Here is a 72,089-nt window from a genome sequence, read left to right on the forward strand (position 1 = left end):
TACTCCGGCATGGCTTCCGGTGTTAACCTCAGTTCCATCGCACACAATTGCTTGGAGTCCATCGATAATGATCATTTCCTCCCCTAGAAAATTCGTTATGGAATCTTAGAGGTCAATAGCTTTGCTGACACATGGGGTGATATGCCATAAGTAGCGTAAACCGGGCTCTTGAACGAGAGTTACATGTTCCTGACCTATTGTTTTTCACTTTGATTGACTATAAACGAAAGCAGAGTCTTTCCTCTCGTCGAAGTAAAGCGCTCACAGTTTAACAGTCCCCACATTCCTCCGAAGAGACGTGCGCAATCTTTCTCTTTTCCTTCTAACTTTGTTCTTGTCAACAAAAAGTACATTGACTCCTTGAGTAACCAACCCGATATCTATTAGGTGCGCAGATGCAAGTGCTGCAGAGGAATGGTTTGATATGCAGAATTATTCACAGGATGATGCAAATCTTGGCAATTTCAAATTACTTACACTAGCCTTTTTTCATAAAATCCTCTCCTTCACTTGCATTACATCACTCTCCGTTCAATGTCATTTCATCACCTGAGTCTTCCGTGCAGAAGTGCTATGACAAAAAATGGGGTGGAATATTCGGGTGTTCCATTTTTCCTTCCAACCTGCAAAGCCTCGTCTTCCTATTATTAGTCTCCTGCACATCGATGGCGCCTATAATCATTTCCCTACCACTTCTCTGTCCTTAGGGGATTCCCATTATAAACTAGGCATTTTCGAAAGAATATCACAAACAGAATCAGTCTCACTAAAGCAATTTACATGCCGCAATATCAAAAAGCTGACGTGCGTGACGAAGAAAGTCTTGCTTCAGACCAATGAAAGCATTCTTGTTGACAGATCGAATAATATTGCGATTATTTCCATGATTTTGAATAATTTGTCAAACAATTTGCCTATATCCAACAACTGGGATAGAGGATCTATGCCAAATGCCTTCAATGGCATAAGTCACTGTCTCCCCGATTCCCGGCAGAGAAATAATGGTATTTTAACTTTCTTCTTCAATGTACCGAGAGTACAAAAAACTTTCATCATCTCTTCATAAGTGGGCAAATCATTACCCATGAAATTTTTGGGTGCAACAAATATCACGCACTCCACTCCACGGTACGCTTTCCCTCTATTCTAACTATTGCGTCCATCCTCCCGTAATCCTTTGGAAGGTTGGCTGGGGGGGACACGGGTGGAACTCGATGGTAGCCTCTTCCTCGTGGTGAGTTCTGGGTAGTTTCTTTACGAAACTAGCAGAGAGCTTCTAAGTGAAATGCTTGGTGTCCAGGTTATGTTTTTTCTCAGCCTCGGCTGAATTTCTTGTTGAAAATAGCTCCACAGGTACATTATTCGTCATTATGATTGATGTTAATTTCAAATAATTTACCTCATTATTACTTTTTGTGGGGTTATTTACTACCATATGATGACTTATTTGATAAGAAATGAAATTCAATCGAAATAAATATTATTTTACCTGCAATTTAGCCCCCAAAATGGAATTTTAGTTATGTAGGAAAAAATGCGTTGTGTTGTGCGGGTGGTCTATACTCCAATTTTGTTGTTATTTCATAGACATTTTTTCAACCATAGATTTGGTCAAAAATACTTCAAATTTCATTTTCATAATTTATAAACATGTATCCACTCTTTGATATTATCCATCATCCCATATTTTCATAAAATTCGTCTTCATAGCCGTTTGATTCAGAAATCAGCCTGATTTTTCGCAAAATTTTAAACTTTAGAGCTCGGGCGGCAGTGGATAATATTATCCGATTTGAAAAAAAATTGTGTGCGAGATCCTTATATCATTTCGCAACTTTCCCGCATAGGGCAAATTTGATCAGGAAAAAAAACCTTTTTTCGACCCACCCTAATGTATATATCATAGCCATATGGTGTACATATTACGTTAACGTGGACCAAAAGTATTTATTTTTGGAATTTTAATTTATCGCACAAAATTTTAGCCATACGGTTCGCATATTTAAATTTTGGCATTACGTTTTCGACAATCATCGCCTCAAAGTCTCAATATGTTTTGATTTTCGTGTTCCTTAAGGAGACATTGTAGACATCGGTCTAAAGAACTAACTTTATTGACAAATTTTAACACCGAACAGCCTAACATAAATTTGAATGTGTTTAAAAGTCCCGATGGTAATATTCACCTCTTCTTAAACACACAATTCTAACGGTTAAAATGAAATAACAATAAATATGATGGGTTCATATATTTTCCCGACACGGAAATTTTTTAAACTTCCATTTCCTTTGCGAAAATTACACAGAGGAAGATAGCATTCACCTTGTCCGGGTTTCGAACACATATCGCCCGAACACATATCGGTGTTGGGCAGGGTTTGAGTATTCACGGACATGCACTGCTTCGTTTAATACTTCCACATCTGCACAACTTCATGCGAGCCACCTCTCGGGTGTTTGGCAGGGGGTGACCAATCACCAGCATGCGGCATGTAAAAGAATCCCCACCAGTGCGCTCTCCAATGGAACAATGGATAAATGAAAGCATGCAATTTTCATCTACGTAATACACTGCGAGCCACCACCAGGGTGCTTGGCACGGGGTGTTCAATCATCAACATGCAGTAAGCAAGAGAACCGATACGTGTACACCACACAGTCATAAAATGATACGCGTAATAACAAATTATATACGCGCATATTCCTGATAAGGAAAAACTACCAAATGTTAGTTATTCCTACGGATAATCCATGCAAGTTTATAACATTGGAGACAACAAAACCATGCAAAGAGTGGACCTAGTGATGACGCCACATAGTCTATCAAAACGATACACCGCCGTTGCCACCCATAATGGCACAAGGAGTGATTTATGTTCAAAATGTATGTTTTGCTGTATATTTACTATAATTTCCTCGTGATAGAAAGGGTTGTCCTTGAACCAATGAGGATTTATTCCGATACATAACCAAGGACTCGCCCGGAAAAATTCGATACGGAATGTGATTTGGTGCGCTTGAAACCTTGGAGAGGAGATTTTGTTCGCGATCTGGTGATCCGTGTCGGAAAGAAATTGGAGTGTAATTTGAGATTAGAATTCCGTATTGCAATTTTAAACAACATGGCAAATGCTATAATTAGTTAGTCTTTATGAGAGACCCTATATGAGAGAGCTTTCGTAATAATTAGATACTAACGTTAGCTTTTATGTCCATCGAGATATAGGCTTAAAAACTGTGGTAGAACGCATGCCAAGAGGAGGTGCCAGGAACGTGAAAAGTCCTATTAACATTTTTCCCTTTATAACATTGTTCTAAATATCTCCTCCCCACTAAGTACTCGTTCCATCGATACCTTCAGTCTCCTTCTTATCTCATATAGAACCTACCACCCTTAACCCACCACGTCCAGCACTACATACTTCCTCGTAACATATTGAAATCTATAGCACTGGTTTCATCCTCCCTTCTCTTATAAGCACTCGCTCCATCCATACCTTCGCTCTCCTTCTTATCTCATATAGAAGTTGCGACTCCTAACCCACCATGTCCTACACTTATTACTTCCTCGGAACATGTTGCCATCTAAAGCTCTCTTTTCATCATCCCTTCTCCTCTTGGCACTTGCTGCATCCAAACCTCCGTTCTCCTTCGTATCTCATTTAGAATCTGCCACTCGTAACCCACCATGTCCAGCACTTCATCCTTCCTCCAAGCATATTGAAATCTATAGCACTGTTTTCATCATCCCTTCTCCATTAGGCACTCGTTCCATCCATACCTTCTGTCTCCTTCTTATTATATTTAGAAGCTGTAATTCCTAACCCACCATGTCATGCAATTCATACATCATCGTAACATATTGCCATCTTAATCACTGTTTTCATCATCCCTTCTCCTTTAAGCACTCGAACCATCCATACCTTCGCTCTTTTTCCTATCTCATTTAGAAACTGCAACACCTTACCCACCATGTCCTGCACTTCATACCTCATCTTACTACATTGCCATCTTTAGCACTGCTTTCACCATTCATTATCCTTTAAGCACTCGCTCCACCGACATCTTCGGTCTTATTCTTATCTCATTTAGAAGCTGCCACTCCTTACCCACCATGTCCTGCACTTCATACCTCATCGTAACATATTGCCATATTTGCCACTTTTTCATTATTCCTTATCCTTTAAGCACTCGCTTCATCGCTACCTTCGGTCTCCTTCTTATCTCATTAAGAAGCTGCCACTCCTAACCCACCATGTCCTGCACTTCATACCTCATCGTAATATAATGCCATCTTTAACACTGTTTTCATCATTCATGATACTTTAAGAATCGTTTCATCGACACCTTTAACTTCTTCTTATCTCATTTAGAAGCTGGCGCTCCTAACTCACCATGTCCTCCACTTCATACCTCATCGTAACATATTGCCATCTTTAGCACTGTTTTCATCATTCCTTCCCCTTTAAGCACTCGCTCAATCCATACCTTAAGTCTTCTTATTATGTCATTTAGAAGCTGCCACTTCTTACCCACCAATTCCTGCACTTCATACCTCATCGTAACATATTTCCATCTTAAGCACTGTTTTCATCATTTCTTCTCCTTTAAGAACTCGCTCCATCCATACCTTTGGTCTCCCAATCTCAGTTATAAGCTGCCACTCTTAACCAACCATGTCCTGCACCTTATACCATATCTTATCATATTGCCATCTTTAGCACTGTTTTCATCATTCATTATCCTTTAAGCACTCGCTCCATCCATACCTTCGGTCTCCTACTTATTATATTTAGAAGCTGCAATGCCTAACCCACCATGTCCTGCACTTTATACCTCATCACAACATATTGCAATCTTTAGCACTGTTTTCTTCATCCCTTCTCTGTTTGGTTCTGAATTTCCCAGACAAAATCGAGCCTCGCCACCTGTTGGCGATACCACGAATTGTCGGGTTTTCGTTTCGTTTTTGTTTTTTTGGTCACTCCGAGAACGTGAGTGAATTGTGCAGTCGTCCAGTGAACTTTGCAAGCGCATGGTTGGAGAGCAACCCAAGGAGAAGGAGCCATGTCGCGCCCCCGACGGGAACAGCAGCGGTGAGTGGTATACGCCACCACGGCTCGACTTTGATTCTAGCAATATACAGTCCACATTTATAATCACGTTCGAAAGTGATCATATGGTCCTTCGGGCCGGATTTGTCGTTGTAGAATCAGTGTTGGTGTTAGAATACTTTTGGTTTTCCCTTTCTTGGTTGGTTTTATTAGGGAACGTTGAAAATGCCTGCGATCGACGATGTAGAGTTTCGTATTGCATCTCTCTTAGCGAAGATGGGTCGTATTGATAATGTCGCTAAAGATTTCGAAAAGAGTTCGAGTGATTTAAAAAAGAGGAATTTATTGCGAGCTTTGACAGACCACGTTGATAGTCTTTTGGAGGAATTCAATTAGGGTATTTTGAAATTAGCCTCGTTGTACACGAAACAGTTCCCTCCCGTCGAAAAGGACAAGGAATTGCGTAAGTCTACGGAGGAGTTAGAGGCTATGTTTTTTAATACTAAGGCAATTCTTCTGACATATTTCCCAGATATAGAGCCACACTTAAGGTGAACTTGCGACCCCATCTTGCGACCGGGGAAAGTAATTCAACTCATACCGTAGCTCTCCCTAAGCTCGATTTTGTCGCGTTTAATGGCGATTTAATGCAATGGCAGTCATTTTATGATGTATACCTATCTGTCGTTCATGAAAACTCGTCCTTGAGTGACGTGCAGAAATTTTTGTATCTCAAATCTATTCTTAAGGGGGAAGCAGATTCGTATGTTTCGCCTTTACCTGTGTCCTCGGCGAATTACTCAGTCGCGTGAGAGAGTTTGAAAGCGCGCTACATGGAATCAAACAGGTTGACTAAGGCCTATCTGGAGGCTTTGTTCGATATCAACCCGATCACCCGGAAAGGTCAAGCTATTCGTATTTTTTGCACATTAATTACCGAGTATGTTGGTGTGTTAAGCGCTGTGGGGCACAATGTCGAAAGTTGGTCGGCCCCAATGCTTTTAATGTTGCGCCGCAAACTCAATTCCGTGTTACGGGAGCGGTGGGAAAAGGTAGCGCTCAACGTTGGTGAGCCTTCCCTACAAAAATTTTTTGATTTTTTAAGTGAGGAAGCCAAGATTTTGGAAGTAGCCTCATCGTTTCATTCAGATATTGGTCTGAATAAAAGGCTCCATAAGCCAATGCAATCTTTAAGAAAGTCTACTAGTATGGTTGTTAATACTGATAGGCAAAGGGTTCAGAAATCGTGCCCAAATTGTTCGTTGCCGCATTCTTTGGAAAAATGCAGGAAGTTTTTGAAATTGTCAGTGGGATCACGGCTAAGATTAGTGAAGGCTAAAGGGTGTTGTTTAGTTTGTTTAAGCCAAGACCATTATTTAAAATATTTTGAATTCAAAATGCCATGCCCTAAGTGTAAATAGCCTCACAATGAATTAATTTGTTTTGCCAATCGTGAGGGCTCATGTTCGAAATTAGATAAAGATAATACTGCGGTAGAGCAGAAGCAGCAAAACCCTCGATTAGTGAGCGCAGACCCAGATGAGACGAAAGAAAATCCAGTTCGAGAGGTGTCTTCTTTCCAAACGTGCACTCATCGGTTGGGGTCTGTCGTGATGCTTGCGACTGCCAGGGCGATCGTATTGGACATTAATGGCAATGGCCGCGTAATTAAACTCTTGCTTGACACTGCAAGTCAGGGAACCTTTATCACGGAATCTTGCGTTCGAAAGCTACGGTTGAATTCCAATAAAAGTAGAACTCCTATTTTTGGGTTCGGAAATAATAATTCCGTGATATCATCTGGAATTGTCAGTTTGAAAATGAAACCTTTGTCTGAAAGCACGTTGAAATTGGAAGTCAAAGCTATGGTGGTTCCTCATATTGCTCAATGCCCAAAATTATCGGTCTTTAATAGATCATGGCCTCATATAAAGGGGTTGAAACTTGCGGACCCGAGCTATTACGACGAGGAAGAAATAGACGTATTATTGGGGGCAGAATGGTTTGCACGCGTGGTAGTTAACGCGCCGACAATTGGTCCTCCAGGGACACCAGATATTTTGCCAACTGTTTTTGGTCATTGCCTAATGGGGAAAATTGAAAATAAAGTAAATCAAATCCGAGTGTTCTGCTCAACACTTGGTGATAATATTGAAGGTTTACTGCGAAAGTTCTAGGAGTCTGAGGAACCTCCTAAGAGATATCAGTGTAGTCCAGAAGATGATGCTTGCGAGCAGCATTTTAAGAACAATATTTCTCGTGAATTGAAACAGTATGTTGTTCGTTTACCTTTTATCTCATCTACCCCTGCATTGGGGCAAAGCCATGGTTCCGCGCTGCAAAGGTTCTATATGCTAGAACGCAGCTTAACCAAAAACTTCGCTTTACGCTCGAAGTATAACGAATTTATGAAGGATTATTTTGAGCAAGGCCATATGATTGTGACAACTAGTGCCCCATTGAGAACATCTTATTATATTCCGCACCATTGCATTTATCGTTCAAAGGCGGAATTATCGCGATTTAGAGTGGTTTTTGATTGTTCAATGTAAACCACTAATGGCATATCATTGAATGATGTGTTGCATAAGGGTCCCAAATTACAAGTGGATCTAATCGACATTTTGATGCGCTTTCGATTGCATGAGGTTGTGGTGATCGGTGATATACGCCAGATGTATAGAAATATTAAGCTACACCCGGCCGATTATGATATGCAACGAATATTTTGGAGATTTAGTCCCGAGGAAGAGCTCCAAGAACATTGCTTGACCACTGTGACTTATGGAATGAAATCAGCTCCATTTTTGACAATTCGGACACTTCATCAGTTGGTTTGCGATGAAGGCGCAGAATTTCCACTTGCATCTCGAACAATTCGAGAAAATACTTACATGGACGACATAGTTTCTTCAGTTCAAACCATTGACGAAGCATTAGTATTGCAGAGCCAATTAAAGAAGCTTTTAGATCGTGGAGGATTTGAGTTGCGCAAATGGTTGAGTAACCAGGTGGAACTGCTAGAGAATGTACCCTCAGAATTTCGCATTCTGAAGCCAGAGTGTTTTACTTTTCAGCATGAAAACCAACCTGCCGCTGAAATTTTGGGTTTGGCATGGAATCCTAGGAAGGATAAATTTTCATATAAGTTTGAGGCTGGATTTGGTGTCATCACGAAAAGAACCATATAGTCGGAGGTGGCTCGCGTATTTGATCCACTTGGATTTATTAGCCCTGTCACATTTTATGGAAAATGGCTCATCCAGCACCTTTGGCATTGCGGACTTGAGTGCGATGACACTCCTCCCGAAGAAGTGGTTGTCAAATGGAAACAATTCCGACATGAGCTACCACTCATTTCGAAATTTGAATTACGTCGTTGCTTGAAAGTAGACTCGGCAATCGACCTTCAGTTGCACGCCTTTGCGGATAGTTCGGAGAGGGGATATGCGGCGGTGGTTTATTTACGAATTGTGAATTCCGACCAGACGGTTGCCACGTCATTACTGATAGCTAAGTCTAAGGTGGCACCGATCAAGCGAATATCATTACCTCGATTAGCATTATTAGGTGTGGTTATGGCTACTAACATTATTGATTACGCAAGAGATATATTGCTCCCTCACTGCGTAATTTCTGATGCTGTCGTATGGAGTGATTCAATGGTTGCTCTTCATTAGATCAAGTCATCTCCTCACCGCTGGAAATCATGTATCGCAAACAGAGTCACTATGGTGCAAGAGAAATTATCTCCGAACAAATTTCGGTATGTTCCATCAGACTCAAACCCTAGTGACATAGCATCGAGAGGAGCCCTTCCTCGTCAATTGATCGAGGACGCAGGTTGGGTGACGGGCCCGTTATGGCTGAGTGAACAATCGGAGGCATGGCCGAGGGCTCCCAGCCTATCTCGCCAAACGGATCGTGATGCCCTTGAAGTGGAAGCTCGAACAATTAATCTCCATACGGCACTAGAGGAAAACACGCTGACTTGGTTGCTGATGTTTTCCTCATTTTCACGACTGAAGAGGATAGCAGCACATTGGGTGCGATTCATTCATAATTGTAAGCACCCTAACGAGAAACATATTGGTTATCTCACTACTGGAGAGTTGGACCAGGCTGAGGTGCGGCTGGTAATCTTAGTGCAGCGAATTGAGTTTCAAAAGGAATTAGATTTATTACGGAAAGATGAAGTGCCAAGTCGCCTAAGAAAATTGAACCCATTCATCGATGAGGAAGGTGTCTTAAGGGTTGGAGGCAGATTGAAGCATGCCAAAATTGCATTCAGCCAGAAGCATCCAATGTTGCTTCCAAGTTCTCATCATTTAACGGCTTTGATTATCGATTATTATCATGAGACCTGCCTACACCCCGGGTCACTTCATTTGCACTGCCTTATCCAGTCGAAATTTTGGATCATTAATGCTAGAGACGTTGTTCGTCGAAGAGTATTGCACTGCATTAAATGTTTTCGTGCAAACCCCAAACCGAAAGAGCAGTTTATGGGTAATCTACCGCCCTCTAGATTGAAAATAATGAATGCATTCTGCATATCGGGTGTTGACTCTGGCGGGCCATTTGCTCTAACAATGTCTAAAATCCGAAATGCTAAGATATTAAATGGATATATTTGCTTGTTCGTTTGCTTTGCAACAAAGGCAATACATTTAGAGCTTGCTTCGGATTTAAGCACAGACTGCTTCTTAGCCGCGCTAAAGCGGTTTATCGCTCGTAGAGGCGCTGTGACAGAAATCCATAGTGAAAATTGTACAAATTTTATAGGGGCACAGAGAAGGATGGCGACTTGGAGGAAAGTAACGTCATCAACTGACTTCAATGACAGAGCCGAACGATATCTGGGTGGAAGAAGAAGAGGGTTTTTTTCCCCCGATTAGCTGAGGGAGGTCAAGGATCGGAGAATGGAAGGGAAAAACATGGTCATTAGTAATAACATCTTTCCTACAAATGGCAGAAACGATGTACAACTGTTCCCAGATATCCATTTTTTTCCCTTTATTAACTCGTTGCAGCATTTCTGGGATGAAGTCAGCCCGGTGTCCATCTTCTAGGAGGTGTGCCGCGAACTGGGATTTTCCTTCCCTGTTTTCAAAGTCCCTCTTATGCTCTTCTACCTTCAGACTTCCCCCCGTCTCCTTCATCGTTTCTGCCATTAGTAGGAAAGATGTTATTACTAATGACCTTGTTTTTCCCTTCCATTCTCCGATCCTTGACCTCCCTCAGCTAATCGGGGGAAAAAACCCTCCGAGCACCTGAAAACAGTCACCTTCCCCCCTCCCCTACCTCAACCCAGACCAACGGTCAGTTTAGATTCCCGCCCCTCCTTTCCACCCCACCTTCACCCCCATTTCTCAAATGTTTGGAGTGTGCAAATTGTGTATACGAATTGGTATGGTTAATTTCTTGGTTTAGTTTATAAAATGCTGCAGTGCAGCGAAACATGTTGACTCCTGTGTAATAAAAATATTTTATGTGCAAAGTGGAAAGTGTTTCACTTCATATCTCATAATGGATCTCCACAAAGTATCTGCCTCATCCATCCAATTCATTTAGTACTTTAGTTGATAAATTAGTGTTTCGTATTTGTGAACCTTTCCGAGGCCTACCCATTCCTATTAAGTCTCCATAATGGCCCCCTTGGAGTGAAGAATAAGCAATCCTTTCCTTTTTTGTTTTGTCTTTCCCTTTCCTTACCCAAAGTTGAGGTTGGTTTAGTAAAAGTTGAACTATATGATCTCATTCGAAAGGTGAAGTAATATATGATTGTTTATGTATTCGATATTAATTTAATTGATAATAACTCTTGTTTTTTTTTGCTTTGGAACGTTGTTGCAAGGGCGGCGGACTGTTTGGTTCTGAATTTCCCAGACAAAGTTGAGCCTCGCCACCTGTTGGCGATACCACACGCATTCGGGTTTTCGTTTCGTTTTTGTTTTTTTTTGTTCCTTCCGAGAACGTGAGTGAATTGTGCAGTCGTCCAGTGAACTTCGCAAGCGCATGGCTAGCGAGCAACCCAAGGAGAAGGAGCCATGTCGCGCCCCCGACGGGAACAGCAGCGGTGAGTGGTATACGCCAGCCCGGCTCGACTTAGATTATAGCAATATGCAGTCCACAATTATAATAACGTTCGAAAGTGATCACCTCTCCTTTAGGCACTCGCTCCATCCATAACTTCGGTCTCCATTTTATCTCATTTTGAAGCTGCCGCTCCTAACCCACCATGTCCTGTACTTTCTACCTCATCTTATCATATGGCCATCTTTAGCACTGTTTTCATCATTCCTTATCCTTTAAGAACTCGCTTCATCCATACCATAAGTCTTCTTCTTATGTCATTTAGAAGCTGCAAATCTTACCCACCATGTCCTGTACTTCATACTTCATCTTATTACATTGCCATCTTTAGCACTGTTTTCATCATTCATTATACTTTAAGCACTAGCTCCATCAATATTTTCCGTCTCCTTCTTATCTTATTTAGAAGGTGCAACTGCTAACCCACCATGTAAGGCATTTCATACCTAATCATAACAAAATGCCATCTTTAGCACTGTTTACATCATTCCTTATCCTTTAAGCACTCGCTTCGTCGGTACCTTCGGTCTCCATCTAATCTCATTTAAAACCTGCCACTCCTAACCCACCATGTCCTGCACTTCATATCCTATCTCATTATATTGCTATCTTTAGCACTGTTTTCATCATTCGTTATCCGTTAAGCACTCGCTCCATCGGTACCTTCGGTCTCAATCTCATCTCATTTAAAACCTGCCACTCCTAACCCACCATGTCCTGCACTTCATATCCTATCTCATTATATTGCGATCATTAGCACTGTTTTCATCATTCCTTATCATTTAAGCATTTGCTCAATCCATACCTTCAGTCACCTCCTTATCTCATTCAGAAGCTGCCACTTCTAAACCATCAAGTCCTGCACTTCATACCTCATCGTATCATATTGTCATCTAAACACTGGTTTCATCATTCTTTCTCCTTTAAGCAACAAGTACATCGACATCTTCGGTCTCCTTTAATATCATTTAGAATGTGCAATTCCTAACCCACCATGTCCTGCTCTTCATACCTCATCGTAATCTATTGCCATCTTTAGCACTGTTTTTATAATTCCTTTTCCTTGAGGCACTCGCTCCATCGACACCTTCGATCTTCTTCTTACCTCATTTAAAAACTGCCACTCCTTACCTCCCATGTCCTGCACTTCATAACCTATCAAAACATATTGCAATGTTCAGCACTGTTTTCATCATTCCTTCTCTTTAAAGCACTCGCTCCATCCATACCTTCGGTCTCCTTGTTATTATATTTAGAAGCTGCAATTCTTAACCCACCTTGTCCTGCACTTCATACCTCATTACAGCATATATCAATCATTAACATTGTTTTCATCATTCCTTCTATTTAATGCACTCACTGCATGCATACCTTCGGTCTCCTTGTTATTATGTTTAGATGCTGCAATTCCTTACCCACCATGTCCTGCACTTCATACCTCATTGCAACATATATCAATCATTAGCATTGTTTTCATCATTCCTTCTATTTAATGCACTCACTGCATGCATACTCCGTTCTCATTGTTATTATGTTTAGATGCTGCAATTCCTAACCCACCATGTCCTGCACTTCATACCTCATTACAACATATATCAATCATTAGCATTGTTTTCATCATTTCTTCTATTAAAAGCACTCACTGCATGCATACCTTCGGTCTCCTTGTTATTATATTTAGAAGCTGCAATTTCTAACCCACCATGTCCTACACTTAATACCTCATTACAACATAAATCAATCATTAGCATTCATTTCATCATTCATTCTATTAAAACCATTCACTGCATTCATACCTTCGGTCTTTTTTTATTATATTTAGAAGGTGCAACTCTTAACCCACCATGTCCTGCACTTTATACCTCATTACTACATGTATCAATCACTAGCATTGTTTTCATCATTCCATCTATTTAAAGCACTCACTGCATGCATACCTTTGGTCTCCTTGTTATTATATTTAGAAGCTGCAATTCTTAACCCACCATGTATTGCACTTCTTACCTCATAACAACATATATCAATCATTTTTTCTGTTTTCATCATTCCTTCTATTTAATGCACTCACTGCATGCATACCTTCGGTCTCCTTGTTATTATATTTAGAAGATGCAATGCCCTACCCACCATGTCCTGCACTTTATATCTCATTTAACATATATAAATCATTAGCATTGTTTTCATCAATCCTTCTATTTAATGCATTCACTGCATGCATATTTTCGGTCTACTTGTTATTAAATTTAGAAGCTGCAATTCCTAACCCACCATATCCTGCACTTCATACCTCATTACAAGATGTATCAATCATTAGCGTTGTTTTCATAATTTCTTCCATTTGAAGCACTAACTTCATGCATACCTTTGGACTCCTGGTTATTATATTTAGAAGCTGCAATTCCTAACCCTCAATGTCCTGCACTTCATACCTCATTACAACATATATCAATCATTAGCATTGTTGTTATCATTCCTTCTATTTAATGCATTCACTGCATGCATATTTTCGGTCTCCTTGTTATTATATTTAGAAGCTGCAATTCCTAACCCACCATGGCTTGCACTTCATACCTTATTACAACATACGTCAATGATTAGTTCTGTTTTCATCAATGTTTGTATTTTAAGGACTCGCTACATCCATACCTTCGGTCTCCTTGTTATAGTATTTAGAAGCTGCAATTCTTTACCCACCATGTCCAGAACTTCATACCTCATTTAAATATATACCAATCATTAGCAGTATTTTCATCATTCCTTCTATTTGAAGTACTCGCTGCATCCGTACATTCGTTTTCCATTAATATTTTTAGAAGCTGCAATTACTAACCCACCATGTCCTGCACTTCATACCTCATTACAAGATATATCAATCATTAGCATTGTTTTCATCATTTCTTCTATTTAAAGCACTCACTGCATGCATACCTTTGGTCTCCTGGTTATTATATTTAGAAGCTGCAATTCCTAACCCACCATGTCCTGCACTTCATACCTCATTGCAACATATATCAATCACTAGCATCGTTTTCATCATTCCTTCTATTTAAGGCATTCACTGAATGCATACCTTCGGTCTCCTTGTTATTACATTTAGAAGCTGCAATTCTTAGCCCACCATGTCCTGCACTTCATACCTCATTACAACATATATCAATCATTAGCATTAATTTCATCACGTCTATTTAAAGCATTCACTGCTTGCATACCTTCGGTCTCCTTTTATTATATTTAGTAGGTGCAATTCTTAACACACCATGTCCTGTACTTTATACCTCATTACAACATATATCAATCACTAGCATTGTTTTCATCATTCAATGTATTGAAAGCACTGACTGCATGCATACCTTCGGTCTCCTTGTTCTTATATTTAGAAGCTTCAATTCTTAACCCACCATGTCCTGCACTTCATACCTCATTACAAGATATATCAACCATTAACATTGTTTTCATTATTCCTTCTATTTAATGCACTCACTGCATGCATACCTTCGGTCTCCTTGTTATTATGTTTAGATGCTGCAATTCCTTACCCACCATGTCCTGCACTTCATACCTCATTGCAACATATATCAATCATTAGCATTGTTTTCATCATTCCTTCTATTTAATGCACTCACTGCATGCATACTCCGTTCTCATTGTTATTATGTTTAGATGCTGCAATTCCTAACCCACCATGTCCTGCACTTCATACCTCATTACAACATATATCAATCATTAGCATTGTTTATCATTTCTTCTATTAAAAGCACTCACTGCATGCATACCTTCGGTCTCCTGGTTTTTATATTTAGAAGCTGCAATTCCTAACCCACCATGTCCTGCACTTCATGCTTCATTACAACATATATCAATCTTTAGCATTTTTTTCAGCATTTTTTTCTATTTGAAGCACTCACTGCATGCATACCTTCGGTCTCTTTGTTATTATATTTAGAATGTTCAATTCCTTACCCACCATGTCCTGCACTTTATACCTATTTACAACATATATCAATCACTAACATAGTTTTCATTATTCCTTCCGTTTAAGGAATCACTGCATGCATACCTTTGGTCTCCTTGTTATTATATTTAGAAGCTGCAATTTCTAACCCACCATGTCCTACACTTAATACCTCATTACAACATAAATCAATCATTAGCATTCATTTCATCATTCATTCTATTAAAACCATTCACTGCATTCATACCTTCGGTCTCCTTTTATTATATTTAGAAGGTGCAACTCTTAACCCACCATGTCCTGCACTTTATACCTCATTACTACATGTATCAATCACTAGCATTGTTTTCATCATTCCATCTATTGAAAGCACTCACTGCATGCATACCTTTGGTCTCCTTGTTATTATATTTAGAAGCTGCAATTCTTAACCCACCATGTTTTGCACTTCTTACCTCATAACAACATATATCAATCATTTTTTCTGTTTTTATCATTCCTTCTATTTAAGCACTCGCTACATCCATATATTCGGTCTCCTTGTTATGATATTTAGAAGCTGCAATTCTTTAACCACCATGTCCTGCACTTTATACCTCATTACAACATATATCAATCATTAGCATTGTTTTTATCTTTCCTTCTATTTAAAGCACCCACTGCATGCATACCTTTAGTCTCCTTGTTATTATATTTAGAAGTTGATATTCTTAACCCACCAAGTCCTGCCCTTCATTACTTATTACAACATATATCAATCATTAGTACTCTTTTCATCATCCCTTCTATTTTAAGCATTCGCTATATCCATACATTCGGTCTCCTTGTTATTATATTTAGAAGATGCAATGCCTTACCCACCATGTCCTGCACTTTATACCTCATTACAACATATATCAATCATTAGCATTTTTGTCATCATTCCTTCTATTTAGAGCACTCAGTTCATGCATACCTTCGGTCTCCTTGTAATTATATTTAGAAGCTTTAATTCCTAACACACAATGTCCTGCACTTCATACCTAATTAAAACATGTATCCATCATTAGCACTATTTTCATCATTCCTTCTATATTAAGCACCCGTTACATCCATACCATCCATACCCATTCTGCTTCGCGCTCTCGCAGTGAACGGACGCGTTTCCCCGGCCTTGGTCGTGCCTCCAAGTCTCGAATATTTGCCTGAGTATAAGGTGGTGCTAGCCGACGGTATTAAGGTGGTGTTGTTGGTGATCTTCATCTGGTGGTTTTGGTGGTATTCTTTGGTGATCTTCATCATGCCTGCCTGTTCGCAATGCAGCCAAGTTCTTAAGCGCACGCAGAAAACTGTAACCTGCCGCACTTGTGAAAAAGTGTTCCACCCTGCTTGCGCCTCGCTCAACGCCGCGGATTTGCAGCTGCTGGAGGACACTAGTCGTGCCTGGAACTGCGCCACCTGCATAGCGAAGTGTCGCTCCACCCGCGGTGATGACACCCCGATCAAAGCCCTGGACCCTGGATCTCTCTATGACAAGAGTCAATGTGAGGTTTCCAGCCCCATATTGAAGGAGTTATTGGATCGTGTCAAGGTAATCCAAGAAAGCCAAAGTGAGTTTGTGAATTCTATAAAAAACGACATAAGTGAACTAAAGAAAGTTATATCAACCTGGGAAAGCTTAATCAACGAACATAGCAAAACTATTTCTCTAATTAGCGAGTCACTATCAAATATAAGTGGTAAATTCGACGGTATGGTGGCTGAAAATGAAATTTTGTTGAAGCGAGTCGCTAACCTTGAAGCTCAGTTGAACACATGGGAGCAGGACTCTCTACGGAATGTCGTAGAAATTCACGGGATCCCATTTAAGTCTGATGAGGTATTGGAGACCCTTGTCTGTCAAGTTGGGCTGGGCCTTGGGGTCAAGTTAGATGCCAGTGATGTCGATTATGCATATAGACTGAAGGCCCGTTCAAACTTACCTAACAACAGACCCCCTTCCATCCGGGTTCGGTTCATGAGATCGAATTTAGCACGAGAAATACTGGAAGCTCGAAAAGCAAAAAGGAGTTTCTCAACAAGAGATGTTGGATTCAGTGATTCCCCTAACTACTCCATCTATGTCAATGAATCACTCAGTGCTTTGAATCGTAAAGTGTATGCTAAGGCGAGAGAGCTTAAAAAGGACGGTAAACTTAAATACTTATGGATAAGAGGGGGGGAAATATTTGCAAGGGAATGTGATGGGAGTGAGCGAATTCTTTTACGCACCGAAGGCGATCTCCATGCCCTTCAATGACCACTTTGACCACTCGTAACCACTTTGTTTGTGGTGATTATCATGTGATAGCAATTTCTGAATCCTGGTTGAAACCATCTGTGCCCACTGAATATGTTAATTTGGATAATTATATATTGTTACGAAACGACAGGTTGGAACGAAGTGGTGGAGGTGTGTGTGTATATATCAAAGAGAATCTCAATGGAAAGATTGTGTCCTGTGTCAATGAAAACTTCAAGCTTGAATTTATTTTTTTTGTTGAAATAACATGTCCTCTCGGAAAGATTTTACTCGGTGTTGTTTACAGACATCCTAAGGTTGGTTACTTGAGTGAATGTTTTGAATGTACGCTGGCAGGCTTCCTTCCGTCATATAATAACATACTTAATTTGTGGTGACTTTAACTCGGATCTTTTAAAGATTAGGCATGACAGTAACTACATAAGAGACCTATGTTTCAGGTTCAATCTGTCTTTAGTGCCATCTCATCCAACTCATCATCGGCTCACATCAAGTACTCTATTAGATAAATTTACTATAGATGACCTTTCTAAAATAAAGGAACATGGCCAATATCCAGTTCCTTTCTTATCTGATCATGATTTAATATACATAAAATTTAATCTTAAGGTGCCAAAAATGAAAGAGAAGGTAATTTGCTACCGCGATTTCAGTAAATTTGTTCTCCGTAATTTTCAAGAAGAATTTGATAATATGCCATGGGCAGACTTCATGTCCACCAATTCTGTAGATACCAAGGTATCAACCCTTATGATTAATTTAAATCAATTATTAGATATTCATGTCCCACTAAAAAGTTTTACTCCGAAACGAAACCAACTTCCATGGATAACCCCGGAAATAAAAAATATTATCAATTAAAGGGACATAATTCGCCGCAGTTACACAAGGAGAAAATCTAAAAAACTTTTTCTGGAGTATAAAAAACCGAAAATTAATTAATTAATGAATTAGTTAATCAATTCAAAATGAAAATGTTTGTTTATTTACTCGAAAAATAAGATTGTAATTAAAATACTGTAATATATTTGTCATTAATACTGTTAAATTGTATTTTCACTTTTTCTATGTTGTTCACTGCAGAGACTTAAATGTAAAATTTGATATGTTCCATAGGACAAGGTCCTAGAACAATAAATTTATTATTATTATTATTATTATTATTATTATTATACCTTTGGTCTCTTCGTTAATAAATTTAGAAGCTGCAATTCCTAACCCACCATATCCGGCACTTTATACCCCATAAAAACATATATTAGTCATTAGCACTGTTTTCATCATTCCTTCTATTTAAGCACTCGCTACATCCATACGTTCGGTCTCCTTGTTATTATATTTAGAAGCTGCAATTCCTAACCCACCATATCGTGCACTTCATACCCCACTACAACATATATCTATCATTAGCGTTGTTTTCATAATTTCTTCCATTTGAAGCACTAACTTCATGCATACCTTTGGTCTCCTGGTTATTAAATTTAGAAAGTGCAATTCTTAACCCACCATGTCCTGCACTTTATACCACATTACAACATATATCAATCATTTGCATTGTTGTCATCATTCCTTCTATTTAGAGCACTCAGTGCATGCATACCTTTGGTATCCTTGTTATTATATTTGGGAGTTGCAATTCCTAACCCACCATGTCCTGCACTTCATACCTCATTTAAACATTTATAAATCATCAGCACTGTTTTCATCATTCCTTCTATTTTAAGCATTCGCTTCATTCATACATTCGGTCTATTTGTTATTATAATTAGAAGATGCAATTCCTAACCCACCGTGTCCTGCAATTCATACCTCATTACAACATATATCAATCAATAGCATTGTTTTCATCATTTCTTCTATTTAAAGCCCTCACTGCATGCATACCTTCGGTCTCCTTGTTATTATATTTAGAAGCTGCAATTCCTAACCCACCATGTCCTGCACTTCATACCTCATTACAACATTAATCAATCATTAGCACTATTTTTATCATTACTTTAAATTTAAGCACTCGCTTTATCAATACATTCGGTCTCCTTGTTATTATATTTAGAAGATGCAATTCCAAACCCACCATGTCCCGCACTTCATACTTCATTACAACATAAATCAATCATTAGCATTGTTTTCATCATTTTTTCTATTTAATGCACTCACTGCATGCATACTTTCCGTGTCCTTGTTATTATATTTAGAAGCTGTTCTCATAACCCACCATGTCCTGCACTTCATACCTCATTACATCGTTTATCAATCCATAGCATTGTGTTTATCATTCCTTCTATTTTAAGCACTCGCAACATCCATACCTTCGGTCTCCTTGTTATTATATTTAGAAGCTGCAATTCCTAACCCAACATATCCTGCACTTTATACCTCATTACAAGATGTATCAATCATTAGCGTTGTTTTCATAATTTCTTCTATTTGAAGCACTAACTTCATGCATACCTTTGGTCTCCTGGTTATTATATTTAGAAGCTGCAATTCCTAACCCTCAATGTCCTGCACTTCATACCTCATTACAACATATATCAATCATTAGCATTGTTGTCATCATTCCTTCTATTTAATGCACTCACTGCATGCATACCTTCGGTCTCCTTGTTATTAGGTTTAGAAGCTGCAATTCCTAACCCACCATGGCTTGCACTTCATACCTTATTACAACATACGTCAATGATTAGTTCTGTTTTCATCATTGTTTGTATTTAAAGGACTCGCTACATCCATACCTTCGGTCTCCTTGTTATAGTATTTAGAAGCTGCAATTCTTTACCCACCATGTCCAGCACTTCATACCTCATTAAAATATATACCAATCATTAGCAGTATTTTCATCATTCCTTCTATTTGAAGTACTCGCTGCATCCGTGCATTCGTTTTCCATAAATATTTTTAGAAGCTGCTATTACTAACCCACCATGTCCTGCACTTCATACCTCATTACAAGATATATCAATCATTAGCATTGTTTTCATCATTCTTCTGTTTAAAGCACTCACTGCATGCATACCTTTGGTCTCCTGGTTATTATATTTAGAAGCTGCAATTCCTAACCCACCATGTCCTGCACTTCATACCTCATTGCAACATATATCAATCACTAGCATCGTTTTCATCATTCCTTCTATTTAAGGCATTCACTGAATGCATACCTTCGGTCTCCTTGTTATTACATTTAGAAGCTGCAATTCTTAGCCCACCATGTCCTGCACTTCATACCTCATTACTACATATATCAATCATTAGCATTAATTTCATCACGTCTATTTAAAGCATTCACTGCATGCATACCTTCGGTCTCCTTTTATTATATTTAGAAGGTGCAATTCTTAACACACCATGTCCTGTACTTTATACCTCATTACAACATATATCAATCACTAGCATTGTTTTCATCATTCCATGTATTGAAAGCACTGACTGTATGCATACCTTCGGTCTCCTTGTTCTTATATTTAGAAGCTGCAATTCTTAACCCACCTTGTCCTGCACTTCATACCTCATTACAGCATATATCAATCATTAACATTGTTTTCATCATTCCTTCTATTTAATGCACTCACTCCATGCATACCTTCGGTCTCCTTGTTATTAGGTTTAGATGCTGCAATTCCTTACCCACCATGTCCTGCACTTTATACCTCATTACAACATATATCAATCATTAGCATTGTTTTCATCATTCCTTCTATTTAATGCACTCACTGCATGCATACCTTAGGTCTCCTTGTTATTATGTTTAGATGCTGCAATTCCTAACCCACCATGTCCTGCACTTCATACCTCATTGCAACATATATCAATCATTAGCATTGTTTTCATCATTCCTTCTATTTAATGCACTCACTGCATGCATACTCCGTTCTCATTGTTATTATGTTTAGATGCTGCAATTCCTAACCCACCATGTCCTGCACTTCATACCTCATTACAACATATATCAATCATTAGCATTGTTTTCATCATTCCTTCTATTTAATGCACTCACTGCATGCATACCTTCGGTCTCCTTGTTATTATGTTTAGAAGCAGCCATTTCTAACCCACCATGTCCATCACTTTATAACTCATTTTAAAATATATCAATCACTAGCATTTTTTTCATCATTCCTTCTATTTAAAGCAGTCACTGCATGCATACCTTCGTTCTCCTTGTTATTATATTTAGAGGCTGCAATTCTTAACCCACCTTGTCCTGAACTTCATACCTAATTAAAACATGTATCCATCATTAGCACTGTTTTCATCATTCCTTCTATATTAAGCACTCGCTAAATCCACACCTTTGGTCTCCTTGTTATTATATTTAGAAGCTGCAATTCCTAACCCACCATGTTCCGCACTTTATATCTCATTTAATCATATATAAAGCATTTGCACTGTTTTCATCATCCCTTCTATTTTAAGAATTCGCTACATCCATACCTTTGTTCTCTTTGTTATTATATTTAGAAGCTGCAATTCTTTACACTAGAATGCCGGGAAATTTGTATCCCCTAGAATGCCGGGAGGGTGTCATTTTGACACCCATGTTTTTATATGCATGTTACGTTGCAGATTAGCTTTATTTCGGAGTCAATAGTGTCAACTTTTGTTTGATACTGATTTTGTGCCCTTGTATTTAAAAAAAAGTTAATGTTTTAATAGGGTACCATTGAAGTAAAAATTTTTTTACAAAAAAATACACTCCTAGAATGCGGCATCCATCGAAATGATTGCGCTGAAACGTCGGAGGACGCATGAAAGTGCAATAATACCTATATATAATCATTGAATACTCTTTTATAAGTATTTATTGTTCACTGTAATTGGTTAAATTTTGTGCACAAAACAATTAAAATGAATATGACAGGATTGCTTTTCTTTTTATTATTATTGTTAACTTTTTTCATCAATTTTTCGTCATAGAATGTAGAAGTGTGCTTCAAGAGACGAAAATTTAAAAAAACCATTGCGGCCACAAAACTTAGAAATTTTTAAAAATAGAATACAAAAACTTTGTATGAACCCAAAAAGAAATCGAATGCTATTTCATACTGACTTACGAAAAGCTTCATCAAAATAGTAGATTCTCTACATTCTGACGCTTTTGGTCTGTTTTGACCTTAGGTTTACTGACTTTTCACTAAGCTTACAAAAAGTAACAGTTCTATTTTCATTGCATTTTATCTATACTTGACAACCCCTAGTCAGTTCTGGATTTGGTTGCCAGATATTCGTTGACGTAATGTAAGGAAAAGCAAGCTATTCTGATACATTTTGTAAAAATAATTCAGAACATCCTTTGTTAAGTTATTTCCTTATATATATTATCCAGGAATTTATAGAGACCAAGTCAAAAGTATTCTGGAAATAAAAAACAGGCAAAAGCCTAGTTCTAGTTCTGACCAAATATTTCCGCCCCATATGATCAATAATATCTACTTCAAAGTTTATCTCATTACAACACCTTACTGTTTCGGGCGATTTGTTAGAGTTGTTGCTAATGTCAATACGAGGGCGAAGAGATCATAGAACAAGAACACATTTTTTCTGTTTGCCCTGATGAACAGTAAGTTTTACGTCACCATTTTTGTTCAATTTAGTTGATTACAACTCTTCCGAGAAGCTTTTATTTCACCAGGTATTTCCTTTCTTCCCTTGGTTACGGTTCCCGAAAGGCAAGTACCCTTTTGTTTCGAGTAAAGCTAGCATAAGCGATGTGAAACAAATGCCAGTGGTTACATTCCTGCCCTTGCTCATGTAGGGTTGCAAACATTTCAATACAACATGATCTGAAACGCGATCGCTAGCTTGACGAGAACCGTCCTTGACGCCTCTGGTCAATGTGGAAATTAATGGAATCAGTTTACCAAATACATACTGTCTTTATATACTGCAAACCAGTATTTATGCCCATACTTATCAGGCTTTGGTGCCATGAATTGCTTGAATGGACATCTAGCTTTGCTTGGAAACAGCTGTTCGTCAATGGTTATGTTAGGCCCAGGTTATGATTCCTCAGCATGGCCATCTCTTTCTTAGGATCTTGAACAAGGAGTTGACGTCGTGTTTATGTCTACCCAGCTCCCCTTCCACGTCGGCACACCATGTCACGACCACGCACAATTTCTTTTCTGTCCGATAACCAGTGCAGATCCAGTAACTCAATTATGTGTATATGCGTATTGTAAAATAAATATGTGTATCTTTCTTGATTAAATTACTAATCTGAAATATGCAAAACACTGAAACTGACCGTGCTCACTATTTTCATCATTTTTGCATGATCTAAATTGCACCTCCTTGTGCAACCCAATCGTTTCCCGACTCAACATCTGCATCAGACCCTTTCTCCGACACGTCTCCAGAAATATCGTCTAGTATTTCAATACTTTGCTCTGTTCGTAACACGTCTATGCAGTGCCATTACCGAGACAACTGCCGAAGCAAGTCAAGCGGCAGGTCGCGACACTAGCGACGCAGTCCGCCAAACACGCGCGCGAGCCAGGCAGCCGAACACAGAGGCTCGGCGGCAGCTAACTGCATTGTCGCGCGCGTCACTACACTGCAATATTTCAGGGCAAATAAGTGTCACCGCGGTAAAAAAAATTAGCTGGTTTCAAGGCGAATCATTTGCAAAAGGCAGCGGAACATACTTACCTTACAAGCTTATAAACTTTTGAAAAAAGTAGTATACAGTCGATGCTCATTGAAATTATGTAAAACAAACAATCATGAAGGTAATATACTATACTAAAATATACTATACATACTATACATAAAGGTACTACACATGAAGATAATGTACTACACTATACTAATTTGACAAATAATTATCAACCCGCATTCCACGAGACACCTAAACCGAAGAAAGAAATGATATAAGATACTGGGTGTCAAAATGACACCCTCCGGCATTCAAGGTAAATTTGAATTTTTGAGACGAAAAAAATTAGGGGGGGTATCCATTTTACTGTCGTTTTGTTAAGATCAAAAAATGAATAAAAGTAACGAAAGATTTTTTCTACAACACACTTTAAAGGCCAGCTCCGTAAAAAATGTACGCGTAGGGTGTCAAAATGACACCCTTTGGCATTCTAGCGTTAAATTTACTGCATGTGTCTCTACTTTCCTTTGCGCGTGGGTAGATCTTCTGTGAGATGAAATACAATGCAATTTTAAAGGTTTACTTTGTAATACAGCATTTCGGGAGGACTTATTTCACTCTTTAGGAGTAAGTTTAATGATTGAAGTGTATTATTTGAGTAATTTTTATCTAAATTAGTATTGTAATTAATCTTTTAATGCGCAGTATGAGTCCTATGTATGGTTATACCATTTTTCTATGAACTAAGCACCTAAAACATAGGTGGATTCCAGGAAAAGAGCATCATTTCAGTGTGTCCAAGCCATTGGGATCCTTTCTCCTCAGCTTCCGCAAGTCAAGAATTGTTCTTAACATATAATACTAACTAGAGCCACATCCAACTTTACTCTGCCTTTTGGTGGTAATTCTGAAAATATGAAGCAATGTTTTTCATCTAAAAAAATCTGTTAAGTAACAAAATTTGACATTATTTTGGCTAAAGTAGCAATGCATGGGGAATGAAAAACATTATATGGAAGCTTCCTACTTGGATAGACAAGGGGTCTAAATTTGATTCAAATTTATTATGTGGTTTTTGAGTTATGAATTTTAACCTTGTACCCTGCACTCAGGAATTTGTATCCCACCACCGCCACTTCTGAGTAAACATCTCAATCTTCGGCCCCTCATATCTTGCAAACTATAAGGGTAAGGGAGGAAATATTTTACATCATTCATTAAGTAGGTAGTAGTAGCAGCTAGTGACAACAATATAATAAAAGTCTAAGTCGGTGGGTGCCATGACCTGGGTGTGGTCCTGGAATGGCCCTTTACTGTGAGTCTTTTTAGCTCCAAAAATCTCGGCCTTTCCTTGTGGATCAAACTTTTTCAAAATTTACTAACCATATTTAGTGAGTCGCGTAAGATTATTTTGCTGGCCTGAGGGATTACATGTTATACTGTCTCAAAACCACTATTAATATATTTTTAATGGAGTCATCGAGTTTCTTGATTCTGGTATTATGCATTTACTTTTCAGGTCTTCATTCAGTCTCTTGATGTTCAGTTTACTTGTGAAGTGCAATTGATATCCAATTGGGAGATACATTTGAAGCTTCACTCACATGATCTGACATTAATGGCAGTCAAATTGGAAGACACAAAAATTTTGCAAAAATGATACATCGATTCCAACAAAAACAATATTTTGTTTATTTCAAAGAAGTATCATGGAAGCATAATGATTAATTTCAGAAACATTCAGAACCATTAAGTACACGGCAACCGAGAATGGAACTTGAGCATGACACCTTTGACTGAAAATTATGGACATGCCTTCAATCAAAAATCGACATGAAGGCTCTTTTATATCCATCTGATAGCCTGGTCCTGTGTCCTTTTTCAGCCACCGCTCTACTTCTACGTTCATTAAGATATTAAATCTAGAAATACATGAATGGTTCGCACGTTCAAGGAAATGTGTAGATGACCCATCATCCCAATTGGCTCCATGCCATTATTCATTTCACGCTGATTAGGCGAGAATCCACTGTTGGGCTCCTCAGTATAGATTTGCATTAGGTTGAATGACAGCATTTGTAACATGTACATGAAATATCTTGTGTAAGAGCAAATATTACGTTCGCGCAAAGGTGACTTATGTGAATGCAAGCATCACAAAATACACTACATGAATAGTGCTTCTGTCTTAAGTGCGCAAGTAGGAGTTGCGATTGGAATCAACAGTAAGGCTTAGTGGAAACTCTGCATGTACAGTGTTTTAAAGCTGTTCACACACACACATGTCGTAGTGAAGGCCGTTCCTTGCTCCTGTGTGTGTACGAATATGTCTAAGGTCCCCTATCCCGCGTCTGTGTACAGATGTGTATATAGAGGTTGCTTCTATCAGTGAAAGATTTGCAGCAAATGATAAAAGAAAGGTTTCCTTCCGGTGCGGGTAGGCATGTGGGAAAGAAGGTTGTCCCTGCGAGTGAAATACTAGCTGCACACATTGCATATGTGAAGATTCTCACACGTGTATTAGTCCGCATGTGACGTTGGAGAGAAATCGGTCGAGTGAAAGATTTTTTTTGCAGACTGTGCATGAAAAAAAGGTCACGCTTCCGAGTGCCTGCGTACATGCGTAACCAAGTGGCTTCTAGCAGAGAAAGACATTTCGCACTCGCAACATGAATACGGTTTCTCTCTCGTGTGTCTGCGCGTGTGGATTAAAAGGGTGCCCCTGTGTCTGAAGGACTTGCCGCACACGTTGCAGTCATACGGTTTCTCTCCCGTGTGTATTCGAACGTGGCATTTGAGAGCACCCTTCCCACTGAAACATTTTTTGCAGATTCCGCATGAATACGGTTTCTCTCCAGAGTGCGTCCGCATGTGTGGGCCGAGAGAGGAACTCACGGTGAAAGACTTGCAGCAGATGCTACAGGAGTAAGGTTTCTCTCCCGTGTGGGTACGATAATGTATTGCCAAGTCACCCTTTCTCGAGAAAGACTTTCCACACTCTTTGCACGAATATGGCTTATCTCCCGTGTGGGTAATCATGTGGGAAACGAGGGTGCCCTTCTTAGTGTAGGACTTGCCGCACTCGTTGCAGGTAAAAGGCTTCTCACCCGTGTGTGTTTGTATGTGACTTTTGAGAGCACTCTTCTGAGTGAAAGATTTTCTGCAGATTCTGCATGAGAAAGGTTTCTCTCCGGTGTGGGAACGTAAATGCATAACTAAATGGCTCTTACTCGAGAAAGACTTTTCACACTCATTACAAGAATAAGGTTTCTCTTTCTTTTTCGCGACCAAGTCATTTCGTCCTCTTCTAATGTGAGATGACTCTGAGGAGAAATTTTGTGAAGTCAATTTGTCTTCTACAGTCAAGCTACTCGCCACTTGTGTTATAGCTTTCTCAACCTCTTTTCCTCCTTTCGTTTCCTCGAGAGGCCCATTTCCTTCTTTCTTCGACCCTTGTGTTTTCCCCTCAGGCCCATATGAAGTCTTGGAGGTGGCAGGCTCACAAGAACTACTACTTTCGCTCAGCAGAAGGGTGGTGAGAGTCACATCTCTGATTGATGATTCTGCAACGGCATCAAAATTACGAGCAACACAATGACTATTCATGCAGAAACAAAACGAATATGATCAGATAGAGAATGGTTTTACACATTTATTAGCGACAAAAGAAAATAAAACGAACATTAAGAACTTCCTTCTTAAATCTAATGAGGGATGGAATGATTATTTGTTTGGATGACACGCTGATGGAAAACGAACAAAAAATGCAATACCCCACAAAAACAAAAACTAATACTAAGGCATAAAAAATTCATAATGGCCTCTGTAGGTCTCTCTACTACAATTATGAAAGTCGGTTTGATTGCCCGACTTGAATTTTACATGCTCCATGTCCACTCGTACTAAAGTCTCCAGCACTATTGGAATATTAACCACAAACTGCTAGGACGGGAGAATAAGTACACAGATGTTTTGCTTCGTGACCAGCATTTTTGACGTTAAGTAAAATTGTTCCTGATTCACTGTTAAAAATGATCACCTCCACACGAGGTGTCTTCTTAGCGGAAGAAATGCTGGTTGGAGTAGGGACAGTTGATAATTTACTATGCAGGGAGAAGGGGATTTGTAGAGTACTTATGAGTCCAGATGTGGTTCCTCGTCGACATCACCGTTGGGCGCGTCATCAACCCACAGGCGTTTGGTTGCCCGAGGTATACAGGATGATCGGCGTACTGGCGTTGCTCGATTTGATGAAATCTCCTTGACACAGCTCCCCGCCCTCCTTTCTCCCGCTCCGCGGTGCGTCGCTGACCTCTTCTTGATCTAACGATTTGATCGTTGGACTATTCTTCCTCATAGAATAATCCTCCAAGATCGTTAGAACATTAATTGCTTATGCTTGGTTTCGCTAATAGTAGGGCCCGCCCCCCTTTGTGACGGTGCGGGATTCCTCGTCCATTCCCTTACTTCCCTTGGAGGAGTCGTCGGGCTCTCATCGCGACAATGCCTCCCATCCTTATCCTTCCTCTGTTCTTCCCCTCTCGAGGTGGCTTGGGCGTATAAGTCTCGGTCTTGGTTCCCGGTCCTCGAGAGCGTATCCTATGCGGGGCCCGTCCTGGGATCCCCGAATCCACTGACCTCTTCTTTCCAGGCTTACGGAGTATATCAGACTGCCTCCTTGCACCGTCCACCAACATATCAACCACGACGCCTAGCGCCGGGCCCATTTAATGCCGTCGTTCACGTGACACAATAGACAAACGACATGCGAAACCCTAATGGAGTAGAGAGCAAGGCCGCCTGTCTAATGCTGTGCCCATGACTTTGGAATGAGCAAAGGCTCGAGACAGGGAATGAGCGAAGTGAAAAAACGGAAAAAGGGGAAGGTCTTTCATCTACGACGACCGCAGGGCGAAGGTGTACGATTGGGAGTAGTGGGTGACTTATGTAAGGGGTTCGTTGAGCAGAATAAATCTGAAAGGATTGCAGGTCGTCTGAATGTGACAGTAGGGGTTTTGGCAAAAAGACTGGCTGTCGACTTATTATTTTTTAGACTAGGGAAGAGGGCTTTAAGGATAGATCGCAGGGATTGTATTCCAGGAAAGCAAGTGGCCCAATTTTTACCCCTCCTTCTATCCCTAGTCATCTCGTATCCTGTCTACCACCACCCCCTGCGGCCTCTTGTACTTCCAAGAATGCAGTTTACCAAAATCAATGTCAACACTGTCCCTCCTTTAATAAAGGCAAATCTTCAACTCTCCTTAACATAAGGATCAACAAGGACAGGGCATCATGCACCTCCTCTCACTTTGCGTCCATGGTGGCGACACATGCGGCCATTCATCGGGCGTCAATCCAATGATTGTTATAGTGCATCAGTTTTGACCTCCCTCCCCCCACAGACCACCCATTAAAACTTAATTCCATTGAAATAATGTACAAACGGCTATTTAAAGCATTTCTTCCTCCCAGCTTAAATATCAACCGATAATCCCTTCATTGCCTCAGCACGCTCTTTCCCCCTCCCCCTTCGGATCCAACCTCCCCACTATTTCCCCCTCCCTCAGCTATCCTTTACCTACAGTCTCCTACCTAACTCTGAGGAAGGTGGTAATACGCCAACGAAAATTTAGTACTTAGTGTGAGTGTTTTTTTTATCTTTTTTAATGTACATAAAACTGCATATCCATGGCTAAGTTCTAGCGACACGTATCTCAAAAATAGCAATTTTTAAGGAGAGTAAAAGAAACGATAATTTTTTAACCTGTACACTGAAACTGAAAACCAAAATTTCATAAAACTGAAAAAGAAATATTTTACTCACTCATTTCCACATTTGGAAAGAAAGAGTTGACTTTTTGCTTGTATTTTATTTTTTTATGTGAATACACTTGAAGATATCTCTCTCAAACCGGCGGAATTTGAAATGTGTTGTAAGAACTTAACCATCGTTAAACATACATACAGATCAAACTCAAACTTCTTCTTTAAAATTGACGAAAAGAATGAAATCTGGACCTATGAAGAATTGGTGTTTGCATGAGAGAATTTGAGTTAAACAATGGTGTTTTATCATGTAATGTCCCAAAAAAAATATTTTTAAAATGAAAAATAATTTTTCTGGCAATTGAATATTTTGATTCGCCACTATTTTGCAATTGAAGTGATTCCTAAGAATGACAATCATAACTTTTGTGGTACTGCAGATGAGTATCTAGAAATAATATTTTGGATGCATGTAAGTCTTTTTCTTCCTGCAAATCTTTTGCCCTACGGAATAACAGTGAGACACTCGTAGACCTGCGAGATGTGCCTTTCTTCGTCAGCGAGCACAACGCCATCAGAGATTAAGGGAGTCTTAACGCGGCTACCCCAATCATTTAAGTTCCCATCACTAGAATACACAGTTCTAAAAAGTTTCAAGTCTTTTTTTTTGCGTTTCATCACAGCTTCAATAGATTTTCAAGAGACTAACAACACAAATCCTCTTACCTGGAAGCGGTGACAATAGCAAATTTCCTTCACCTATTTAGGTTGATACAATTCAGACACGTGAATTACTGAGAAGTGAAGACTAGTGCCACGTTAATAACCTATCCAAAAATAATTGATTCATTTGCAAACAAATATCGCGCAAGCAAATTTTTATCTCTTCCCCTCAAGACTGAATTTTCGGGCTCAGAGAACATTTCACCAATTTGGGCCCAAAGTCACATGTCAAAAAGTCATTAAAATTGGTAATATAACGTTTGTCCAAAATGTTTTAACCATTTTCCTCTAGTTTGCGGGCTTGTCACATAATTTGTTTACATTTCAATTCTTTCATCGATATGATCTTCACAGATGTGTTGCAGTTTTCTTTGAAATATCTCCCGGATTTCTGCAAATAGCTATGAGCTAGTCTTCTTCTTCTTCTTGCAGTTTTAGGCAAACTAACAAGTAGTCAACCAGGCATCTTAGTTGAGGTATCTCTACAGCCAAGTGTTACCTCGAACTCATCTCACTGGCGAATTACAAAGTTAGGGAGTTGGGTGAATGTATGGATTGGGCACTGCAAAAGAAAGGTGAAATTTTGGGACCTAAACAAACCTTGCCCATTTCTCATCATGGAAGTGAAATATCAACTGCATGCCTTTAAATGCTCACCTATTCAATTAACGATCTGTCTCCCACTTATACCCAGTTTTGGGTCGAGGAAAACACATATTGTGATGCAGGTTTCTTTGCCGTATTCAGAAAATAATTTTCTCTCCGACAATGAAAAAATATTCATTTAAGTTCCTCATAATGAGCAATCTAAGGGGAAAGATGACTGCCCCTAAATATACCTCTTGTGGCGAGGTGGATAAAACTGACCACTAGAAACATTATCTAACTAGAAAAAAAACAGCATGGATACCCACTATCATCACAATGGAGAACAAAAATGCCAAACTCCTACTATTATGAGATTAAAATCAAGTTCGGTTGTTTGTAAGCCACACTGATTTCATTCCCGGGGTATTTATCTTAATTCTTAATAATATTAACAACATTTCACTCCAAGGAAGCTTCATACTTGATCACATGTTAAACCTAACAAAGTTAATCCCATGGTAAAAGGGTGAATAGGAATGTGCTCATTTAAAAGATTTTAGCTAATTTTCCATTATTTTAAAATTGACCAAAAGCAGAGATAATTTTTGCATTTCATTTGACCAGTTTCCAAATTTTCTATGAAGACTGAAATTTACTTTTGGACGCTCGATTCTCACAGCATGCGCTCCATTCTGGCGATTTGTCGATAATTTTTTTCAATAAGCTGGCCTCACAACTTGGATGAAGCAAGGCAATATTCCGGTATGAAACTTAAGCTGTCAAAAACGCTGCATAGAGAAAATAAAGGAAATTTTCCAAGCCACTAGCCCAAGAAGCTCAATATTGAAAACTATTTTTAAAATAAAAATTTTTGTTAGGGAAGACCATTTGAAAACACACAGATGAATAAAAATCAACTGATTTGGGCATTACTTGGGGGAAGGATGAAATGTTGATGGTGAAACAAAAAGCACAAAACACACACACTTCTGTTCCTAAATTTTTTATTTATATGCTGTAAACTAGTTTCAACGTCTACAACATCATTACAAAGATCAACAAAAGCAGCTTTTTCTTTCACCATTAACATACAGATGACTTATTCAGGTCCTTAATCCTTCACAATGAGTTTAAAATAAGGCCGCCTTGGGAGGAAATGAATTTTCGCCATCCTATATTCTCGGCATGGAACTGTGAAATCCTGAGATTCTTCTCATCAAAAAGCGGGCTCAGAATTAAATTGCACGTACTTATTTCATCCTGTAGATGGCACAGCATCGGGTGCCTTGGAGATTGGCATGATTTGACTCCATTGACCGCATCCATTGAGAAATATGGTTATTTGAAAGTGCATTGCCAGGCCATGTACAGTGGCCGGTGATAAGTTGTCCCATAAAGCGTCCTAAGCCTAATCTGTAAACAGTTATTTGCAACCCTCAATAGTACTCACCAGATGTCTCTGTAGTGGGCTCATGGGCATTAGTCAAACTCTCCACTTGGTCCCCATCCTCACATGAAGTAGGCTGTAATCATCAAGATATGAATCACGTATGAAAAGAATTTCAGGACCTTTTTTTGGAAAGGATCGTCTAAATATAATTTATAAACCACGTTACATTAAAATTTGATATTCCTCATAAATATTTTCCTTCAAAAATTTATTTTTTTCTACACTTTGACAGGAAAAATATTTTATACTTCAAAAAAATGTTTTCTCACTTGTTTTACCATTATTGCAATCTTTGATTTATGTTATGCCTTTATTGTGATATTATCTTTATTAGTTAACTCTACAATTGATGTCATTTTATTCAAGTGATGTCATACACGAATAAAGGTTTCTTTGGTGTGGAAACAACAAAGAAAAACATGATTGAAACTAGGCATCCAGGTGAAAAAATGGGATAAAATCTGTTGCTGCTACAGAAAAATATTTCCATGCACTAAACTAATTTTTTTAAGTGTAATTCATACAGAAAATGATAAACAGCATGCAACAATAATAAGTAAAATTTTACACAATGATTAGAACACACAGAAGAATTAAATTATGAAAAAAGAGTGCAGCATGCAAATGTTAAACCTAGGACCTCCAGATAGTAGCACAACACCATTAACACCGGGATAACGCTCCTACTTGAAGGGAGACCACTTCTATGGGAATAAAATATACCTGTAAATGTTGAACTGCGATTCTTTTTTAACCATTGATTATATAAACACAACGCGCCTATTGTCGCTTGAATTCATCAAGCGATAATTGGGGGGTGAAAACATATTTTTGTCACATGTGTTCGAGTATTGGGTCCATAAGTTGCTTAAAAAGCGCAAAAAATAAACTCACAAAGCCATTAAAATTGACGGAGTAGACGAACAACACGCATATTCACCTTCAACAATATTGAAGGTCCTCTTAGTAACCACGATGATAGAGGCCTTGAGAGAAGGTTTTGAATTGAATATTTACGCAATGGAGAGAAATATAAAATTAATGATGGATGAACAAGTGAAATATAGCCAATTTTTCGTATTTTAGCCCCTATCCTAGGAAGTAGCTCCTCCCTTTCTGATTTTAAGGGTTAAAACCCAATAAACTGAAACAATATAAAACATTTTTTTTAATAAACGGACTGAGACCAATTAATACCAATACTCAGCCGCTCAAGGTAATTTCGAAGACATTATCTAAATAAGCGAGGATCTATCATATTTTATCACATTTCAAACAAGAGAAGGTGCCAACAATGCTCTGTCCCCAAAAATCCAGCATTCGCAAATTCCTTGAGGTATATTTATAAAAATTCGACAATTATACATGTTCACATATTCATAACTACATGGCAAGATATGGGTAGATGAAAGCCGAATAACGTGAAAGATAGCTATCACCTGGCCTGTAATTTTTTTCACAAACAACCATATAATTAGCTATTCTAAAACCTGTCCTCCTTTGTAAGGTGAGAGATGGCAATACGAACACGAAATATAAAACATAGGTCACCATTACCAAAGACGGTGGGGGGTCATTGATCAAATTAAAAACAGCATTAGGCAAATTGCAGTTGGATAACAAGGCTTCAACAATCAAATTCCGCCTTAGAAACCACATCGAATAAAATCGGATGAAACAAATTAGCAGTCGTATTATATATGACTTTCATTTCCATACCTTGCTTAACCTCTTTCCTACGCAGGGCGTAATTTCACAGCCTGAATTTTCTGATGCTAAAGAAGGAAGGCCGGACTTTCACGGCTTGAATTTTTCGAAGCAAAAGGCTATAGGCCGTGTTTTCACGGTTTCACAGTCAAGCATGCCAAGTGGGTCCCAATCGCCATTAGGATCCCTCGGCGCGAGAGATCCGACCCTTTCCTATTGTCCGTGTGGGGATTACCTCGGCTCGTTCCGGCTCTAAGTGTCCCACTTAAGGAAGGTGCTCATGGTCACTTATTTGTTTATAAGGTGGAATAACTAAAAACGTTCATAATGCATTTATTGAAAATCAATGCAAGGAATTAAATTCTGTATGCTCTGCTGATTGGTTCCAAATTTTAAACGGAATTCTAGTGTTCATATTAACGGAGTTGATAATCAACTAGAACAATTTTTGGAGACGCTAAGGTTAGATGTTTAATTGTTATTTTTATAACTCACTAGCAAGTTTATAGGAGCGACATTGTAATGATTTACATCTAAAAATATACATTACTTTGTCAGCTACATTTTAAGTGTACATTTGCGGTGAAATTCGATAGAATATCCAACTTAACTTCTATGAAAAAAGCCCTCGTAATGTAATAAAATATGATTCTTTCAGTTCTTTGTCATGAGCCAAAATTACAGCCACTATTTAAAATAACCGCTTACCAACCTTTAATACAAAGGTATTATAAACGAATTTCGCTATAAATACTGATAAATGCATATCGTAAAAATTCGTACATTTAATGTAACAATAGGGAATATTTTGCGTAGACACATGTTGTGAGAAGCATTCCATACCATTGCAGGAATAATAAATGCTGTACCTAGGTATTTACTCTCATATCTTGGTTCTCCGGTCAGGATCCATTAAGGTGGTCTGCCCTGTGCACCTCATGGGCTTATTTCGGGACACATTAGCGCATTAATGTTTTCTTGGAAAAACTTATTATCCTCCAACTGGAACACCCAAGAGTATATTGGTGTAAGTATTCTCCTAATGAAATATGTACCTGGAAGATGAAAACCTCACTCTTCTCGGAATAGCTCATTTTCTTTTCAAAATTTTCTTGGCGTGTATTCAAATTTAACCGTAAATGTTCTGTACGCATTCCCCTTCCTCCTCCGGCAAGGATTTTCTTTCAAATAATGTTTCGGTGGAATTACATTTTTTCTTGGAATTATACAGCCAGGATTTTTTTCTTGAAGTGCCTTTCATTTCGCTTTGGTTAGTTTTGCTTACGTTCCCGTAGTGCTCAGAGTTACTTGGTCGAGTGGAGCATAGCCTTGATCTAAAATATGTTAATATCATAAATCGTAAATACATAGAAGTAGGCTAGGAACATTGAAAGATTTCATTCCCTTAAAAGTATTTGATGGTCTATGGTATAGTGCCGTTTTGCTGAAAACCCTAAAAATAACTGTAGAACTTCATTTAAAAGTTGTAAATGAATTGCAAAATGAAAGGAATACATTGATGAACTGATATTTAATGCAACAGTAACAATTAAAAAAATTTAAAGTGCACTGGTAACAATAAAGTGACCACAAAAGTACGCTGGGATGGGCTGCCTTCGGGGGAAAGGGTCAAGGATTGTAATTGCCCAGTTGCCAAGGAAAGGCTCCGGGACCCCGCTAGGAAAGGTCATTAAGGGGAGGAAGCGACTACCTGGATAGTCCCAAGCCGAGAAAAAACTCCATACGGGGCAAAAAAGAATTTCTCAAACCCTTCATAGAGCCAAAAGCAACTTCCCGTGAAGGAGCTCGGCACGAAAAGGCTAACAAAAAAGTGATTCGCGAATAAAGCGTATCCAAGGAGATTGGTATCGATATAACTCGCATAGGAATGAATCGATTGAAATGGCCATCATTGTTGACCTTTTTAATGAAAGTATCACCCTGAAAATTTCATCCATCTACCTTGAATGGTTGCTAAGATATTCAAGATTGTATGGTCCACAAAAAAAATGGCGACAATGATTTTTCCTCGTGCAGGATATTTTTTGGAATTTTATAATGAATTAATCAAATGGGTTACGGGGAAGGTAGGGTAGATAGATAGGGTAACAAGCACCCTAAACGATTTTGTACGGAGATTCCAAACTTTCATATGGCATATGTCTCAAGGCCAAAATCCCAGTTTAAAAATTTGCCCATTACGACTATGTTAAAACGAAATCCTTTATTTCTCAGAATTGTTTCGACACAGGAAAATTCCAAGATAGCCAAAAATTCCTCAACCTGATACGTCAAGGAATTTCTTGTATGATCATTGCAAGTTGGTCAAAAAATTTATAACATTTTCCCATAAGAAAAGCATTGGAAATGTTCAAAAAATAATAAAAAAATACTAAATATCCATTCGTCGCAATGGCAACCGTACCAAAATATCAACATATAAAATCTAGTTTCCATCCACGTGTTCCTGAGACATTTATAAATACCGAATAGAATCAAAAAAGTTTTAGTCCCATAGGGCTCCCATGTTAATTCGAGTAGATATATCTCAAAAAACCAATCGACTTTTTAAAGTTTTAAGATTTTTCCTCCCAGTAAATTTTTTTCACTTTTACATCCAGTAACCTAAATAATCGCATCTATGACCGTCGTGGCTGTGAATTTTGATGAATCAGTCAGTCAGTCGATCGAATTGCTGCTATATGTTGATTAAATATGGGAGAAGATTTGTGGACAGCACACAATGTGATACAACACTACAGATTGAAACGTGAGCCGTGGTTTTCTTAATGAGATATGATTCATCAGTCCTAGGATTTCATATCGTAAAATAAACATCTTCATGAGATATGATTTAGTGTTACCAGGATTTAACATACTAACATATAAGGCAAGTAAACAACAACATTTATGTGCTACATAAAAAGATTAAAGCAGCAGCTTTTGAGATAACAATACTTGTGTCAGTTCTTTGTAACTTTCAATGGAAGGGGTTACACTGCCTGTAAATACTCCTACATCAGAGTAGCAAAGAGAAAAGGAATACTAAAGAAGGGTTAGTGTACTTTCAATAAACTGCACCACAGGGAATCCACATTCTTACATTGCAGGAGTACAGCTCTTTCCTACTTACCGCAGGTAAAAAAGTTAAGCTTGGTCATTAGTAAAGGCACAGCTTTAATACTTATCATGAGCCAGTTACAAACAAGCTAATATGTGAAGCTTTTCATACCTAAATAATGGGTAGCTTCTGAAAATCACAGGTATTTTATGTCATCACATGATAAACAGCACACACATGAAACACTTTAGACCACCAAGGTGCCCCACCTCCCAACTGGAGAGCTATTAAGGTCAAGTTTATTGGTCCCAGGATTTAATGTAGTAATATATAAGGCAAGAAAACTACTACACAAATCAACAACATAAAAAGGAAAAAAAAACTGCTGATATTAAGATAAGATACCTTGTTTAAGTTATTTATAACTTTGAATTGAATGGGTTACATTTAAGCTGTGTAAAAAGCAGAATGTCCTATGATTTACATGACAAGCGTTTACATTTTTACCTTCTATCTCCTTCATCAAATAATTACATTCCATTACAAGGATTCCGTACATACCTGGGCATTCTCCTCCGGAGATGGTTCCTTCTTTGGCCCAATCAGCATCGCGTCCAGGTCTGCTATGATGGCTCCCTTTCCCAGAGCTTCCACCTTTTCCTCTCGGGAATCAGTTAAGGTATTGGGCTGCAACATAATGCCCAATCATCATCATTAACGATTTAGATACAGAAACATAGAAATGCTTTTCAGAATTAGTCACACGAATAAAAGTTAATTTCAAATGGATATACTCTTCTTACTATCCTGCAAGTTAATTAATGCCAGCAATTGATAATGTTTTGAATATTACGTTGAAACGGCGGTGACTTAGAAAGAGGAGACGAAAGGGCAGCTTTCTAGTATACACAGTAGAAGACGTCACTCCACGGTGCCAATGAAGGAGTTCTCTCATCCCACAGCGAGACCTGTCGCAACAACGATTATTTGGAGCCAGCCAAGGAATCCTTCTCCACCAGCAACTCAGAGAGAGCAATAAGTACTCTAGCCACCTATAATCCCCTATTTTCAGCAGAATCACAAGAGCCCCATTACCCCCCCCCCTCCACCATTCAAGATAAGAAGAATTGTGATATATTCCCGTGCATTTTTTAAATATTTTTTTATGTCCTCCCTTTTCCCCGCGTGTGTGTGAATGTTTAATTGTAGTTATTGTCATTCATTAATTGTTGTTACAGGGTATTTAACTGGCCAGTAGCAATAGTTTAATTTTTGTTATTCAGTGAATCATTTATTTATGTATTTAGTAGAACATTTCCCAATTGAAGTGCATATTAAAAGTGTTGTTGGAATTGTAAACTGTTATGTAAGCCTTCATTATTTCGCACGTGCCAGCCTCCATTCTGCAAGTGAATCCACACTGAACTCACTTTTCCATTTCCCCCACCTCCCCTTGTCCCCGAACCACGACCCCCTCACCTTGGGTGATCCCTCCAAAAACATCCTCTCCCAACCCCGAACCCAAAACCCCGATGGACGGATGGACTGGGTTATAGAACTAACATTCATTTGTGGAAAATAAAAAGGGGCAATAACAGAAAATAAAATTTTAGTTTATTTTGGTTTCTAATTTGGCTACGAGACATCAAAGATTTTGACAAAAGAAAACTTACTCAGAGGAGATAAAGCAGAAGACCATTTTGAGTTAACGAAAAAGAGAAATCTTTAGAATAACATCTTATAGGACAAAAGTTGCATAACTTGAATGGGGAAATATGAAGGCTTTTTTCTCAGCATGTAAAGTTGATAAGTGGAGTATTCTTGAGGTGTTTTTACATCCAGAGACTTAATAAATGCTAACAATAATTCTATGATGTATATTTCCACAGAACGTCATTAGTATGCCCGGAAATGACTGAATCCTTTACAACTGATTTCCACAAAAGATTTAGACTGTGCTTCCAAGCATAATGAATTGTTTCAGGAGTAATGGCACTTAATTCATGATAAATTATTAACAACAAATGATGATTTCTACAAATAATTATGAAACTGCACCACTGAGGAAAGTTACAACACCCTATGTCATTTTTAGGGACATCTCTATCCTTACAAACAGACTGATACGTTATGCTTTAGGAAGCTTAGTTACCAGTGATGATGAAGCAAGAAAGAAATAGTCAGTATAATAGCGCAGGCACAGAGAGCACTAATAAAAATAAGACAATCCTCACAATTAACCCCCAAAATAAGGAAAGAGTACATCTGATACTACATTTTGGGCATAGTAAAAAATGGTAGCCAGGTTTCATAATGGACAGCTGCAAGAAAGTGAAGATTGGAAGCTATCATAATGTGATGCCTCAGAAGATTACCAAAGATAAAAATGAAAACAAAAGAAGGAAGTACAAAGAAGAGTGGGAGAAAAGAGAAGTCTTCTAAAAAACTTTTCTTAATTGCTCACCTCATAAGATGTGATGGCCTTGTAAATACAATAGTCAGATAATAAGGAGAGGTAGACAGGAAGAAGGGAAAAGAAAAGTTTTGTATGTTTTTCATGGCCAGGTTATTAAGGATATAAAAAAGGTCATAGACATGAAAAGATAAGCAGATGTTAGACAGAAATTGAGGGAAGTATACAACCAATTTTAGTTTTGCAGACTTATGATAGTGATGCAGTACAATGTAGAGTTCATTAATAGTGTTACCTGATCGGAAGAGTTTTGATGTACCAGTTTGCTTAAGACCCCATCAGTACAATCATTGTGTACATGTCCTTCATCGTTGCTAATCTGATCTTCTTTAAAAGAAGAGCACTTGTAGGTAACCGGATCACACTATTGGCAGGAGGGAAAACAATGGATACCCATTTTAATCAATTTGTACACGAAGAAAAAGTGTTCATGAACATAGCTTAAATTACATAGTGTACGTAGAAAATAAATTATTTCTGAGGAACAATTATGGCCTCTTTGTAGAAAAACAGATAAACTTAATGAAGCAAAAAGATTCAGCCACTAAAATTCTTATTCCTTCTCAAATAATCTAATAATAGCCATTGTTAGAAGGAGGAAAAACTTTTTTGGGAAAATCTTGGGAATATATAGCTTTTTAAGTTGTGAAATTCCCTGATCATTAAAATTTATTTCCAAAAGGGAACATTCCAAGAGCACTGACTTAAAAAAATGATAAAAATCTTAGAATAAGCAAATCTTAACCCTTTCGCGCCGGACCTTGGTTCAGGGAAATTCTTCCTCAATACGAGTCTCTTGAAAGTTTACTTTACTCCCTTGTACGAAGCGTTTTCGCATCAACTGAAGGCAGTGGTTCCCACCCTAACCATTTTTGGACCCAACTCAGAGGGCGCCGATCCCTTTCCTCGGCCTCTGTCCCAGACCCTAGAAGGTTTAAAAGCCCCTTCCTAGCACGAGTTCGTGGTCAATTGGCTAAAATGTTAATGCAAAATATATGAAAATATTTGTTGCTCACACCGATTTTTTTACATTCAAAATGAATTTTGTGTTTTTTTCTGAGCGTGCAGAAATTTTAAATGAAGTTCTAACGTTGATTGAGACGGATTTAATGTATTAACTAGTTGTTCTATAACTCCGTTGATATTAACATTAGAATTTTGTTTGAAATTTCCATGTGGTCAGGAAAAAATGATGAATACATTTCTAGCATTGAATTTCAAAAGTAAGCGACAGATATTTTTTGGAAAACACACTGCAAATAACAGTAGTTGACCGCGTGGAGAGGATAAGAAAGGGTCGACCTGAGCGGCCGAAGATGGGACTGGGCTCGGGCTAAGGCGGATCGTGAGGTGCGACTACGTCCGTGGGTCTATTGTGTCCGTCACGGTCACTTTTTTCAACCTGTGCCGCACAGGCGTGGCATTCGTTGGTTAGGGTAAGAACATTCAGGATACACTGGTGTGGCATTTGTTGCTAATGGAAGAAAATCCTCGCCGCACAGGTGAGGCATTCGGCGCAAAAGGGTTAATATTTCATTAAAAGTGGAAGTGTTTCAAAACTATGAAACAGCAGTAGAAAATTCAGTCAGAGTAAATAAAAATCAGTCCGCGTCACTAAAAATTGATATCTTTTGGCAATCGACTTGCATTGCAAATATCCAATACCCCATTCAAAAATGGTAAAGACAGACAAAACCCTAGCCTACGCTATAAATTACTGTTCACAAAATCCAAATCTGCAACAACCTTATTACTATGAATGTCAATCTCTCATAAGGAATGAGAGTTATAAAGTTGAATCTGGCTAACAGCTGCATCATAATGTCATAGTCGTTCTGTCAGAGTACCAAAATCAACAGAACTCAGTGATACTCTCAATTCTTTATCCCTCTTCTGTTTCGTGACAAACGGAAGCGAAAACTGTGTTTGTATGATCACAATAAATGTAACCGCTCAATGCCGTGATGATGGCAAGCTCAATTGCTCAGTGAGAAAATTTGAACTGTCAGTTTGGCAAAGTACACCAAATGTATCTATAGCAATTAATTATTAATTTAAACAATCAATTCATGAAGGCTCTTCTGTATTTGTAAATGACTGATCAGGTGAGGGAAAATGCTGTACGTTCTGGTGAGAAGTTTTGTGAATATTCCACTATGGAAAGACATATTACCCCAGAAAAAAACAACCATACAAGGCAAGAGTAAACTTACCAATTCATCAGTAATCAATGGGGCTGAGTCATAATTTGAAATTCCAGCAGGATCTGATGTGTTCTGCTCAGGATAATTCTCCTCACTGAGGTGATCTTGGTTCTCCTCTTTTACATGAAACTAGAATAGAACAATGAATGTCACTAAAAAGCAAAACAGTAATAACCTCATTTGATAATAAAAGCTTCTCCTTCACTTACAGCCACCCAATCTGGCCAAAATAATTATAATTACTTCAAAATAATTCGACATTAAACTCAACAGCACTGATTTAAAACAGCTTGACAACTTCTAGAAAATATTTCTTAAAAATCTAAGACTAATATTATCTTAAAATAAAAAAAAATATTGAAAATGTTTCAAAACTTTTAATAACAGCAGCAGACATATTGTGTAAAAGTCAATCAAAATCAGTTCACGTCACCAACAATTGATATGTTTTGGCAGTGCATTGACAACATTCAGCACCACATTCAAAAATGGTGAAGAAGGACACATCCCTAGTCCTGTTAATGAATTCCTCTTCACATTTGTGCCATAATGGGCACTTTTCTCAATCCCTCCGAGACTTGCCGAGTGCCACTCTCGCGAAGCGCTGGAGTGCCTGCTTGATTCACGTGTGCCGCTGATTCTTGCGTCCTGTGAAGTGCTCCCAATTTATAGTGAATTCATCAACGGCGTCACCCTCTTTATGCTATGTGTAAACTTCTATTACTCTCCGCCACCACTTCCCCAATTGTAAGGTGAAACGTCAGTGTGAAACCTGTCTTCCCCTCCTCTGCCTTCACCTCCCCTCTAATGCCTGCTTCGAGCGCGGTCGCTATCCTGTAAGCGAGCCGGCCAGCTCTCTCTTCTTCTGAGCTCGGACAAAGAAGGAACCTCTCGTGCCTGGCATCTTCCCAACGGCAAGAGTACTTTAACCTCAGGCAATTTAGTATTTTATGTATTGTGCTCCTAAAGCTTACTTTGGATATTAAACGTATTAATACTGTTGGAAATCAACCTTATTGTTTGTTATTTTTTTCACTCTTAACCGCCTATTTCTCGTCAATTCATTCTCGCAACGTTTGTGCGTTGTACATTCAACACATAATCCAAATCTGCAACAATCTGATTCCTGTGAGTATCAATCTCACATAAGGGACGAGTTTTGTTGTCAGATCTGGCTAGCAGCTGCATCCTGATGTCATGGTCATTCTATTAGAGAGTACCAAAGTCAACAGTAATCTGCTTAACTCTCAATTCCTAATCGCCCTTCAACTCCATGGTGAACGGAAGTGAAAACTGTTTGTATGATCACAAAAATAATAACTGCTCAGTGACGTGATGATAAGGAGCTCAATTGCTCAGTGAGGGAAATTGAACTGTCAGTTTGGCTAAATACACCAAATTTGTTTGTATCAATTGTTCATTATTATTAACCCGACAGTAGACGCGCCCATTTTCCGAACAAAAATGGTCACGGTTTCCTTCAATTTCCTTAAAACAGTATTTATTATATAAAAAGTTCACATCTCGACGTATCCTTTGTTAATTTAGGAATGGCTATATTATATATTTCAAACCATAAATTCAACTTTTATTTTCTTTAATAAAATATTTCTGAATAACCTATTTTCCAGTAAGCAGTTCAAGTTCCTCTGGAAAAATTTCCATTTTTTTTGTTTCAGCCAAAGAACATTTGAGATGTTGAGATATAAATACATGGCAAATACTTTTATAAACAACAATCACTGTATCTCATCATATTTTCAGTGTCAACCTATATTTGCCTAGCGTAAATACTAATAAATGTACTAAAATAATCCCACTTATCAATAACACATCTTCCAACTTATTTCCTAGTTTTCTCGTCAACCTTTTCTCAGACTCATTTTACACAAATTCCTCTTCAAATTTTTTCAAATCTCTGGAGATCATGTCCAATATCGATCTAATTTCACTGTATGGAAAAGTTAAGGATCAAGTTATCCCACGAAGAAAACTTCTTTGTAATTTTGATTGTGAAAATCATTAAAGGCGACTATAAATACTAGGTGGCAAACCGTAACGAGAAGCGGCACATGGGGTGTCTGGCGCACCCCACTCTGGAGAGCTTTGACAAAAGTAATTCTTCTTATAAACTTGCATTGATTTTATAATCATGTTTTACAGGTATCCGACGAGAATTTAAAAATCAGCTAGAGGAGGTTACAGATCATTGCAGTCACAATTGCAAGTAAAAATAGCGCTTAAATAAGACTGGATTGTCTGCGACACCCCACCCGACCACTGCCGGGTTAAATGATTCAAACATGAAAATGCTGTGGGTTTCTGCAGAGAGATGTGGGGAATATTCCATAATGGAATGACACTGTGCCGTAGAAAAAGAGACCAGCACAAGGCAAAAGTACACTCACCAGGTCATCAGTGGCCAATGGGTCAGAGGCATCACTTCCAGCTGGAACTGATGTGTACAGCACGGGATAATTCTCCTCACTGAGCTGATCTTCCTTCTCATCTTTTATATGAAACTAGAAGAGGATAATGGACGTCACTCAATAGAGGCAAAAGAATAATTCCCTCATTCGACAATGAAAACTCCTCTATTAATTGAGACCACTCTAGCTGGCCAAAAGAATCGTGAGTTTCTTGCAACTCACAGATAAAACTCACAGGTTAGCAGTGTTGTACAACTGATACTGATTAGCATGAAAAAAGATTTGTGTGGTACAGCTTTTTGGCTCACAGGCTGCTATAGCACCACTCCAACAACTAAAGGCTACATAATTGTACTTATATTTATGACATACACCCTCTTTCTTCATATGACCGAGAAACTGAAGGTGGTTCACCTCAAGTCTCAATGCGTATAAGAATAGAACTTACCGACTTATCATCCCTGGGTAGTAGGCAACCTGGAACAGGAATATATATTTCAGTTGTTTGGGCTGAGCATGAGGCCTGTGAATTGTTTTCAACCACATCTTGAATGCAGCCCTTAGTCTCCACGGAATGCTCCGAATTGTCATCAGCTGCCCCTCCTCCTTCAAAACTCTGCAGACAAAGTAACAGTGACAAAACACTTATCTCCCTAAAAACACATACATGGGATGCACTAAATCATTACCAAAAAAAAGAATTCTCTACATAATGTATCTGCTTTCATTTAAAAAATGGAGAGGTGTCTGCACGCCTATTAATCCATCACTGAAAAGCTACAGTGCCGATTGAAACAAAATTTAGCGGGAAGATCCCTGATATTCTGAGTTCTTGCAGCATCTTTTTTAAATACATGTGGGGCCATGATAGCTGGCCCTTCACTGCAAACTGTACAATAGACAATGTAGATCATTCAGATAAATCATTTCCCAAATTAAAAGAAATCAAACTAAAGGTAAGGATTCAAATTTTTGTTGTAAAAAAATATAATCGAGTTTCCTACTGTTACACACGATTTACTTCCGCAATTATAATTTTTGGAGTAGTGGCTTTTGTTAGGACAAAATCACTATTTAATTTTTTCTCAACAGTAGGGTTGAGGAAAAAACATGTGGAAGATGTTTTCAATGCATTTATTATGTTCTAGACCTCCTGCTAATATTAAAAAATAAACTATGGAGGAGAATACTGGGTGTAATATTTATGCAGAAAGGAAAGAAACCTCAAAGTCATCTTGTCTTCCAAATCATTTTTTATGAAACTGTTTTTCAAATAACACTGATACTATTATCGTTAAAACTTGCAAAACAAGTCATACAACAATTATGTATTATGGACTATTCAAAGTTCTTGCTGTCTATCAATAGATGGCTATAGAACTGATTGCTCGGCGTTTTTGAAATACCAGAAACATCATGACTCAAGCTAAGACATTTGGTAGACAAACAGCTCGATGACCATGATGAATACATCTCGGTAATAGATACTTAGTGTTGTGAGAAAATGTCTAAGTTTGAGCCAATTAACCATCATTTATGAAAGCAAATGATTTTCTTCTTTCATTCAAAGAAAACAGGGGATAAAGTTCATCAAGAGTCCCATTAAGTTAACCAAGATGCAGCTCTACATGAAACAATATTAAATGATTAGTATCACTGCTTTAAACACTGTAATTCAAATTATGACAACTGTCCATGTGAAGGAAGACCAAAAACCTTCCAAGAAACTTATTTATGTGGGCCATGATAGCCGGCCCTTCACTGCAAACTGTAAAATAGACAATGTAGATCACTCAGATATATCATTTTTCAAATAACAAAAAATCAATCTAAAGATTAATGATTCAAATTTTTGCTTGCAGAAGACCAATGGGAAACTATACACGAGTTTGCTTTTTTATTTGGAGTAACCCATCAAGCCATTGCATGTGTTGGTAATTTAGTATTAAGCAAGGAACTTAGGTTCCAATTATTCAACAGTGATTCTACAGCATATAAATGCTCTACCTCACATTACAAAACCCATTAAAACCTAGCTGGAAATAATGCAAATGCAAAGGCCAAACGGTAGGTACCCGCAAATTCTCCAGGCATTTCTCTGTCGGATTATTACTTGTTCCATTTGATGGTACATGGTCTGACAGATACACAGTTGCACCCATATGAATACATTGAAAAATGGTTTCCTACATGCTTAACCTCAAAAGATGAACAGTTTAACCATTATGGTATTCAAACTCTGCCCAACAATGATGCAGAAAAATTGCATCTGATGATGGACAACTTCCTTCCTTTTACACGTCATCCATAAGATTATCGGATATATATAAATCCGTTTCTATCATAGGGTGGTCAGAACCTTATTATTCACCCAGATTTTTAAATTATTTATCAAATCAACCATTAAAATACAAAATAAATACATCTAGCCAACAAAATCTTTTACTCTACAGTTACGTGAAAAAGTTTCTCACAACAGTTATCTGTATAAACTCAAAGACACTCTAGAAAAATATGAGCAAAAAACATTAATCATTCCTACATGAACTTAAAAAATATTTTTGTCAACACACTTCAAACTCGTAGAATTATATTGATCCACCATTACATCAGCATCCCATTCAAAATATCACTCAATTACTACACAAAATGTTATCAAAACAAATTTTAAAAAGGTGTTCAAGAAATAGGCCTTAATATAGATTATAGGAATTTAAAAACCTTGAAAATACACTATTACACCTTATTTAATCTGAGAGCCTCGAATAATTAAGAATGCAATAACCTTGCCAAGCAAGCATATCATGAGCTATCACAGGTTTTCCAAACGTAGAGATTTGTGGAAGGCTACTCAGAAATTCCACCGGGTCAGGGGCCACATTCTGTATCTTCAAACTGAGATATGTAACACCGATTTGTCAGGTGGGATGTCATACCAACTCCTGGTAAGCGGTCCTGCGATTCTGTATTCCCGGTCGGTGTGAGATGAGGGAGATTGTCGCTCGCCATACCAACACCAAAAAGGTGTCTATACGACCACCGACTAGTGTGTTTCACGAATTCCCCCACGCGAATTGTCCTTTTTTTTGTTTTCCCCATCACTGAGTCATTAAAGAGGTTTGTCACAATTTATCTCTTTCTCCATTCTATTTCTAATTATCTTTTTACATATTCTTCTTTTATTATGTGAAGGGAGTAAATAAATTATGATAGAGTGAAATAAAGCCTATTACAAGTGAGTGAAAGTGATTTCATAAGTGAGAGTAAGTCATAAAATGCTGGAAGACCTCATTTTTAGTAGCCAAAACCTTATATTTATGTTAAGGTAATCAATAGTTGACGATGCAGTAAATTATACTGGCCTATTCATAGGTTAAGAAGGGTTTAACATTTTGGTAAATCTCATATTTATTTTTTGATGAGGGAAAAACAAAATAAAACATGCAATGTGCACGGTGGAATCCATGAAACCCACTACTCGGTGGACATACTGATACAGTTTTGGTGTCCGTATACGGCTACTGATGATCTCTCATTTTCTTGTTTGTGCTGCACCGCTTGGGTGCATACAGAATCGTATGACTGCTTACCGGGAGTTGGTGTGACACCCCAGCTGCCAATTGGTGCCACACTGATCGCTTTGGAGATATATAATACGGCCTAAGTTCCCTGCTTAATACTAAATTACCAACACATGCAATGGCTTGATGGTTTACTCCAAATAAAAAAGCATGGAAAACTCGAACACAGAAACATCAGCCGAGATGGAGTCAGAAAATCTGACCAGGTTTAATTACTGGGTAACCTTCTGCATATCATATCTTCGCCACGATTTTGAAGAGTATTATGTGGGATGAACATCTCAGTGCCTGAAAATGTATTTCCCAAAACAGGTCACCTTTAAACTTATTTCTAATAAGACCATATTTAAAGTAGTTAACCACACAATTTAAAGGAAACTTTCAAATGTTATGATGCATTTTTAAAAACAGAACAGAGATTATCTGAAAGATTATTTAAAGAAATTGTTTTCATAACCACAAACACAAATAATTTTAATAAAGGCACTGACAGAAATGGTGTTACCATATATTTTGTGATCTAACTAATCGGAGTTGATGCAAAAATAAAAATAAAATTCAAATATAAGAAAGTTTGATTAAAAATAGAATTCACAGGTACAAATAATATAGATCACATCAAAAATCCGAATTGCTTTCTAATTTTACATCTATGGATGACTATATTTTCTAGGATAATTTTTGCACACTTAAATTAATTTCTAGTACCTTGCCCATCATGCTTTCATTGTACCCACCATGAAATGCCTTGAAAAGGAACAATGAATTTCCGAAACGTCGCAAAGATGTTTTTAATTATAAATAACCATAGCCTCGTGAGATCATAGTTAAAGGTGAGGAAGAGGCCCCCAACAAAAGAACGATAATATGTTTACATGCATATGAGACTTTATTTGACAACGCATAAACAATTTCCGGATCTCTGACACTTCATTCTTTAGCAGCAAATCGTCAGGGATTTTTTTTTTTTCACTTTAACATGCTCCGATTACGTAATCAGATACATAAAATGGTAGTGTGATAGAGCCTAATGGGTAGATTGCCTATTTGTGTTGATAAATAGTGAATGTGAATACCATACTTTCCTGGATATCATTGTTTAGCAAACACTTAGCTTTGCCAGAAGACAAAATGTCTTCATTAGATACCACTGGTCTTCAATGTCCCCTATTATTTTAGATTAACATAGGTATGCTAAATTATCTTTTGATCGTTCATCAATATGCCTTTTTAGTTAATAATCGATTTAATTGCCACCGGCAGTTATAAAACATTATATTTCTCCAACTGTGTCACCAAGCGATTAATCTAATACCATATTGAGTTAATCCTTAAGAATTTATGCTATAACTATTTCAGTCCGCAAGCATTTTCTTCCCAGATTCGTACTGCTGTCGACAAAAACCAAAGAGTGTCAATTTTAACTCTACAAGACTTATACTACACCAGCCTTCGAATAAGAAAAAAATCGAAACGTACTCACCCTGCAGCATTTTCTCGGCAAACTTTTTCTCAGAACTGCGTTTGATTCTAAACAAATCTTTTTGAAAACACTGAATTCCGTCAGCTTTTTCAAACACAGCGGACACACGGTAGTGGGTAGGCCATCTCCCACCGCAATCTGAGAAGTTAATAAACAAATTAAACGTCAACAGAATTCGGAATTATCTTGGAAAACAAAATGAAGTAACCAGCATTGTAAATAAAATAGATTACATGTAAAGAGTAACTAACATGTAAACCGACTAAATCATGTAGGGCATCCTTCACAGTTATTTTGCATGCTACACTCGAAGAGAATATGTTGTAATAATAATCATTATTCTTCATACAAAGTCTGCAATGGTCAATTTCTGAACTCCTTCCAGAAGAATCCGAGAAAATGCCACTGGTATGACTCATCCTTTCGCTTCAAAATATTAATCACTATTTAAAACAGATCTCTCGTCAAAGAAATCATCCACTCAGCATTGACCGGCAAATCCGGCAAGGAAACTGCATTCACTACGAGTATGTGGGAAAATGAAAATACTTTAGAATGCTCAACGAAAGAAACATAAAAGCCAACAATTAATGAATCGCCTGAAAGATGTACCAGGACGAAATAGCTTGGACCAAGAACATTTTCAACAATTTTGGACACGATTACAAATTCCGTGGACGCAAAATACACAACAAAGATTGACCAACAACGTTACTTGTTAATATAAGACAATACAATAAAACCTCAATATAGATTCGATGTTTTCTAGTTGCTATTTTATCCTCCAATAGTAGACCTATAGAACAGGCCAAAAATCCGCGATTGAAGACAATTTTCTTACCATTTGATAAAATAAATAGGCATTGCATTGATATTCATAATTATTTTTTCAATTTGTTGTAAAATAACTGTCTTTCGTTAACATTAATTCAATAATTTGTCCAGATACGGAATTTAAGGCCAACTTCGGCTTGCACACGGTCATATTCCATTTGCGCTTTTTAAATCTAAAAATGACTTAAAACTTTCTATGATGTAAAATTAGTCGTTTAAAAACATTGATGAATGGCAATTCTCAATAAATCCCAATGTTATGCCACTAATCTTTGAAAATACCTAATTTTTCGATTGAAGGCCTGTTGCATACGTTATCCTCTAGCGGTTTAATACGCAACTAAAGTTCGGTATCAGAACTAAAACTAGCTTACCTGGTCAGTTACTAGGTGTCAATAAGCTTGAATTCTTGTGAATCGTTTGTTGTTTACTCTGCTGATATGTGATTTCCTTATGAAGTCCGATTTAAATGTGGACTCATTACGCCCTTTTCCTTGATAATTCTAATGTTTTAACATTGGTGTACGTCATGGAAATGATCTTAATGCATTAGGAGTTTTGAAATTACTGAGTGATACGTGGATGAATTGTTGGAGTGAACTGGTTTAGAGATTCCATGGAGTTATTGCAGTGAAAGCATGAGTATTACCATTGGGGATTTCTCTGAGTCTTCAGGAAAGTATTCGGAGAGTACCCCGTGCAGACTTTGCATGAAGAAAAATGATTATTATTACAACATATTCACTTCAGTTGTGGCAAGCCAGATAACTGTAGAGGATGCCTTATATGATTTAGTCGACTTAAAAGTAAGTGACGGTTTACATTTTATGGATTTCCTGAGTTCTGTTTTTATTCCGTTCTATGAACTTATTTTCCACGATATGTCTGAGGTGTCTTGCATATGTTTTCATTGATTTCCTAGGTTGCTGTGGGAGATGGCCTGCCTGCCACTTTATGTGCACTGTGCTTGGAAAAGCTCATCGAATTCAATGATTTCAGAAATGTTTGTCATAAATCGGACGCAGAACTGAGAAATGTTTCGTGTATAAATTACTCAAGGGTGAGTGCATCTTTTTTCATTGGAATTCTAGTGTAACTTACAAATAATGTGAAATCATTCACGTAAGTAGATATTAACTTGTTCGTATTAGTTTACCGTGTAGCCAAGCCTTAATAGTTTCACGTTCATATCGACGAGATTTAAAACTTTAGTAATATGTTTGTATTTGTGGGTTCAACAGGTTAAGACAATAACGTGAAAAAGTAACTTAATCGTGTATTTGATGAAGCCACGACGGGCAAAGTATTAAGATATACCTATGTCTGGATCAAATTAGTACATGAAAAATTTATTAAAAAGCACTTTGATTAGGATAAAAAAGTTAATGGAGCATTAAATAAGTTCATAAGCAATATTAAATGATATGAAAGGACCTCGCCAATGAGCGAGGGAATGGTGAAATTAGTCCTGTTTACCACGTAGTGTTTCCGATTTTATTTATTCAGTGGTGAGGACCGCAGACGTTTTGTCTTTTCTTACAACTATGTGTTTAAAATTCAATCCAAGCCAAAAAAGTGGGTAATTGGAATTCAGGTATGACCTACGAATTAAGGATATCAATGAATGCGAATAATTTTTGGGATGTGTTTTCGATATCTTTCTCTTACTTTAAACCTCCTGTTTGGATTTAAGTTATAACTCTTGAAGTTTATGTCATTTATAGAATCGTATTTGCGGACGTTTTCAAAGTTCATTTGCCAGTTTAAAGTCGTATTAAACATTAAGAGATAAGAGAAATGCATAAGTATACAAGTACTAAAAGGTAAATTAGCTACTCAAAGAGTATCCAATAAAATATTTCAACAAAAAGATTAAAATATCTAAGGCATATTAAGAAAAATGATTTAACACACCAAGGCTATTTAGTCTACTTTTCCGTTGTTATGTTAAAATATTATACATATGCATTTTTATATGTGTATCATATTTGAGTGATTTGATAACAATATTATTTGCTAAAATTATCTATGTCAGTGGTTCATAAAATTTTTTGTCTGCTTGATTACAAAAACCTTTATTCAAATTATTTAATGGTAAATAATATTTTGTTTACATAACAAAGGTGTGGTAAGAGCTATCCTTAGATAGCATATATCAACTTTAACTAGCTTAGGATTTTTTTCTAGGCTTGTTAAAATCCTGAGATTCATTGAAAAATTCATGTATTAATAACCGAATAAGAGTTTAGGATTTACATTCCTCTCTCTGTAAAGTGGTAATTTTGTAATTTTTTTCTTAAAGCCTTGTCAAGGGATCGTACTTTCCCCGTGCGTGGGGCAAGTGAGTCCCATGGCTGATGTGCAACATATTTCCACATTGCATGGCGCATGGGCTAAGTGCGATTTGCCCAGATATTCAGCTTTACATTACTCTTTATGGTACGAACTTACGTTTAACCGTTCATGAAAAACTCACCACATCCAATACTTTATCCAAGATATTGGAGTTTTTGTCTAGTACTTGAAAGAGCTTTATTGATTATTATCATAATCATAACTACCATAATTGCATTATATTTTTATCTAGGAATAACTTATAGTGCATTTAATATAAACAATATATCTACAATTTGAATAAATCAGAACAAAAATAAATCAATTATGTTCATATCAGCATTGATTTCAATAGCATGAATTACTTTAATGTTGGTTATTAATTGATATTAAGATCTTATGTTAAGTTAACAAGTAGCCTTCAAAGCTTATATCAAAAGTAATAATCTTTTAGGTCTTAGTTTATATAAACAACTTTAGAATTGCAGTTTAATATCATTTCTTTGTACTATAAACCCAATGACTTCCAATACCTTCTCCAAGGTATTTGAAATGGCTTTTATTGCATCTTCTGGTTGATTAGATATTACACTAAGGAATTTTGGTGAAATTGGTTCTACTAATGATGGTTCGATTTGTATACATTAATTTACGCATATTACAAATAGCTAATGTGTGTAGAAGCTGAATAATTAATGATAAAATAGGATCAAGTTTTTATATGACAAGATATCCATATATATTTTAGATTGAAAGGAACAACTCAAACTATTTCTTCAAGCTATTAAGCATTGAATATTGATTTGGTCATTTTAAGTTTGGTTTTAACCCGAGAAAGATGGGCAAATGGCTAATTTATCCTCAACAGCCAACCGAAGGCTTAGGTAATATGGTTATGTCTTCTCTAGTTATTTCGCCTGAACCCTCATTCCGTGGATAGGTAAAACTTTTTTCAATCCCGCAATATGTCCTCGGAAAGCAAACCACTGGATCACCTGATTCATTGATCTCTAGAATAGGGTGGTTTCCTATTATTTTTTTATTGCCTAAATAGAAAGATTATTACTCCACGAGTACGTATTTTATGCTTTTAGATTTTTAAATGACAATATTTATTTTTCGCGATTAAATGAAAAGTGAAATTTTTCAAGCGCACGAAAACGCGATGCTCAAGTATGAATGCCGGGAAATATTTCGTACGTCGTATTTCTGGTTCCCCCTCCCGCCCGGTGAGGTGAGCTTGAGGCGAGGCTTAGCGCTGATAAGTCGCAGGCTGCTAGCGGGTAGCTGAGTACCTTGCTGAATGGTAGCGCTTGGCTTAAAAAAGGTTTATTAATACCTTATCAAACGAAGAAAACTTTCTGACCTTAGCCAGTTTTAATAGGTGATTATTAAGACATGTTTCCCTGAGCTCTGTGCCTCATGCATGCATTGGTAACCTCAGACGATGTATAACTCCTATCCTCTCGTGTAGAAACTTGGTCCCTGTGACGTCACGTGGAGTGGAATCGCATGGGCTCCAATCTGGCCTTTTTCAAATGAGGATAAAATTTGGCCCTTGCCATTCGTCTAAACCGGTATTTCAAAAACCAAATAATTTGTGTATTATGAATACACTAATGGTGGGTAACAAATCGAAATGAATGCCTTTCGTTTTCTTTGATGAAGGAAACAACCCTATTTTCCCAATATAGTGAGCATCTGTCATTTTACCTCTAAATATAGCCAGAATATAATCTCCACTACAATCCTGTATTTTTGGGAGTGCACCAACTTTCCCAAGCATATTTCCCTTCGAATACTATCAAAGGAGGGGCTTTGATTTCATTTGCACTTCCAGCCATTAATAATGATGCTCTAACGACCTAATAAACTAATTGTAAGAGTCGAGGGAAATGCACTCTTGAAAACGACTCTTGTCTTCCCTGGGTACGTAGAAAATGAAGTTTCGTCCAGATTCTATGCATACATTCCGGTTTATTATCATCGTGCAATTCGTGGATTGTTTTTGGCAACAAATCAAATTGAGCATTTATCACAAAAGGTCAGAATTTTTTTCCTTGCATACTCTATCCTTTGAGGTTTTTTATTGAAAATTTGTTCCATGAAATTAGACCAAAAAAGCAATCTTCAGGAGGTTTGTCGTCTTTGAAAGGTACTTTATGATATTTCTATGGGCATGATCAGCAACCATTTCAAAATCCACTTTTTTAGACAACTATAATCCATATTTATTCATACTAGCACATTTTCTCCCCATTCTTCCAATTATAAATTCGTCAAGTGCCTTCTTTAGGTCATCATTGCTATTTTTCAGCCCTTTAAGGCCTGGTTACACGGTGCATTAACCCGTACGGGTTAATGTCTAAATGTATGAACGCGAGAATGAACGGAAAAATTCACCGTGTAACCACCCCAAAATGTACAAATGCATGAACGCGTGAACGGAAAATAGAACCTGTTCTAATTCCGTTCATGCATTCGCATAAGTTGATAACAGAGCCACCTGGTGGGAAACGACACATTTAGTTGTCATCTGCAGGGCTATTCCACGGCCGTCTTGGCTATTCAGTAACTCTTTACGCGTATTTGTTCATTTGTACTGTATCGTAAGTGCTTGAATCCTACCACAAACACACCATTAGCATCTACACTAATATTCGCATAGATTATCCCTGTATGTATGCCGGACATACCAAGTTTATGTCTATGGTATCTAATTGGTCGTATTATGCCAGAACAAAACAATCGATGAGGTTGTCACAGAGTTTTCAATACGACATTTGTGAAATACAACGGCTATCATACGACTTATAGAACACATTTAAACATAATTAATATCATACGAATTAACGACAATTCTACCTTTTATACGTCCGAGGTGGGAATGCGCTAGCCCACCACAAAAATACGACTCACATTACGCAAGTTCATAAATCGACAAGACCTCTGAACCAACATCTTTTCCATCAACAGCAAATATCTTCTTAACTTTATAACCGTCCCGGACAAAGGTAGAACAAAGTATTAAAAATATCTACTCTCATATATCATCTACACTCAGTGAAACAGATGACAAAAAAATGTCTAGTAAACACGGCTTAAAAACAAGATGCGTCTACAAATTTTCAGCCTAAGTATTAAATTTTATAACGGTTTGAAGTAAATAGAGTACTATTGAGATATAATATTAAGCGAGCGTTAACGATAAATATTAAATATTAATAAATATTACTGGCACGAAATGAAACAACTTCGGCAACTACAATGAAAACCACTGTTTACACGGCAGCGCAAATATATTACCAGTATGTGAAATTTCCTGGTCCTACAGGAAACAACGAAAAGGGAATTATTTTCTGGTAGGTATCGTCTGCTTCCTACCTAATGAGACTGTTTTCACATTTAAATTTTGCGCACTGTAAAGGGAATAAACAGAAACTAAACGCCTCGCGTTACGAGAAAATGTGTGAAAACTTGTGCGAACGCATGTACCGTGTAACCGCTCATTCATGCTCCTCGTTCACGCAAACGTCCATGAATTCAGACATGCAAACAGACACGCATTCATACATTAACCCGTACGGGTTAATGCACCGTGTAACCAGGCCTTTAGTGTTTTTCTCGCATATTTGTGCACCATTTCACCATGCAATATTAATTATTGCTCATATTATGACAGCCACCCCCATAATATGCACGAAATTATTGAATAAATGCTACCAGATCTTAAACACAATTAAGGAAATACACACAATATGTCTGCTAAAAATGTAAGCTTGATTTTGGTAGGGCTTCAGGAAAGGTCTCAAGTTTAACTTTGCATAAACAATTTCACCTGAATCGAACTTAGGTTATGACACTTAAAAAGATGCAATTGTTATGGTGAGAGCAAAATGCGAGGTTATTATTCTATGAACACTAACTAAAGAAAGCTGTCTTTATCAAAAAACCGTAAAAATAAAAGTTGATATGAGGACTCTCATTAAAGAGCCTAGTTTTATAGTCCACAATGATTTGTAATACATATACAAAAAAGTTTAACTCAAGAATTGCCAGACAGAAACTAAAAATTTAAGCCATACTACAATCATGTAGCCCTGTAAGGAAAGAATGATTGGATATGGTGGGAAATGTGCGACCCCCCCATCTAAACTAAATGTAATGATCCGAGTTCTAAAATTTAAAGTAACCAAGAAAACTAATCCATGAAGAACAGAAAACAAGATATAGTTCTTACCTAGCTCCTCTGATACGTAGATAATGAAGGAACTTTGGTGTTACCTGTCCTCACAACCAACAACAACTACGAGATTAACTGAAGGGTATATTTTCTAAGAGTGTCGAACAAGAATTTGAGGGGTAAATATTTCGAAGTAGTTGGCTCTGGTTCCCTTAAAATATGTGGAATATGTTGTACGACCACCACGTGCCTCGCGAACGGAAATACGATCTTCTTGAGTGTGGTCGCACTTACACCACCTCACCTTACTAGTTATTGTCCAAATAAATGAACCCATGAAATTACACTTGAATGAATTTACACATAAATGTAATTTACCTGTGAAAATTGTCACCAACTTTAAAAGAAGGGAGTTAAGATTCTTTGCATGACCTTGATATTCCAGGGGTAACATGAGTTTGCTGTGAATGACACGATTTGAAGGCCTCTCATGGCCCATGTGATGCTATAATAAAGCCATAATAGTATGACCTGAGTTTCACCGAGAATCTTCTTGCTCAATGTTGATACTAACAGCCATGTAGTTTATGGGTGATTGATTTGCAGACACGTTTCAATTTTCATTTAATGGCATTGATAAAATTGCAAAAATCCTGTTTCCTCCAGATTATCAGCATTCATTAATTGTTGATTTTGAAGTAGGTGAGTTGCTGTATCAGTGTTACTCTCTTTGCAGAGTATTGGAGGAGAGGGGGCAGTTCAAGACAATTTGAGGTCTTCTACTGACACTAATGACTGCGTTCGTGATGCGATTGTAAGCACTTCAGAGGCAGTATGCACAGTCCAACCAAATGAAATATTCATTCCTGTGCCAGACATCCATCTGCCCACAGCCAATATGTTGGTAAGTTTTATTCTCATATAGGGTAAACCTGTGTCGGAAGATTCATTAATTTAGCTTTTGTTTTATTAATATATCAATTGTATGATGAAAATAGGTGTGCCTAGCATATGTATATGCTTTTCTACTATGTAACCTTTTCCCTACAACACAGATACATACTTGTGTGTACGCTTCCTGACCCGGGACAGCCGTATATTTATGTGTGACATTTTCCTGGCCAGGAGAACCAAAGCCGTATGTGCATTTTCTAGCTCTCCCCCACTTAGGACGGTCGTGGGTTTACTTTGTCTTTGTCTCGGGACTCAACCCTGCAGGGTTTAGGAATAAGCCTCAGAACCCAGACCCCTCGTCTTTTATAGCCCCTCTTAGTGGTAAGGGACATCAGCCATACAATTGTTTATCCAGTCAGTTTTCCAGATGAATAATTGTTCATTTCTCAAGAAAAATAGACTAAGAATTGAATTCTTGGTCTTTTGAACAGCATTTACAATTTTTAAACGTAATTCTACGATAAATATAAACTTAGATCTCAAGTTATTTATAAACATCAACATGGAAATTGTTGTTGCATTAAATGCTTTAATATTGACCGTAGAACTTCACTCAAATTTTGACAACGCTCAGAAATAAATGAAGAATTCAATTCAAAGTCTGCAATTTACGTGCAAGCAACAATTATCCGTATTCAAAATACGTATAAGCAATAATTAAGTTGACCGCATACCAATGCCTTAGGTATGGTCGTAAACCCGGAAAGGAGGGTGCACAACTACCCTTGGAGTCTGAGATAAAGCAGAGTTCCAGCGAGGTGGGGTCGAAAAAAGGTTCCGCGAGACCCTTCTTAACGAATGTCCTCCAAAAATGCTCCGTACCAGGAGAAAGAAGAGTCTCTTGGGACTCAGTACAGCAGTCATGCTAAGACAAAAAGTCTGCTGTCTTGAAAGGGTTAAGTTGTACGTTACGGCCAATGTTAAATGACCTTGGTTTAAAATATAAGCGGCTCTCAAGTGAACTCTCGAGCGATGAAACTCATTATTAGCCGATTAAACATGAAGTGTGTCTCATTGATTCCGAAAGGGACTGGCGGGTCGTAAAGGAAACCATTAGGTGGTCTTCTTTGGGACTGCAAGGATGATAAAGGTTATTTTATGTGCATTGCTGTGAAATAGCCACAGTAAATTAATCCTATGGTGCACAGAATTTAAATGACACTGTCTGAAATGCATCTCTCACTTACCATGACACTTTTTGGGACAATATCTGTAGTGTTCAGTGGGAGTGACTGTTACAGTTAAAAATATTAGAGGGAAAGAATTATTTGTGGGAGACCCCGATTTCCTTTTAAGAAGAAAAGTATTTCGTGAGGCTCTCAACTGGCTGTGGGTTCATTAACCCGGCGGTAGTCGCGCCCATTTTCCGAACATAAACGGTCACGTGGGGTGTCTCTGTCACCCCAAAAGATTTTCTTCAATTTCTTTCAAATAGTATATATTATTTAAAAATTTCACATCTCGACATATCCTTTGTTTATTTAGGAATGACTATACTATATATTTCAAATCATAAATTCAACTTTTTATTTTTTGAGAAAATATTTTTGAATACCCTATTTTCCAGTAGGCAGTCCCAGTTCCTCCGGAAAAATTGCCAATTGTTTTTGTTTCAGCCAATGAACACAGTTAAATGTTGAGATATAAATACATGGCATACACTTTTATACACATCAATCACTGTATATCATCATATTTTCAGCGTCGACCTCTATTTGCCTCACGTAAATACTAATAAATGTACTAAATTAATTTACTTATCTATATTGAATCGATTTCCCAAAATGTATTCTTGAGGAAAAATTTTCGATGATATCACGGTCACTTATTACTATTGAAATACTCCTGTTACAAATTATATGCAGCATTGGAAAGAAAAACTAACAAATATGTAGTCCTCAGCAGAGGTTCAATTTCGCGCTATTGAAAAGTTTTATTGAGTCTAAAGAATGCAGAAAATAAATCATGTAAACTATTTATTTCCTTCTAATCACTTCTCAAAATTTTCAGCAAAAGTGTACCACACGTTAGTTTCTAACACATTTCACAGTATATTTTTTGTTTTTATATCTGTCGGAAAAAAACACATCTTCCAACTTTTTTCTTTTTTTCTCCTCATCCTTTTCTCAGGCTCATTTTACGCATATTCCTCTATTTTTCAAGTCTCTAGAGATTGTGTTCAATATTGATCTAATTTTGCTGTATGGAAAAGTTAACGATCAAGTTATCTCACGAACATAACTTCTTTGCAATGTGATAGTGAATTGGAATACCAAGGTATAACAAATGCACTGATGTCAGCAGTGTTTGGCAAATGAAAGAAAATGGCTATGGACCATCTCGTGATGTTTCTGTTTCTATGATAGGTGCTGCCTATTTTGTCTAATGTGGCTAGACCTCCTTCAGTGCAGTTATAAAAGGTCAATATTTCCGTTTTTCTTTTTTATGTGTTCGTCTTGGATTCATTGACAGAAATAGCTGTGTGAATTGTTGGCGTAAAAATTACATTCTTTGACCATTTTACAACGCAAGAAATTAGAGCTTTTTTCCTCCAAAACCAAAATAAGCTGCTATTTTCTTCTTTCTTTTACATATATGACTTTCGATGCCAAATCTCTTTTATTTTTTGTGTTCTGTTCTCACAACCGTCAAATTATTGTTTAGAATTACATCTGCTTGCGGAATATTATTGAACCCGTAGTTCAAATTATGATCCTCCCATTTCTGTTTACAAAAGAAAATATTCGCTTTAACTCCTCTTTTGGACTGGTGTCTACAAAAAATGGACCCTCTGGTTACCACTCTGAGTAGGTACATTTTCAAATACAATCAAATTTGCCGATGCAAAAATTTTGATGCTATATTTTGCGTGTTTGGAAGGTAAATATTGTCTATATGAACATTTTCTTTGATAAGGAATCAATTGCTCCTCAGCTTTTTTTCATGGCCCAATTCTATAATGTTACCGTGTATTGCGAGCAAACATCTCAAATACATCTCTACTTTGTGCTAATTTGCCACTTTTCATTTTCTCTACTCTAGCAGTCACGTTGTCGAAACAAGAAGATAATGGGGAAAAGAGAAATATGTTACGGCTCATGAAGGAATAACATATTTTCACTTCTAATCCATTGTGGTTCCAAAACAATAAAAAATTCTGTTACTCAGTTTTATTTGCCCTGGTTAAAAGTAAAATACTATTCAGGAACACTCAGTCTTTCCTGTCTGTTTCACTATCTCTTTTACGAGAATAATTTTTAGTAACTTTCTCTACCTGAATATTAGTGCAATTTACAAGTTTCTCTGCCATTCTTTCAATGAACGTCATATGAAAACAAACCATTCGTGTTTCGAATCCAATTTATTTTGCTAATAAGTCCACTCCTCTCAGTAACACTGCTACAATTTTATGTTCTCATGTTTGGTCTTGATCCCTGCGTATTACACGTTGCAATTCCATATTTCCCGACGTTAAGCTCCCTTCCCTTTTACAAAAGTTCATCATCTCTGCACTTTTGTTCAGTGTAAGTGTCATGCACAGCTATATGACACCCGTCTTCGTTTTCATCGGAATCAATCTTCTTCCCTCAAAGATTCATTCAAAAGACAAAGACTTTCTTTTAATCTAGAGGTAGCTGACATCTAGTATGAATTGAAAACGATAAAAGTAAGTATTACAAGGTCAATAGTGGAGAAACAAATTTCAATGGCATCTCTTTTCCAGTCGAACAACGATTCGTGTTTTAAGACATTTGACAAATGATTTCTGGGTAGTTTCTTCACGAAACTAGCAGAGAGAGAGAGAGGGATACTTATTTGTAGTGAATTGTGTGGTTTTCAGGTTCTGCTCTTTCTCGCCCTTGGCTGAATTTATTGGCGAAAAGAGCTCCGCAGGTATATGTAATTCGTTATTACAAAAGATATCAATTTAAAATAATTGACCTCATTATTAAATTTTGTGAGATTATTCATATCAAGTGATGACTTATTCATTAAAAAATGGAATTAAATCGAAATAAAATTCATTTGATCATAAATTTTGAAAACTTGAAACGATGCTCAACGTAGGTAATTATGTATTGCGCTTTGCGGGTGTTCTTTGCCCCAATTTTATTGTTTATTCAAAGGAATTGTTTGAGCCATAGATTTTGTCCAATAAACTTCAACTTTCATAATTGTAAGCTGTAAACGTGTATCCTTGTCTTCAATATCATCCACTGTCCCAAATTTGGATTAAATTAGTCCTCATAACCGTTTGATTCTGAAATTAGTGGGATTTTTCACAAAATTTTAAACTTTAGAGCTCGGGAGCCAGTATTTGATATAATCTGATTTTAAAAGATTTGAGTGAGAGATCCTGATATCATTTTGCAGCTTTCCCGCAAAGGGAAACTTTGATCAGGGAAAAAACTTTTTTATTCGGCCCACCGAACTGCTTACCTCCATCGCGTTTATCTCTCATTTTCTTTGCGTCCTTTTTCTCTCATTTCCCACTTATCCCGTAAGGCAGCGAATGAGATCAACATATACACTTTTGAGGGATTTGGAGGAATTCATTAAAAGACAAACATAGACGGAGGAAAAGCATTCCAAGCAATTACTACTAAGTGTCTACTGGGATTGATTTATTGGAATAAAGCGATTTCCTGACTCACTAAAAGTAATTTTACTATATTTCACTCTTAAAGGAGCACCTAGGAAAGTTTTTAGCACATCCACTTATATGGATATTCAGGCCTGAGTAATTGTTCGGCTGTTGCTAAGGGGGCATTCAATAATCACGTCAGTCGCTTAGCAGGGGGGTGGGGGGGGGGGAGTCGAGCCAAATATCACGTGGGGCGGAGTGGGTCCCTGAAGTATCATTTAATTTTTTTCTGAAAGAAACAAGATCTTCGTGATCTTAATTTCTAGTCTTAAATATTCTAAAGTATAAATGACTAAACAGGCAATAACAAATACAACGCAATGAAGCATGGACTAAATAGTATTTACACTCCAAATATTGCCAAAATCACCTCACGTAATTAATGGGCAATCCCTTTCGTATCTTGGATATTCTCTTTCGCCTTCCGCAAATTGAATATTGCGTACGTGACCACTTACGCCTGTGTTCAACCTAACATGCTATGATACCGTAATGGATTAAACGCAAAACGTCGTGCCATTTTGAATGATCTGGTCATAACCACATATGTGGTAGATTTACTGCCTTACATTCGTGTCCTGAATGACGCGCTCATCCACGAAATATCTGCCTTAAAAGTAGATATTTTATATATAAGGGTGTGCCCCGCCTTTTTTTACAGCTAATACAGAAAATCGCCTCACGTAGTTAATGGAAAACCCCTTATCTTTCTTTGAAATGATTTATCGCCTCCTCAAAATCGAATCCTGTGTTTGTGACCACCTACGGCTGTGTCACACAGCACTTGAAATCATAGCGAAATGAATCCAATGCGTATAATATCCTGTTTATATAAAATATATGTATAAAATCCTGTTTCCGCCTTAAATAAATAGATTTTGCAGATGTATGGGTGGGTCTCGGATTTATTCCAGCATCATTTATTATTCCAATCTTATATATGATGAGTTAAAGGCATAGGTGGATCCAGGGGGGGGGGCACGTGCCCCCCCAGACCCTCAAAAATATGCATGATTTTTAATACCGTCCCATTATCATTGCGTTCGTTTTGTATTACGAGGTATCCTTGTGCCCCACCCAGAACAAAATCCTGGATACGGCCTTGCTTGTGCCCCTCCTAGAAAAAAAACCTGGATCCGCCCCTGGTTAGAAGGGAAGGTGTATAAGTGATTTGTTTTAAACGGGGTGACGTGCAGAAATTATTTAGAATGATTATACAATAGTGCGGTGGCCAGGGGATACAAGTGAGTCTCCATTTTGTGCATGTATCGAGTGGAAACTACAATGTTTTTTTTTTTAGTATCCAGTTTGCCATGTTTGTTTTCTTTACCTAATATCTGCACCTAAATCCGTTTAGAACTAAAAAGCACGGGTAGGTATCCCTCGGCTTCTCATCTCCTTTTATTTACAACGAAGTCGAAAATTGTGTTACTTGCTCCATTTATAACTCGAGAAGGACTGCACTGATTAGGATGGTATTTGGATTCGTCTCGGACATGGATAACGGAATAAACCTCAATTTCACAAAAAAATTAATCATAATCTTAGAAGAATTTTTAGAAGGTTAACTTTGATACCCTTTTAGATGAGTCAATCTTTCAAGAATGCGTCGCTGCTCTGCTTATCTCCATCGTATTTATCTCTTATCTTATTTGTATTCTCCTGCTGTACACCTCTTATATCCCACTTCAACCGCCTTCGATCTTTTTTGTAAATTCGCCATCGCCTCCTCTAGATGGAATTCTGTGTGCGTGACCACTTACTCTTGTCTCCCACCGAACGTACAAAGAAATTGAAATGGATCAGAGAGATAGCATTGATGGAAAATTTAGTCATCTGGTGATAACGGCAAAAGACGTGAGTTTTTTTACTTTAAAGTATATTGGGACTAGCCGCGGTGATAACTTATACGGGAGTCACCCGCAATGCACAATCGAGCGAAAGATCCACAGAGATCTGGATCTTTTGCACGACGTGATTTTATTCCTTTACGATCATGCCTTCCGTCACGTACTTATTCATGAAATATCCAGTTTTGAAGTATTCGGAAAAAATAGATTTTACAGATATGAGGGTGATATTTACTTTTATTTAAGCAATGCAGACTGCATGGAAAGAGTATTTTTGAATGAATTTCTTGATTCTTAGACTTATCTCAGTCTTTAGTTTCAATTAAATATTTGGCTTTTAAATAAACAATACTAGCCGCAGCTGGCATTGAATTTCGATGAAAAAACGTTAAAATGAAAAAAGTTGCGATTATAGGTGAAAAAGAAATAACATCCCACAATAAAAAATGTAAAGAAATTATTTTTGCAGCGAACAAGAAGAAAAAGTATTGGCTGAATCGAAAAAAAGAAGTTCAATTTAGCACGAAAAAAGAAAAATATATTGCTCATTAAAAACGTAGACAAAACATTTAATAACGAGAAAGGTGATAATTTCAAAATTCACTCACGCTCTCTCTCTCTCTCTCAAACTTGCAATGAAATCTTAAACTGTTCACTTAATACTCGCTCGTGTCATTTGTCCCGTATTAGTCCATTCTGTTGTACGATCATTTCCATTGAAGAGAATTCTGATTTTGTACTCTGCTCAGTGTATAACAGGGGCAAATTCTGTAGTTCTTCGTCAAAAAATTTCTTTTGTTAACCCATTATAGCACAATGTTGCTTTTAAGTAACATCAAAAATGTAAAGGAAGAACTGTTATCGTTCAATGGTATTAGGCTCAACTATGTGGAAGTAAATAAACAAGTACTTGAGAATGACCTTTACGATTCAAAACATGTGGTACGGACGAAATAAATCAGTGGAAATCAACGACGTCTCCTTTTCATTTTCGAAGAACGTGAGCTTTTTCCGGTGAATAGAATGAATTAAAGCTTCTCGGGTTTCCAACCGGGTCAGGATCTGCATGGAGTAGGCCTACGTTTCGTTTAGAGACTTTCCCTGCATCCTCAGGTCTCATGATGCCGATATTGCTGTGTTCCGATATTAAAACCCTTCTCCTTCACCTACGTGGTCTCTGTTTCGGAAACATTCCCTCCTTCCTCGTCCTATTTATTGCTGGGTTCCAAGCGCTGTTTACACCTCGATCTCTATTGATGTTATTTGGGTGTGCACAAATCTCTACGGCTTCTTCAGTAATGCGGTCCCAATAAGTCATCGTTCACATCACGATTGTCCGAGCGAGCGTCCTAAAGATAGTTAGTCAAACTAGTCGTGTGAATGCATGTCCTGACAATAGTTCACGTAGGTCCGCACGTTGCCACTTTACTATGGTTAGGCGATGGGAGACCGGGAACGGAAGCGACAAGATAAAGAAGAAAAGTTCGTGAGGCTCTCATAGCTGTATTTTTTCATGGATTCGTCCTAGGAAGGAAGAATATGGGCGGAAGAATAGTTATTCTGTAAATACACGTTGAACACAGTAATATCATGTCCCTGTATACGTCAACAGCTTTGCTATCCGTCAATTTCTCGTGCACTTTAGATGTCAGCATAAGAGGTGGCATAAGCTGGAACAATCTTAATCTGAACGAGGCATAACCTCTAAGTCCTACCGAGTTGGGCAGTTTCCTCCCAGAGTATGCTATGGTTTTCCTGGGCACAGTGTTCCGCATTGACCGAATTTTCAAGATGACCGAGTCGGCGTCGATTCTCCTTCACCCTGATCTCAATGGCACTCTCCGCCCCTCCAACGCCTATCTAACGAGAGGAAAACTTTATCCCTCTTTCCAGTAGGATAACAATATTTCAACCTTTATCGTTCCAAAACAGACCACCTAATGTTTTCGTTCATGGCCTTGCGATCCCTTCAGGGACCACTGAGACACACTGCGTTTAAAATCGGCTTATAATGATTCCCGCTGCTGAGATAGTGTAAATACGTTCTAGGCTCCATGGAATGACACTCGCTTGCATCAGAAAACAGGTTAAAATTGCCATTTGACTTAAAGCCGTTCTTTATAGGTTAAACTTCTCCTTAGGGAGCTGTATTTTACAGAGATACGCCGATATTCTTTTATCAACGACCGTCGAATCCTTGTTAATAAAGGCTTTTTTAAATAGGCTAGAAAAAATCCGATGGTAAATACAGCAAAATCTCCCAATAAAAGCCACATCACACCAACGGGAGTAAGAAATTGTGTTCGCGGAGTAGTTACACATAATAAACATCACACAAAGGAGTGATAAACTCTTTTAACTTCTTCGCCGGCTGCCGAGTAGCATTTGGAGTTTCACTGCAGAGATAGAGCAAATATTTTACAGGCTCCTGGAATGACAATCGCTTGGATCAGAAAATAGCTTACACTTGCCATTTGTATAAAATCTGTCCTTTAAATGTTAATTTTCTCTGTAATGAGCTGTATTTTATGGAGATACGCCGATATTCTTTTTTCAGCGACCGTTGAATCCTTGAATATAAACACTTTTTTACTTAGGCTGGAAAAAATTCGATGGTAAATACAGCAAAATCTCCAAACACAAGCCATATCACAATAACGGGAGTAAGAAATTGTGTTCGCAGAGTAGGGAAATATCGTAAATATCTCACAAATCAGTGAAAAACTCTTTTTAACTTCTTCGCGGGCTGCCGAGTTCCATTTGGCGTATTCGGAGCCTCATTTGTACAATGCAAAGGAAAGAGAAATATCCGTCATCCTATCGGCACATATTGCCCTCGACAGTTCTGCGCATAGAGGTTCTCTATGGCATTGCGAAAACATATGAATGGCGAAACGTGTCGGCTCATGTCCCTGGAGTAGGTCGTTTTATAATTTCGCGTTTATCGCACAATCAGGGTTGCCGACTACCAAAAAAACTTTGGGGGGCCAAACCGGCAATCTTGCCCTGGGAAATTTTATAAGTAGAGATTTTTAAGTTTTTAAGCATTTTAGAAGAGTCATGTAATCAACATTAGAACCCTGATTACACGAATCTCGATATCTGGACACTTCGGGGAAAATCGACAAGCCTGACACATTTATTCCTCACACCCATAACAAATTTTCGAGGGGGATCGTGCCCCCTCAGGCCCCACGGAGTCGTCGCCACTGCGCAAAATACCAATGCTCTTCTTGCATTTTAGCGCCATATCTTTCCCCAAAATTATCTTCTTAGCAGATGATTTTTTTGAAATGTAAATATGGTAATAATCGAGTCGTTAATCATGTATCAGCAGTGATTGTACTTGCCTATGCATTATTGCGGCTATGTTTTTTTTCCTAAATCCAACTACATGAAGAATAGCAAATGACGTACAGACAGTGAAAACGAGTAACGTGAAATGTTATCAGAAAAATGTATTTATGATCATCATTGCAAAAATAGCTAGGCCCAGCCATGTCATCCAAATAGGTTCAACGCAATCATGACGGCACAATTATATAATAAAAATTGATATTAAGGCGACCATAGTCACTAGCAAGGAGCTCTCACACTGTACTCACCTGGTAATACCGATGGCGGACGTGCGTTATGGTAATTCATGGCCCTATGTGATTGTAATCTAATTTTGAGTTTAACATTCGTCTTGTTATGAGAAAATATTCGAATTAATTACGAATAAAAACTCAAAATAATATTTAATAATGAAACTAATGAAAATCATCACTACCAATTCAGCTTCTCATGCACATCTGCCTCCAACACACCTAAGCTTTCCATAAACGACATCCAATGCGAAATCGCCTGCACACTGCTGCCGAAACGCAAAGAAACGCGAATACATTTTCTGCAAAGACGCGAACCGTCATCAACTTTCAAAGACGTGTTTTAATTTTGCAGTTGCCAAGACTTCCGTGGCTCAATTGGGAAGGTCCGACCGCCCCCGAGTGGTCAGCTCAAAATCCATTACCTTCATCTTCATCTTGTGATCCCATGCATCAAAAATTTCGAAAAAGATCACAACCAATCCGAAGAAAAAACGTTAAAAATTATATTTATCCTTCTTATTCACTCAGTTCAGCCGAGAGAATCGCAACTATTGCAACAATTGCCAGGGCGTTGATAGGCAGAACTGCAAATTGGCAATCCCTTCGCCTCCATTTTTTTAAGCACAAAAGATAAGATAAACCCGATCGCTCTCTTTGGTGTAAAGGCCTCTTCCTGAGCCAAAGGACGAGCATATCTCGTTCGAGTTGCATCTGAGGAACTGATCCGCCCTCTTGTCGTTCAAATTCTGTTGTCTGAGAAGAATTAGTCCATCATTTTGGATTGAGATTTATGTAAGTTTAAAAAGGCAGTGAAAGAAGAGGTTTGATTCGTGAGATTGAAATAATTTTCCCATGTCAGTAAGAGAAGTAATTTACTTAACGTTTCAGGATTGACTTCTCTGCATTGGGAATAGAAGAGCCGAGGAAGGAGCAAATACAAATTTTAACGGGATTGCCTTTTCTATTGGGTAAGCATTTGCAAACGCATTTCATCTAAGTTTTCTTTGAATTATGCATAGCAGCGTGATTGCCTTACTTAAAATACGCATGCTTTTCAAGTGCAAGATAAAATCTACTACAATCGATCAACAGAGTTTGGACGTAATGTATGGTAAGAGTGCAGAGAAAATATTTCTTGCGTTATATCCATAGAAAGGTTTTCGCCACCGTCTATTTCATAATTGTTCGAAAGTTTACAGACATAATACGATATTCCGAAACTATTCAAACAAAATTTTCAGTTTGGTGCTCATAGGAAATAGTCTAATCGTAAAGAATGCGCATAAAAATAGCTTTTGAGATCTCTAGACCATATAAATCAGTCCATCTTTAGTCAGTAATTATGAGCTGACTATTTTTGGCTTTTAAATTCAGATAGATTTTTGACCCATAATAGCGTTCGCAATTTTGGCGTGCGATCTGAGAGACAGATGCGTTTTTTTACTCTGAATACTTTTATAATGATCGTTTCAAGTGTCAATAATCATCGCAATCTTCATATTTTTGAGTAATAAAGACATGAAAGTCTTTCCCTTTGTGTAGTGTAAAAGTGTAAAAACCCTTTCCTCCTAGCCACGTCTTCATTTTTAATTGAAGGTGGAAGTTACACTGCTCTAGATCGGAATAACCCCGCGGTTGATCGAGAATGTCCCGTGGAAATAGCTCGAGGAGCCGTTGCGCAGCATCAGCTATATGGTGAATATCATTGTCATGGATCAGAACACTTCCTCAAGTCTGACAGCACCTTCTTTTGTTTTGGATGGGAATGGAATAGATGTACTGGTTCACACTGTTTCATACTCAAGCCATAAGGCATTAAAAATATTTTGTCGGAATAAATGTCAAGACTTCTCAATGCTGGGTGCTTGACATGCGTCGACACAAGTCGTGTTTTCTGCTTTCCATTCGTTGGAGGTGCCCAGGGATGCCGACTTACAAAAAATATTGGGGGGCCCAAACTCGGGATCTTGCCCCGGGAAATTTTATAAGTAGTGTTTATATGCCTATAACTAAGTCGACTTACATAGGCTATAAAATGCTCTTAGTTCGTCTAAAATAAAAGACAATTTTCAACGCAAGTTTCACTTTAAAAGGTCAAGGGAACAATCCAAATGCCCAATGAACAGAAACCAACATTGGTCAATTATATAAACAAAAAACATTCCAGATCTTCATTCTGAATCACTTACATCGTTCTCTTTGGATAAACTTCCCGCTGTTCTGAACTCGTGTTCTACGCGCATCAACTACTGCGCATACGGTGATTTCCATTCGTGGCTGACTCGGAGTTGACTAGAGTTGGCACAAGGTGGCGCGAGAGTCGCCTGAATGGAAAGCACGCGCTTAAGCCATTCGGCGAGTTCTCTGGATTTATCTCCGCAGCGCGCACTTGGCGGGAGAATTAATTGAGGCTATGTAACTTAATAGATTGTACCCACTACCTTTAAACTAAGAACTTATGGTCAGTAATGAATAGCACGCGAGGTGCTGAGGACACGCTCTTTCCATGTCTGCACTGTACCTGCCTGTCACTTGTAAGGTGTATTTGCTTAACGATGAGAGGTTGAAAATAAAATGCCCTCGAATAATGGTTCTTTTATCAATATAGTTAAGCAGCCCAATGTAATTTTCTCCTCCTTTTCCTCCTGAAAATACGAAAATATGAAAAAAATTAAATGAAATGACTCCTTCATTTCATTTAATTTTTGTATGGTCATTTGACACTGAGTTAAATGAAATAGGTAATGAAAAGTAGAATTTCTTACACCAAAAAGGACTCAGGTTCATGGTAATCGGAGTTTTATTTTAATAGACCTTTCGCATACGCTTTACGATTGACGCAAGTGTTGTGGGGGCCCTTAGCGATTGCCGACCTGGCCAAACTCCCTTTGAAGATTAGAGAAAAATATAAGGGGTATAGGCAGAGTAGTTTGTATGCATTACACATTTTATATTCGTTCCATGATAAACGCGAGTTTTGTAGGGGCCCTCGGCGATTGTTCACCTTGCCACAATACCCCCGAAGATAAAAGAAATATGGGGTAGATATGCAGAGCAGCGTGTATACATGACTGAGGGAATATTTTAAACGGAGCTATTCTCCATCGTCAAATTCTTTCAAGGTTTTGCAGTCGAGTCTGTAGTCTGATGGTTAAGTGCAGTAATGTTATATAGTTGATGGTACAGATGGGAGGACGACCAAGAGCAAAGGTAACTTGAGTTTCTAAGAGGAGAGAAGGAAGCGAGGAAGATCAGTGGAGCAGCGAGGGGGGTTTTGGGGGATATAACCCCCCAGAGCCTACAGAAATTTTTAAGTTAAATCTATTTTACTTAATTGGATTAATATTGCTTGCAGAACGGAGTGAGGATTAATAAAATATCCCCCAGAAGGCCGTAAAAATCACCATTTTGAACCATTTATCTTAATTTATTTTCCGGCGGAAGGCCTCCACACCTCCCGCTTACCCTGGCGGGTATGCAATATCTCAAGCACCCCAGTATTAGTTGCGTCTGAAACCCCCCTAACCATAATTCCTAGCTACGCCCCTGAGGTGGATAACCTGTCGTAAGCATACTTTCAATGAAAGGTACCAACATGGACGCATCTAGGAATTAAGGCCGGGGGGGGGAGGGGGGGGGGGATGGGTTTCAAATTAAGTTTATACTCAGGAGCATGAATTATTGTTTTAATATCTGTTTTTTTCCTTTTCCGCATCTATTTTCCCAATATTTATATTTATAATATCAGATCATAGATTTTCATGAGTATCTTCCCTATTTTCATATAAACCTGACCTCCCTTGTAATTCTAGGTTACGTAGTATGCGATCGGTACACCCGCTTGGTTTCACGTAGAAAACTGTCTCAAATACCTTTAAGCGTCGCTATATCTATTTTTGTCTCCAGCGGAATCGTTTGTTCCATGAAGAAACGATCGCTTTGAGTGATTGCGTTTAAAGAATGCCATTCTGGAGCATTTTCCTTTTCACTCTTGGTTGCATAGTAAGCGAGATATTTTTTCTCAAGTCACGCTTATGCTTTAGTTTTTATGTTCCCACTCTGCTATTGACAACTTTTGAGGTTATAATTTCATATTCATTCCGTTTCTTTGCAGTCAATACTTCATCCTTTCGTATCAACGCTGATATCGTGTGATACTCCTTGCTGACCAACACCATCACGCCTGGTTCCCATTGGCAACTCCCTGTGTTATGAATCCAACATTTTCTTAAGTAATTAATTCATTCTTTCGAAAT

The 72,089-nt window shown here is 37.9% G+C and overlaps 1 protein-coding gene across 1 annotated transcript; it reads right to left on the reverse strand.

Moving 5' to 3' along the window:
* Window positions 1-25,872: 25,872 nt before the first annotated feature.
* LOC124170370 (zinc finger protein 260-like) lies at window positions 25,873-46,541 on the reverse strand. The gene is made up of 9 exons (XM_046549092.1): window positions 46,455-46,541; window positions 44,828-44,995; window positions 44,359-44,472; window positions 43,040-43,156; window positions 41,960-42,079; window positions 39,982-40,110; window positions 37,835-37,960; window positions 32,506-32,578; window positions 25,873-27,541 (listed from the first exon to the last, which is right to left on the reverse strand). Exons 1-9 carry the CDS (start codon window positions 46,539-46,541, stop codon window positions 26,574-26,576), a joined length of 1,902 nt encoding a protein of 633 aa, XP_046405048.1. The 3' UTR covers window positions 25,873-26,573.
* Between the last annotated feature and the right edge of the window lie 25,548 nt (window positions 46,542-72,089).

Source organism: Ischnura elegans, chromosome 13 (genome assembly GCF_921293095.1).
Source record: "Ischnura elegans chromosome 13, ioIscEleg1.1, whole genome shotgun sequence".
NCBI classification, from domain to species: domain Eukaryota; kingdom Metazoa; phylum Arthropoda; class Insecta; order Odonata; family Coenagrionidae; genus Ischnura; species Ischnura elegans.

Coding starts and splice junctions, on each gene's coding strand:
- LOC124170370 (XM_046549092.1), bottom strand. CDS start 46,541: ATGGGTGCAACTGTGTATCTGTCAGACCATGTACCATCAAATGGAACA. Junction 42,080..43,039: donor ATTTGGATTATGTGTTGAAT/GTACAACGCACA, acceptor GTTCTATTCTAG/TTTCATGTAAAAGAGGAGAA. Junction 40,111..41,959: donor CATTGATTACTGATGAATTG/GTAAGTTTACTC, acceptor TCCTGCCAATAG/TGTGATCCGGTTACCTACAA.